The 61,829-nt window shown below is 42.2% G+C and overlaps 1 pseudogene across 1 annotated transcript; it reads right to left on the bottom strand.

Annotated features, from left to right (window-relative positions):
• Positions 1–34,353: 34,353 nt before the first annotated feature.
• On the bottom strand, positions 34,354–34,886 carry LOC110284985 (annotated as a pseudogene). Its single transcript, XR_002377008.1, has one exon. The product of XR_002377008.1 is annotated as a 60S ribosomal protein L23a pseudogene (transcript).
• Between the last annotated feature and the right edge of the window lie 26,943 nt (positions 34,887–61,829).

Raw genomic sequence — 61,829 nt, 5'->3', positions numbered from 1 at the left:
TCTCTCTCTCTCTCTCTCTCTCTCTCTCTCTCTCTTTCTTTCTTTCTTTCTTTCTTCCTTTCTTTCTTTCTCTCTCCTTCTTCTTATTCTTCTTCTTCTTCTTCTTCTTTTTCTTCTTCTTCTTCTTCTTCTTCTTCTTCTTCTTCTTCTTCTTCTTCTTCTTCACTTCTTCTTCCTCCTCCTTTTCTTCCTCCTCCTCCTTTTCCTCCTCTTTCTCCTTCTCCTCTTCCTTCTTCCTCCTCTTTCCTTCCTTTTCCTTCCTTCCTCTTCCTCCACCTCTTCCTTCTCATCTTGCTTTTTCTCCTTTCCTCCTCCTTTTGCTGTGCATATTGTGTGTACCTGCTCACATGTGTTCTCATGTGTGAGTTCAGGCACAGGTATGTGACAGCATTTATAAAGAGGCCACCATCACTTTCTGCCTTGCTTGAGGCAGAGTCTCTTTGTTGTTTACTGCTGTTTGGACTGTGCTAGTTGGCCTGCTATTATCCACAAATCCATTTACCCAGTCCAAGCCTTCTCTTCTTAATTGGAAAATAATAAATATTAAATACCCTTACTAAAGTGTATAAATGGTCTCAGAATCTATGGTAGAGGAAGGCTTAAGGAGTCAGGATTTGTTCTAACATTACTCCCGACTCAGGGTTCATGGTCTGTGTGATATTTAAAACCTTTCCATGAGCACATTTTCTATCACTAAAACATGAGCCACACTATCTTCTGAAGGCCATTATGGAGTCTCACATACATTAAATCATCTGGCACCCTCTCTTGTTCCATCTTCAAATGCTACAATTTGTTTCTCTAGTGTGTCCATCAGCTGTACACTGCTTGACAAAATAACTGAGAGGGTCATCTTGCAGGAGGAAGAATCGGTTTTGAATCATGGTTCCTCAGGTTTCAGCCTGAGCCTGCTTGGCTCTCTTGCTTCTGGGTCTGTAATGAAGCAGAACATTATGGGTGGTGGCGGGGAGGAAAGTGTGTTTAATACAAAGCATCTCGCCTTTTGATGGCCTGGAAGTACAACCAGTGAGACAAAAGGCTGCTATAGATTAACTATATTCTGAAAGGTCAATTTGCACCCTCCCACTAGGCCCTGTCTACCGAAGGTTTCACCACCTGCCACTAGCCTTTGGATCTATGAATCCATCAATGGATTAACCCATCCACGAACTCAGAGCCATTGAGACCCATCACCTCTACTCTGGGGACCATGCTCTCCACACATGAGTGTTTTAGTCAAGGTTTGTATTCCTGCACAAAACATCATGACCAAGAAGCAAGTTGGGTAGAATAGGGTTTATTCAGCTTACACTTTCCCATTGCTGTTCATCACCAAAGGAAATCAGGACAGGAACTCACACAGGACAGGAACTTGGAGGCAGGAGCTGATGCAGAGGCCATGAAGGGGTGCTGCTTACTGGGTTGCTCAGCTTGCTTTCTTATAGAACCCAAGACTACCAGCCCAGCTCAGCTTAAGTCCAAGGGATCTCAACATAAAACCAGATTTACTAAACCTAACAAAAGAGAAAGTGAGAAAGAGCCTTGAATGCATTGGTACAGGAGACAATTTTCTGAACAGAACACCAATGCCTCAGGCCCTAAGATCAACAATTGGTAAATGGAACCTCATGAAACTGCATAGCTTCTGTAAGGCAAAGGACACTGTCAATAGGACAAAATGGCAGATGGGCCGAGAAGCATTTAAAGAAATGCGCAATATCCTTAGTCATCAGGGAAAAGCAAATCAAAATGATACTGAGATTCTGCCTTACATCAGTCAGAATGGCTTAGATAAAAAAACCCAAGAGACAGCAGATGCTGGTGAGGATGTGGAGGAAAAGAAACACTCTTCCATTGCCGGTGAGACTGCAAACTTGTACAATCACTCTGAGAATCAATCTAGTTGTGCACAGAAAACTGGAAATAGTTGTACCTGAAGACGCAGTGATACCACTCCTGGGCATATACCCAAAAGATGCTCTACCATACCATACGGACACATGCTCCACTATGTTCATAGCAGCCTTATTTATAATAGCCAGAATCTGGAAAGAACCCAGTTATCCAACAGAGGAATGGATACAGAAAATGCTGTACATTTACACAGTGGAATACTATTCAGCTATTAAAAACAAGGACATCATGAATTTTGCAGGCAAATGGGTAGAACTAGAAAATATCCTGAGTGAGCTAACACAGACCCAAAAGGAAAGACATGGTACAAACTCATCAATAAGTGGTTATTAGCCATAAAGTACAGAATGCCCATGATACACCCCACAGACCCAAAGAAGTTAAACAAGAAGGAAGGCCCAAGCAAGGACGCTTGGATCACACTTAGAAGGGGAAACAAAACAGTCATAGAAGGCAGACGGAGGGAGGGACTTGTGTGTGAGAGGGGAGGCAGAGGGGAATCAGGAGGCAGGATCAGGTGCTGGGAGAGGCAGGAAATATTTTGAAAATATTTTCTATGTCCTTGACCTGGGTTTCTTCTTCTCTATTTCTATTATTCATAGATTTGGTCTTCTCATCCTGTCCCAGATTTTCTCTTTAAGGAATTCTATAATATTCCTAAAGGTTATTTTAACATCTCTGCCTGGTACTTCAGCTATTTCATCCCTCAGACCTACTGTGGTAGGATTGCTGACGCTAATGGAGAGATTTTCCTGACTGTTATTGATTTCTTTTTTTAGAAATTATTTATTTATTATATACAAGTACATTGTCACTGTATTCAGACACACCAGAAGAGGGTATTGGATCCCATTACAGATGGTTTGAGCCACCACGTGGTTGCTGGGAATTGAACTCAGGACCTCTGGAAGAGCAGTCAGTGCTCTTGACTGCTGAGCCATCTCTCCAGCCCCATTAATTTTTTTCTCCTTTTTTATATGCTGGCATCTAAGCATCTGGCTTTGGGCTGATTGTAATTCTAGGTGCTATTATCTGATCTTGTCTTTGTTGGGTGGGGGATTTGTTCCTTGGTTTCTGTTGCCTTTTCTGGTTCTTAGAAGGGTGTGGTGGCTCTGGCAGGGAGTTCTTTTTGGATGCTGATACATGTAGCTACTGAGAGTTCTGGGTAGAATGTGTTTCTAAGTAATGGGAGCTGACACGCAAAGATGGGGAGATCTGAGGGGGTCCACAGAAAAGAGGGAGACAGAGGGCTCAGGCAGGATCTTCTTATTCTCCTGGGAATGGGGGCAGAGAGTGAGGAGAGGCCACACTGGTACTACAGAACTGAGGCTGAGACTGCATGAGTGGATTTGGGGTAGAGGAGAGAGAGGCAAAGATCTACAGTTGGGCTTCCTGCTTCCCTGGCCAGTGTGGCTGGCAGAGCTGTTTATTACCCTAATGTGGTGAGACAGGAAAGTACAAGATTCAATTGCAGTGACATCATGTGATGACAACTCCCAAACAGCAGCTATATGACAGGTCTATGACAGTCACACATTCCCGGAAATAGCATGCATGAGATAATAGCACATAGCATTAGGATGTTATTCCATGAGGAAAACCCATCTAAGGCTGACTTCAGACTGACATTTTAATCTAGGGCTGAGAGTCTTGATATCTGAATTATGTATGATAGGAAACATCATCTCTGATGCACACTTTATATGTCAGTCATGGTTGCTTGGTGCCTATTCGTAGAAAAGTGGTCTTTATTTCACCTCAACCAAACAGACTTCCAGAATACAAAACGCCCTTTTTTTTTTTTTTAATTACAAGAATGTTCAGTCCTATGGATGGATGACATCAGGAAATTGGAAGAAGTGACATGAATGCTCCCCTCTTTAGGGATAAGTTGTGCCCTCGGATAAGTTGCTTCCTGTGAGTCGACTTTCTGACTTTCAATAATCTGATCTGAGTGTGATTCTCCATAATACAGCCATTTTCTACGGCTCCTTTACTTAAATGTGAATCAGTGCCGAAGAATCAGTCACATTTCTAAGAACCACCTTTCTCTAATGGGTAATGACAGTGTGCCTACTGAGTACACAGGAGAGTAGCTTTCCTTTCTCACATGTATCTAAGTAAGTTCTCTTTGCTTGGTCAGGATGTGAAATCTATAGATTCCAGAATGAGAAATAGTGTATCCCATAATATAAGTTAAGATTTGCTATGTCCTCAGGAAATTATAATTATATTCTGGAATATCTTGGATTTATAGAAAAATGTGTAAAAATATATTTTAGGGAATATCAATACTTTACAATTCAATATGTCAAGAGGAGGAGACTGTGCGTATGAGCAGAAGGCCCATTGTCCTTCACTGCCCAGTTGGCTGTTACATGCCTTTGATCACAAGATGGCTGAGGGTTTTATTAATTAATTTTTTTTTTTAAAAAGTAAAATCAAACCTAAGTTTCTTTCCAACTGCTTGTTCCAAATTAATAATGTTTCCTGCAGATATAGTATTGATAATGCCAAGGCTCATTCTTAGGTAATCCTAGCCTGTTAGACACATTATAAAAATACAGCAATACCGCCTTGCTAGGAAATAGCATTTCCCATTAATCTAAGATACCACAGGAAAAGGCTTGTCAGCTCCTTCACTGCACAGACTCTTACTTCTGCTAGAGACTTGAACACTTTGAATTTGGAATTGAGAGTATTAAAAGTCAAAAGCTGAGACTCTTGCCAACTGAAAAGACTGAATTTTAAGAATTTTCTCATCCTGTAATGACCAGCTTTTCATGCTGGTCATTTCATGTATAACTTTAGAAGTCTCTGGTTAATGTGAACATACACCGAGCTCTCACCATTAAGGGGATAAGGGAGACTTTATTCTTGATATAAATGGGAGTGACCATGGCCTGGAAGCATGGATTTAGGTTGTCCCCAAGGCGACATTTCACTGTGGGAGTGGTTATGTAAGGTCACATTACTCCAGGGCAAAGGAAGTCATGAGGCAGGGCACTTACCAAATATACTGGTGGCGGTTGTAGGGGTGTGGGCTACGGCAAAGTGGGGAAAGTTCAGCTAGAGGATTCATATACTGTCGTCATATATGCCATATATATGACATTTAGCTTTTGGCTTGGTGAAAACTGGTGGTCTGCCAAGAATCCATTTTAATGATTGTGAAAAACACAGACACAGGGGCAGGTAATGGGTACCTTTCAAAAGGAACCAGAAATAGCACAAGAAAATTTAGGTATAGACGTGCAACATTTTCTGCCTGCTTATCTGTAACCTGGGCTTTCATGAAGATCATACAGGTGTTTGCATACTGCAGAGCATGCCTCAGGTCTTAGCTGCCTAACCAGCCCTTGTAGCTTTACTATTATACAAGGTCTCACTCTATAGCCCTGGATGGCCTAGGACTCGCTATGTAGACAATGCTGGTCTTGAACTCATAGAGATCTGCTTCTCAGTGCCCAGAGAGCATAAGCTGGACATGGTCCTTTCAAACTCTTTTCACCCCTGAATATGGCTCCTCTGTCTTCTATGCTGTTCAATTGGATTATGACTTGTAACTAAAAAGTGTTTAAAAATTATAGTTAGAAAGCCAGGTATGCCCTGGTAATACCAGTACTGGGAAGGCAGAGTCAGGCAAATCCCTGGTACTCACTGGGCCGCCAGCCTCACCAAATAAGTAAGCCTCAGGCCAGTGACAGGTGGGTGGCACCTGATGAATGGCACCCGAGGTTGACGTCTGGCTTCCGTATGTATGCACTCGTGTACATGCGGACCCATACACATATGTGTGCCTACACACAAGTACAGATTTGCACACAAAATTGTAACCAGTAATGTGTCATATCTGATTGCCAGTTTACTTTTCTCATTATTGTTTACCTGGTACATATACCTACAAGACATGTCTGGACACAAGTAGTGTCTTCAGGATAATTATTTCATTCTTTGTTGGCATTTTTTTTGAAGCTATATATTTTAAAAGTAGCAAACTATGTTTGTTTGTTTTTTTTAAAAACAAACTGTGTACTGCAACGTAACTGTATGTACAGGCATCCAACTCTTTGAGATCTGCAACCTTACATTGTTGTAAGATGGCCCAGGAGGTATTTCAGCACCTAGGTCTCCTCCTCTGGTTTCTATCAAGTCCATCTCCCTGAGACATGCACTTAACTTAGATAATCCAAAGCCCAGGCAAGTCTTTGCCTGCCTAGATCGCTTCCCCTGCTCTCCGATTTTCAAAGGATTTTATTTCATCTCCACTTCATATGGTACAGAAGTCTTAGGGCCTCGAGTGTCCCTCATAAGGAGGTGCATTCTGTTCTGTGGGGCCATCTTCCTCCAGAGGCAAATGAATAAGAGCAAATCTTATTAGAGACTGCACATGCTCCTGTAAATGGCTCTCCACCTTAGCTCATGTCCGCACCTTCAGGTAGTTGCTTCAGGGGTCACTGGGGAAAAGTGTCACTTAATGACATCACTCAAGGAAGAGCCACTTAGACAGCAGACAGTCTGAGCTCTCGCTCCCTCTCTCCCCTTTCTTCCGCTCATGAATTTAAGCTTGGCTGGTCCTTTCTATTGCTTATTTTCAAAAACATTTTCTTTTTCTTTGTTTTTCTTGTAATCTCTGAGACTCTCTTTCTTTTACAAAAAGTAATCTCATTTCTTAGCAACACATGTAGCTTCTAGGGATTATGTTTGCCCCCCCACCCCCCAAATCTCAAACGTGTGTGTGTGTGTGTGTGTGTGTGTACACTCGCGCGTGCAGGTATGCAAATGATGGGGGGCACTCATCTGAATACAGGGGCCATAGGAAGACAGGGATAGCCTGCTCTATCATCTCTGATTTACTCACCTGAGACCGGGTCGCACTGATCCTGTAGCGCGCCAGGCTGGCAGCCAGCATGCTCCCGTCATTTTACAGTCTCTACTGCCCACCTTGCTGTAGTTTTGTTTGTTTTTCTTGGTTTTGATTGAGTGCTGGGATACAAACGCAGGTCCTCCTGCCTGTGTAGCAAGCGCTTACCTAAGTAGCCAGCTCTCGCACATCCGCTGGTGAGACAGAGAGAGAGAGAGAGAGAGAGAGAGAGAGAGAGAGAGAGAGAGAGAGAGANGAGAGAGAGAGAGAGAGAGAGAGAGAGAGAGAGAGAGAGAGAGAGAGAGAAAGTTAGTTGAGTGATTATTTTTGTTGTTATTGTTATCTTTTGGTTTTGTTTTGTCCATTTGTGTGAATGCTAATGAAGATTATGGTTTCTGCTCTGTTCTGAGAGGAGTCGGGGTGGGGGTGGGGGTGGGCGCACAGGCTGGTCAGCTTTTCCTTGGGGCTTCTTGAGTCTTACACTCCAGATGATCCGAGGAGCTCCATGTATACCCGTACTGCCCATCCGTGCACTGGGTTAACTGGGAGATTCGGGTAGCCTTCTCCTTTCAGTTTTGCTGAACATTTAGTTTCATCACAATTCCAAGTCTTGAAGCTGGATTTCTGCACCGAATCCCAGAGAAACAAGTTGGCTTACCTTTCCATCTATCGCCCACCAGATGGCAGCACGGGAGGCTCCGCCATTCATTTTGGCTTTTGTTAACTGAAACAGTTCCCCCTGACAACTGCCTCCAAAAGGTGTATAAAACACTTAGTAGGATTGTATCTTGAATTTCTGTGAACCAAATGCTTGTATGTGTTGTCCCTTCAGGAAATCGATGGGTAAAACTCCGTTTCTCTTTAGTTTTTGCCACAATATGAACACAGGCAAAGGATCCAACTTCATATTATCTGTCTCTGTCTGTCTGTCTGTCTCTTGCTCTGTTTCTGTCTCTCTGACTCTCTCTCTCTCTTTCTTTCTGTCTCTGTCTCTCTCTGTCTCTCTGTCTCTCTGTCTCTCTGTCTCTCTGTCTCTCTCTCTTTTTTTTTCCGAGACAGGGTTTCTCTGTGCAGTCCTGGCTGTCCTGGAACTCACTCTGTAGAGCAGGCTGGCCTCGAACTCAGAAACCCACCTGCCTCTGCCTCCCAAATGCTGGGATTACAGGCATGCACCACCACTGCCCGGCTCTCTTTGTCTCTTAAACCCTAATGATCCAACTGTAATGTTCTACAGATGCGAACACACTACTGCCAGTAAGGTGGCTTCAAACAGAATTGTCTTCTCCTGTGGTTCTGGAGGCTGAAGTCCTGGCTGTGACAGGACTCACTCTCTCTCAGCTCTAGGACACCTACTTGTAAGAGTCACTTGATGTCCTTAGCACTCCCTGGTTTGTCCCTACATACTCCACTCTGCCATCTTCCCATGAAATTCTCCACGTGTCCATCTTTGTGGGATCTTTTTCTTGTAAGAGTGCCAGGCAGTCAATTGTTTATGAGTGTGTGTGTGTGTGTTTGTGTTTGAGACAGGGTCTCACTATGTGACTAACTGTCCTGGAACTCACTTTGTAGACCAGGCTGGCCTTGAACTCATAGAGATCTGCCTGCCTTTGCCTCCCAAGTGCTGGGTTTAAGGCCTACACTAACCACTATGCCTGGTAGCTTTATCTGAATTTAACTGTAGTCACTGGAGTTATTGGAAGATTTTCAAATAAGGGAGCATATTGGGGTAGAAGATACAATGCAGGCAGGATGGGTGTGTCATTCAGTTCAGAAATCAGTGTTATGGTTCAATGGTTAAAAAAAAAATCAGGCAGCATCCATTTTAGAAGCTGAAGCTGTTTAAGATCTGAGTAAATCCACCTTAAGACTTTCCAAGGCCAGCCTTTAGAGTGGTTGCTTTAAAATGCACATGGAGCTCTCCTTATGTCTTGAGACTATTTTGGTCATTTGGGCTATCCATATCCAAAAAGAACTTCTTTCATCAAATGTCCTCAGCGACATTCACGGGTCACGGGAGACTCATGTTCTGTGCCATTTCTAGTCTACCAGCTCTTGAATTTGAATTATGTCTTTTTCTTGTTATTATCTCTCCCAGGGAGGCTCAGCGCCAAGCATCAGCCCGTCCATTTCATACTGCACACAGTTCCGTTAATTCTTCCCATATGATTCCTTTAAATTCAGTTTCTCTGTCCTCTTCTGTTGAATCTTTTCTTGTATATTTATACTGACCTAATGCTAGTATTTGAAGTCAATTTCTATAGGCTATTTAAACTGCTAAGTGTTCTGCTGTTGATGTGGCTGAGCTTATGATATCAGCTTCAGGTATTTTTACAACATAATCAGATAGTTTGAATAAAAATGGCCCCCATAGGTTCATATATTTGAAAGTTTGGCTCCCAATTGGTGGACTGTTTTGAAGGATTAGTGGGTGTGGCCTTGTTGGAGGAAGTGTGTCACCCGGGCAGTCTTTGAAGTTTCGAAAGATCAGGTCATTCCCAGTTAGTTTTCTCTCTGCTGCTTCTTTGTGGATCAGACGTAAGCTCTCAGCTACTGCGTGCCTGCTGCCACGTCCTCACCATGATGGTCCTAGACTAAACCTCAGAAACTGTAAGCCTCTAGTTAAGTGCTTGATTTTATTACTTGCCTTGGTTATAATGACTCTTAAATAGAAAAGTAACTGAGATACATACATACATATACACATTTTAATTTTTGTGGGGTTTAAAAATGTCTACAGGTTAACATGGCATCAGTTTAATAAATTCTTTTGTTTACCTGAATTAAGTTTTCAATACAATAATATATATATTTTTAGTTCTCAAAGACCAATATGTTTATTTTATATCCCTGAAAAGAACATAGTATGTTGTCTACTGGGTCAAAATAACAATTTTCTGTTTATATTCCAGCATTGATTCTATATGTACAGTGGTTTCTGCTTTGTGTCTTTTAGTTGGTGGTATTCACTTCATATTGGAGCCGAAGCCACTGATTTTTTACTGATAGTTCATTCGTGCGACTAGTGGATGGGTTAATCCTGAAACTTGTGAGAGAAAAACCAGTTCCATAATTTAGAGCCAAATTTGAAGCAAGCTTAAATTAAATACTGACCACGATGATGGACTCTGGCCAGGCCAATCCCTGAAAAGGTCACAGGTTAAGTTTTTGCAGGTGCTTAAAAAGGCAAATTCACCTGACCCGCCCACTCCCCCGCCCCGCCCCCGCCCCCATGAAGTCCAATCAGGGGCAAGCATTACATCCTGACGTAGTTCCTGCCTGCTTGCCTCTGCCCACATCCCTTCAAGTACATCTGGTGCAGACGAATTTGTTTAGGGATCGAAAACATGTGGCGTGTTATCTCCCAAGAACCACAGCTACCAAAATTCCAGGAAGTTATCTGTCCTTGAGCAAATGGGGCTTACAGGTTAACTTTGGTTTCTACAGATGCTGCTTGCTCTCTCGGCTCCCTGGGAAAGTCAACTGGGAAAATTTAGCAGCACACCTGCACTTGACATTTCTATGCAGTTTACAGTTCATTTTCTCACAGCATGGATCTGGACTCTTAAATCAAGTGTCCTAACAGTAAACATCCCAAAAAAGATGCAGGCAGAGGCTGCCATGTATTTTCTTTCTTTTATAATTGTTTTTGACATTATGGTTTTTTCTTTATTTTTTATAATGTCTTAAAAGAATGCAGATCTTTATTCCCAAAATGGTATTCCAAAATGAATTATGGAAGTAAATATGACATTCTTTATTATAATCCAAAGAAACTTACAAAGGCTCTAAAATATTTAAGATATTCACAGAACTTTTCAGTAAATTTTTGTTTTAGCAGTATAGCCATTATGGTCGATGTTATTCTCTAGCTCCTGTCTGGCTGGTAGGTGATCCCACTTTGCCCAGTCTGCAACTGTCCAATGCAGGCACAACTTCCCCTCAATTAAGATAATGTGGATCAAAATACCAATGTGGGTTTCTTGAAATCCACACAGGAGAACAGCCAACCTACATAGTAAAACCAGCATATTTTTAAATTGAAAAATAGATTCTTCTTAAAGGGCTGTAGCAGGCTGGACCATGGCAAACATAGGCTCAAACATGGCAAACATTGCACAGGTAGGTTTTGCCTTTTGCTTTTCTCCCCCTTGCTAAACTGTTCAATTACATCCCTAAAGCTAGTCACCAAGGTCAGTCCCTTATTTGGCCTCAAACTCATTGCTGAGACTGATCACCAAGGTCCAAGTATCACAACACCAAGGTCCAGGAATCAAAACTTGTTATTTTGACTAACCTAATTAAGATACCCAATCAGAACTTACCAGCACGCCCTAACGTTTTAACACAGGTCTCTTCCCTTTTCCCTCTTAAAAATTAACACATGCAGAGCTATTTGCTCCCATTTCTGCCTGATCCAGATTCTGCCACCTTCTTTCTTTGCCTCCCTTAATAAAAGATATCTTTGTGTTTGATTTGTGCTTGGAAATTGGTTGGGTGGGGTCTGTGCCTGACTGGGGATCCAGGGGGGAGCACCCCCCAGGTTCCCCTCCCTCTACTCCTTCTAACTCTCCTCTCTCCTCTCCCCAGATTTAACAAATCCATTTCCTCTTCACTTTCTGAGCAGCCCTCCAAGAGATGACACCCAACGCAACCCAAACTGCTCTGAGGCTCCACCTTACACCCGTCAATATTTATCATTTCCACCTCCTTCAGGCAGTTGCTTAGTATTTGCTCGTACCAAATGAAAATAAGAAGAGTTAAATCAAGAGTTAATAGTCTCTTGCAATAATTTTCTATTTCTTTTTCTTTCTTTCTCTTCTTTCTTTTTTTTTTTCTTAGCACATTTGATTCAATGCTGCTCTCTTTTCCGACACAAAGCCATTTTTTTTTTGCTAAAATAATGTTTATCATTTCATGAAATCAGTTATTTCTGTACGACTAAGGAAGACACTTATCATAGGTTTTCTGATTGTAGCCATGAATAACCATCAGGAATCTTAAAGAGAAACTACATAGATTATCAATATAAAAATCATTTTTCTTCCATTTTTGCTCTGTCAGTCACTGGTGTTGGCATCTTAGTGAGTACTCTTCAAGCTGCCATTGCCAGAAGATGCTGATGTGGGATGCTGCCTCACAGCGTTGCTCAGATGCTGAGAAACTCAGAACCTCTTTGATGAACATTGCTGTTGCATAATGAATGGCTCTATGGGTGTACAGATAGCAGTGAAAATCTGTATGTTAAAGTGGGCAAATGTTTCAAAGTATTTTTTATGAAGCATAGCAAGTTGCAAAGCAGGTCGGAAGACAGCATAGTGCTGTTTTCTTCATCAACTTTGAACTTGAGAAAAGGTTTTAGGAGGAGACAGAGAATTTCATTTGCTCCAAACCTAATTTCTCCTATCCACAACCTTTGCATTCCTAAGATAGCGCTTGGGTTGACTGTCTGCTGCAGCATTGAATTTGAGGAATGTCTCTTGGCAAAGAGCCAAATGTCTGCAAGTCGGGTTGGTTGCAGGACGTTGCAAGCTAACGGTTTGGTAAGAGGGGTCGTTTGAAGAGTCCTGAGGTACAGTACACGGTGACTACAGCAGATGACCACACGTTGCATTAATTTTATTGTTTTAGGCTACTTTGGGAAGCCATCCTCATTATCCATTATTATGTCAGTTTTATAAACCCTATCGGCTAACAGCAAAGTCTACCTCCCAAGTAGCTGTCCTATGTTGTCTTTCTCTATAGCCATGTCTACTTCTACATCCATGTCTGTATGTGAATTTCCTTCTCTCTGTCTTTGCCTAATCCACAAGTGCTATGGTCACTGCTGTGGTGCTTTTCTCTTCCTATCGGTGCTAGGCACTTAAGTTTTGGCATAAGTAGGACTATCTTTCCACTGTGTCACACAGCAGTACTAACTTGATGAACTGATGGCTTGATTCATAGCATGTTCCATAAAACTTGCATATTCATGTTTGAATATGAGGACACTAGTCTTGATCTGACAGTTTTTGTGTGCACACCTAATATTTTTGTCGTTCTGGCTATTTTTACACCCTCAATATCAAAACATTTCTCCTAGACATATACAAGTGTGAGTCTCTAAATTTTCCATGCAGAGTCCATCTATCTATCTATCTATCTATCTATCTATCTATCTATCTATCTCTCAGAGAGAGCAGAGAGCCAAGGCTATGAGTCTCCACCCTTAGTGCACACACACACACACACATATGTGTGTGTGTGTATATATATATGTGTGTGTATATATATAGTCTTAAATATACATATGTATACACACACACACACACATATATTCTTAAATGTTTCATTAGCTAGTTTTGTTATCAGACTATTACACTTCACAGATAACCATTATACCAGCCAAATTCTGTGACTGCTTCAGATGAAGCCCAATCTCAGGGCTAGCAGCTGGAAAGACAGCTGCCCACTCATGATCAAGATCTACAAAAGGCTATGATTTATCTGACTTCCTCCCAAGGGAAGCAAATAAGAGAAATGGAGTATAAAATATAAAAGTGAAGTTCAGAGAGGAGATAACACATTTTCCAGGGAAGAGGATGTGGTGGCCATTTACGAGAGCCATTTCACTGGAGCTGCAGAGAGATCAGAGAGCCGAGGCTGTGAGGCTCCACCCTTGGCATCTGCATTTGCTTCAAAGTGAGAAAGAAGAAGAACCATCCAGCAGCCTGTCCTCTGGAGGTTGGATGGGGTGAACTGTTGCACCAAATTTGTTTAACTTCCAACACCTGCCGAGACCTCTTATTTCATCGCGATTTTATTCTGTAATAATGAAATGCAGACTGTGATAGGAATAGCTGCAAGGGTGAAATGGATGTGTGCATAGAGATGCATGTGCACAGGCAGACAGCAAAGCTACCAGGATCCATGCTTACTGTGGATCAGAGCAAAGCCACAAAGCAGCCTTTTATGGCCGGGAAAGCAGAAGTGATGCTCACTGACAAATCATCGTGGTACCCCTGTGTGTGCTGAACTGTCCGCCTGGATTTTATACCTGCTTCTGCTCCTAACTTGTTAGGAATGGAAAGAATAAAGGCTCAAGCAAATATATACTCAGAGAGATGATCAGAAAACATAATAGCCCTTTCAGAAACCATTTCTTTGATGTAACTTGGAACTTGAAAAAAAAGATAGTTTTTATTAGTAGTAGTTATTAATCTAGACGCATACTAAAGGATTCCTGTGCTGTTACACAAAAGCCCTCTTGATCTAGTTTGAATGAATCCTTTGTCCATGTTTGTAGCATATGTATCATGTATGTAACATGTACCACATGTATGTATCACATACACATCACATATGTAACATGTATGTATCATGTATGTAACATGTATCACATGTTTGTAGCATATGTATCAACTAGTCACTCAGAATGCTGGATCACTGACCTATGCTTCTCTTCTAATGTTGGCGCAGTTCACTGTGTGACATCAAAGGATCACTTTTGAGCATGTCACCATTGAGCTCATGAAAACACCTTCCAAGCTAAGTTCACAAGCTGATGGCAGCATGTACAGCTTTATATTTCAGCTTTTCCTCAAAGCTGGAAGCCTGCCATTGATGCTGCCTTTCCAGTGACCGATACACTCTATGTATTTATAATAAAGCACCTGCCAATCATGGAAGTCTAGCCTACACTATTCTGTCAATCATCCTTTCAAGTAAAGCTAGTATTTCATGAGTAGGGTTGATGATTCTGCTCACACTACAAACAAGAGCCTTCTATTTGAAGAGCTTCCCTTGAATATCTTGCAGAAGACCTTTTAACACGGGATGCCCATTCCATACCTATACAGTTAAGAACACATATTTAAAATCCAGAGTTGGGTAAATTAGATGTTTGCCCTGCTTCTTAAAATTGTAACTTTTCTCCCTCAAGGCAAATCAAAGATTTCTGTTTATTTGCTAGTGTTTCATCACTTACCACGCACTGGACATTATAGATGACATGGTACTGATGAATTGGATGCTGTTTCCTCTTATTTCTGTGGGAGCTGGCATCAACAGTCTGCTTACCATGTGTGAAAGAACATGCGTGAAAAGGTAATCTGTCTGCCAGGGTACCTTAACTGCCAGAACCCACTTCCTAAATTCTTGTGACTTTTGTCCTGATTTGATTCAGGAGTTTTGTTGTTAGAGCCAAATGTGCACAGGTGTGTGCAATCATTTCTCTATGATGGTTCCCAGTTCCATTATTCCCCTGTATCTCTTGTCCGAGAGGGCTCTAGTCTCTCCTTTTGACCCTTCATTGTCCCTCTGTGGTGAGTCACTATTTGCTGCCCTGTTATAGACAGGACTCAGCTTACTCTGACTGACTAATCCACACATCTGTACTCCCTCCTCCACGCAGATTCCTCTAGATTCCTGTGGTTTCACCAACCCTAGAGTCAGTCTGGGGTCCATGAACCTCCACACCCTCACTCCTGCAATGCCATGGTATTATGATTCTACTCAGATTAATTCATTGATTAGATCAAAATCCCAGAATCCATCACTTTTAAAAAGCCCATCAGCTGTCAATGAAGCCACCAAAACATGAGTCTGTGAGGGCCACTTCCTATTCACACCAAAGGAGCTGGGAATAGAAAGAGTCTCAAGTGTCTACTGTGAGGGAAATGAGCCATTGCATTGAAAATTCCTTAGGACTTATTGCTATATTAATGTAAATCCATGAAAAACAATTTACTTATTTAGGAAAAGAATTTCACTGCGAAAGCAACCCTCTAAAACTTGTATTACAGGCACATTGCGCAGAAATTCACTTATTTTTATTTGAACTAAACACATTGCCTAAGACCACAGACCTACTGGATTTGGGGAGTTTAACTAATGTCTTTTCCACAAAAACAACGAGAGACTGTTTCACCTGGGATTTGTTTAGAAAGTATCAGCATAACTCTCAAGAGAGAAAAAAAAATAGGTGACTTTTCAGAAAATCAAATACGCTCTATTCTAATTGAGAAAAAAAATCACCCAGTAATTTTTGAGATTTAATCCATTTGAAGCACTGTGAGGAAGATACTTAATAAAAATAATAAAGACTTTCTTCCACCATGTTTGAGTAAGAATAAAGATTTTTTTTAAGCTGCTAGATTTATGGGCTTAACACTCAGGGTTTATTAGATTTGTGAGAGGCTTTTTTCTGCTTTATTATCACACATACATTCTAGCCTGTGCTGAGGAATATAGATTTCCACTTCATCGGATCATCTCCACAGCTCGCTTTTTTTATATAAGTTGGCACTGCTAACATGTTCCTCTCAGTGATTTTAGCACCTCAAAGTGGTACATTGCTACACCCACAGTTTGCACTTATTCTTAGAAGTTTGCAATTTCTTGCGAACAAAAGCATCAGTCATCTATATGCAACATGGGTCATAAACTCCTCATATCTGTCACCACCCAGAGCTGACCTCGTCCGTAAAGGAGTGGCTTCGTGAAACAACATGCATTTACATAAAGCCTTTCTATTGACCTAATGCATTCACGAGGTCAATCTGTTATCACAAATGACTAAAAAGATTTCCAAAATGACAAAATGAAAAATAGTTATTTTTCCATAACAATTGAATATCTGCTAGTCCTAAAGCTTCTCCCTGAATAATCATATTCATATACACATAATATATCCATATAATATATATTATATATTACAGCTCATTGGAAAGATCTAGAATGACACATGGAAGATTTTCAAAACATGACACCTACTCAAATTAGACTTTGAAACTGTAAAGTTCTTTCTCAGCTTTGAGGTATTACCCCCCAGCTAGTCATCACAGATGTATACTCATGTCAGTATGTTTCAATTTGGAGTCGCCACCCTCTCCAATGCTATTATCGATCTATAGTCACACTAGTGTGTTTCCGTGTGATTGTTGAGGTAGTGCCCCTTAGCCGCAGATCTGCGGCCACTCAGTGTGATTTAGATTTACCTAAACCAGGTAAATGTTTACCTGATAATGTCAGTTAATGTTGTCTTTAAGGAAGCAGCAACTACCTCACTTATAGGAATGTTCCACACAATTAAAAAAACCAATTAATTAAAAGTACACCCTCACAGGGCTCTGCCGTTAAGAACACTTTGCTTTTCCAAAGGGCTTGAGTTCAGTCCCTAGCACCCACAGTGAGTGGCTCCCAACTGCCTGTCACATGAGCTCTAGCAGATGCAATGCTCTCTTCTGCTCTCTGAGGCCACCCACCCACTCAACAGCATATACTCACACAGACACACCAGACGTGTATACATAACCACAAGTTTAAAAAAATGAAGTGCACACAGTTAAACAAGAAACCTTAACACCCAAGGTTTGTGTTTGAGGATCAGGCCGGTGGCATACCTCTGGAGTAGATAGCAATTCCTGAGAGAGAGAAGAAGGAAACCAATGACTTCAGGCTACATTTAGTTTACAGGTTCTGAGAGAGAGGGAGAGTTCTGGCAAAGCCAACAGTAAATGCTTGGCTTGAGGCATAGCCCCAAATGCAGGTGATCTGGCAAGGGGGATGGTAGAGAAAATTACTTCAAAAATAGGAGACCAGATCATGATAGAAGCATCCACAAACCTTCATGCAGTTTCCACTCTAGTCAGAGAGGTAATCAGCAAATCACATACACTGTGTCCATTGCCGGCAGTCCATGAAGTTGTGAGGAGGTAAGAATGACAGGAGTGGAGGAGGCATAGGATATTAGGTCTAAGATGAAAATGAATAGGGGGATAAGTCCTGGGAAATGGAAGGGGAAATACAATTCTAAAAGAGTTAAGTCCTTGAGGTTAGGGTTTGCTTGATGTCTTTAAACAAGAAGTTCCACTGAAAACGCATTATGTGTGACAATTAATGCAGAAAATCTATTTCTAGCACATCTATCCTAGCCACTGATTGCACCGATTTTTTTCAAAATAAAATAATAAAATTTAAGAGGCAACGAATATGTGCATGAAAGTTAATAACATGATCACAACATTTCTTTGACTTTCAATGCAGATCACAACGCTTTCATCCTGGATTTTCTGGAACAGTGTTTAAGTAGAAGGTTATGGTGAGCTGGGGAGATGCTCAGTGGGTAAAGTGTTCACTGCACAAATATGAGGGCCTACGTTCTGATCGCTTGACACATGTAATGTTAAGCCTGTGTAACGCTGTGCGAGTAGCTTGTGTGTCTGTGATCCCAGGGCTTCAACAGTCAGACCCAAGGCAGACACAAGAGAATACCTGGAAACTTACAGGCCAGCTTGTCTGGTGTATGCAGCTGTGAAGAAGAGAGACTAATTTAAACCAGGTAGAAGGCAGGGAGAGGGACTAATACACAAGGCTGTTCTCTGATCCCCATACATGCCATGTGGTATGTTTGAGCCTGTTTTCACATGCACCAGTGATAAGTGTGTGCACACACATATACACACATGTCAACAGGCACACAATGCACATATTTACATGTACACACATATACACATGCACAGACACATATAAAATAGATGTTTGTAAGTTTCTGGCATTTATCCTGTAACAGACATGCTAGACTAACATACCCAGGGGTGTTTTTGGCGTGCTACTCACATTGTAGAATAAGCATTCTCTAGCTTCTCATGTGCTCTGAATTTTGGTTTAGAACGCTAGTCTTCTGTCCCAAGGGACATACACACGTAGAAGAGAAAAACTATCACAATAAACCAGAACTGTCAATGTTTTTCATTATACTGTCGTCACTTCAACATGTTCTATGGAAAAGCATTTTTAAATTTATTGCAGTGCTTCCCTCTGCACATTCACACCGAATATAAAGAGAAAACCAGCCAACTTCCTCAAGCAAAGCTGTCTTTCCAAGCAACAACAATGTTAAATGTTGTCTATGAGGAGACACCTTTTGTGGCGGTGTGCTTGAATTGACTTGTTGTTTGTTTTGATTGCGAAGTCAGTCATCTCACAATATTGTATCAACTCCAGCACTGTTTAGAAAAAAACAGTAACTTAAACACGCCTATAAGAAACCTAGTTTATTATTAACAGCATAATTGGCTTAATTGTAACACAAAAGTTGTAGGTCAAGGAAGCAAGCTTTGTGTGCTCATTTTTCTGATCCTTGTAAATTGCACTTGAAGTATTTTTTTTTTTTAAATCAGAACCAGGCTAACTTATGAATCCCTAACCTCCGATTTTGCTTTTCATGGTTCCCAGGTGCTAGGAGACTTTGTAATAAGTCAGGAAATCAGACAGTATGGTGATGAAGTCTGCTGGAGCTCAGGCCTTGGTTATTGTGTCACTGCAGGTTAGGATCATGCTCATAATGCCAGATAATTAGGTTCAGTTTTCTACGCACAGGGGTATCACAGTCAGAATTTCTAAGATAAAGTCATCTTAACTATCATGTGTAGAATCCCCCAAAGATGCTAGACATTCTATTTTGGAAGATTTATTAAATACAACATATGTGCTCTCTCTCTCTCTCTCGCTCTCTCTCTCGCTCTCTCTCTCGCTCTCTCTCTCTCTGTGCATGTGTGTCTGTGTGTCTGTTGTTCTCATTTCTTGAGAGAAATCTAGAACTCCGGATAAGTCAAACAGTATTTTTAAAAGCAAATAATGATGATGATGATGATGATGATGATGATAGAAGGCAGAATTCACGCCCAGTGTTCAGCTGCCAGGCTCCCGCTGGGTACCACGGAGTGGTGGTACCTCGTGATGGTGACGCTATGCTCTGCAGTGAGAAGCCTGAGGAAGCAGAATGCAGGCAGCTATAGGGATTTCTCGAGGCAAGATTGCAGCCCAGCAGCAAAACTCTGCAGAGCCTTAGAGACAGCTCAGTTCTCACTTCACAAACACAAGTGCCATTATTCCATCTGCCAATCTGATGATGGGCTGCAAGAAAAGAATCAACGAGGATCTCAGGCCACAGGCAGGTTGGCGAGAAGGTTTATTTATCTTTATGTTAACTTTTAATTTTCTCTTGGGGCGGTGATAAGAGTGGAGGGTAGATATGGGAGGTTGGGGAAGTGAGTCATATTGGAGGGTATGATGTGTAATTCACAAAAAAACCTAATCAATACAAAATTGTGTTTAACAAAAAAAGATCAATGAGTTTAACACAGTCGATGCAACCGGACTGTGATTCCCGCTTTGGCAGTCTGGACAGGTACACAACCTACTTAGGTGTTCTTCTCAGCACAGGAAGTTGTACTGTTAGAATAAGGATCTACATTTCTAAACTTTTGGTTGTCATTAAATATTAACATTTGATTCTTTTCACTTAGGTTTAAACTTTAAAGAAAGATCACGTAATAAGTTAGAGGTCAAGGATTGAATTTTTCTATTGACGTTGGAGGTAATGAAGACGGCAATGATTATATCATTTTACTGTGCCATTTTCTTAAATCATTATTAATTGTTTTAAAATGATAAAAAGTAGTCACAATAAGCCTTATCAAATTAGACATCCAATTAATAATCTCACTGTGGTAGCAATAGGCTAGTATTAAATCAACACATAGTTAAATCTCAAAGACACATCAAGGAAGGATGATCTTTTGAGCAATTTCTTTCCTATGTAATTATGCCTAAAGTGTCCCGTCTGTGAGTTTGCTCTGAGACTGAAAAAGATTAGTAATCAAGATTGACTCATTTAGGCTAGGCATGATGGCACACACATGTGATCCCAACACTCCAGAGGCTTCAGACACAAGCATCCAGGCCAGCCTGCATCCCGTAGAAAGACCAGGTCTTCAAACAAAACAAAAGAAGTGAGATGACTGAGTTAGCCAGAGCAGGCTGACTCCAGGACAGGCTGAAAAATGGCAGTTTGGGAGGCTAGGCCTAAGTTTCTGTTTCCTAGAAATGAGAAGAGGGATCCATGGCCAGCCAACTACAGCTGCAGGCAGCCAATCCGAGGATACCTTGTCATCTGGCCTGAAATAAGAATAGGTAACTAGAGCCGGGCGGCGGTGGTGCACGCCTTTAATCCCAGCACTCAGGAGGCAGAGGTAGGTGGATTTCTGAGTTCATAGGCCAGCCTGGTCTACAAAGTGAGTTCCAGGACAGCCAAGGCTATACAGAGAAACCCTGTCTTGAAAAACCAAAAAAAGAAAGAAAGAAATAGTAGCTAGAATGAGTAAGAGACCCCCTGGGAAGTCTCTAGAACCTAATTAATTGTAGAATCGGTCAGACCCCTAGAGATAGAGCTAACCAATCATGATAAAAAGGCACATATCTCTCTCTGGAATTCCCCTAATTGACAATAAAAGCTGGCATGCCAGTCCATCAGAGGCCTCCATTCCCAAGTGGGGAGACCTCTGCATGCAGGAAATTCAGCTAAATCAATGCTCTTTGCTTTTGCATATGATTTGAGTCTGGGGTTTTCCTTCAGCAATTCTTGGAATCTAACACAAGAACAACAAAAACATGGTTCCTTTTAAAAGCATGAGGCCCTTGAGACACACCTATGCTAAAGGAAAAACAGGAAAATTCATTCTCTAATGTCTAAAGACGCAATTGATGGACTTGGAATCAGCAGGTAGATCTATTTAGTAAATTGTTCGGGAACAAAAATTGTGTAGAAAGTTGATTGGTTCCCCACAAAGACTCCCAATGCCAATGAATTGGTGCAAACTGGAAATCTCTCAACATTAGTCTAATGGTATCTGTACTGGCTGGTTTTGTGTGTCAACTTGACACAGGCTGGAGTTATCACAGAGAAAGGAGCTTCAGTTGGGGAAGTGCCTCCATGAGATCCAGCTGTGGGGCATTTTCTCAATTAGTGATTAAGTAGGGAGGGCCCCTTGTGGGTGGGACCATCTCTGGGCTGGTAGTCTTGGGTACTATAAGAGAGCAAGCTGAGCAAGCCAGGGGAAGCAAGTCAGTAAGTAACATCCCTCCCTGGCCTCTGCATCAGCTTCTGTTTTCTGACCTGCTTGAGTTCCAGTCCTGTCTTCCTTTAGTGATGAACATCAATGTGGAAATGTAAGCTGAATAAACCCTTTCCTCCTCAATTTGCTTCTTGGCCATGATGTTTGTGCAGGAATAGAAACCTTGACTAAGTCAGTATCTAATTTATAATCTATAAATCTCATCTTCAGCTTTATTACAGCCCACCCCAGCCCCAACTCCATGTGTATTCAGTGAAACTAACATTAGAAACAGAGCCAAAGACAAGAGGATGTGTTTTTCTCCCTCCTCTTCCTTCCCCATCCGAATCCCTCTTTCATTCCCCTCCACGCTCCCCATTCCCTCCATTTCCTCCTCCTCTCTTATTCCCCACTTCTCCTACCCCTTTTCAATAGAGAGAAGGTGAAGATAATTATAGAAAAAAAAAAACCACAACAGAACCCCAAGGGTATCCGTGAAAGGCTACAAGGCCATCAAGAATGGAATCCAAGATGAGGGCCACTCAACACTAGAAGCAGACAAAGGAATGAACCAGGCTTACATCCTTCACAATTGGAGCAAACCTCACCCCTGGAAGGAAGCCTTTCCTACTTATTCTTGTGAACAGGAGCCATCTTTGTGTATTTAGTTATTTTTAAGGATTCTTGAGATTCAAACTTCTAAGCATTCGGAGGCAGGATCTGATTACTTTAGCAGATGAAGGCTCTCACCACCAAAGAAGTCAAGGAACTTGCTTCTTGTAGCTACTAGACGACATCAGAATTCAGACCTGTGTCTTTGATGCCTAATATCTGCCCAGAGTTACACATAAATTGAACGCTGTCATTCTGAGGAAATGAGGGTTTTTGCAGAGCATAGGGATAGGCCTTTTCTCTGGGTAAAGGACAATTATCTGATTAAAGCTAAGTCAGCTTGAAAATTCAAAACAACTGACTGAGAGATGCCAACATATCAAAAGGCGCTCAGAAGAGAGCTGGGCTTGTTTCCTATTCTGTGTGTTTTGCTGAGATAAGATTGACATCTGTTGTCTGAACTTCACAACTACAGGATACTGAAGTCTCGATGCTGCTTGGTTCAGTTGAGTTTTCTATGAGGACAAAAGGATGTCATAGCAATCAAAGCAAAGAACAGATATTTCTCTGAGTTCTGCATGACCCAAACACCGCCAGCTGTGCAGAAAGAGAAAGAACCCCGGAGGGCTATTTTTATTGGCCATTACTTTATCAGTGATCTGAGAAAGAACTGTTCCTGGCCCAACTGAGGGCTACACTGTAACTGACTTTCATTGGCCTTGCATGAAGCACAATATTTAGCTTTTGACAATATTTTATATCAACCCATCACACAAGGTCCAAAACAAAGACTTGCTACCTTGTACTTCCTTGATTTCTGGCAAAACTGGAAGGGCTTTAGATAGCCTTGTCAATAATTCCTCTCCCAAGTCTGCCCGCAGGAACAAGGGTCTATAGATGTTCTCCTATCATGCAGTAGTGGGTTTCTGTTCCCTGCCAGAGTGAGATTATTCACACAAGCTAGTCATATGATTGAAGAACAGAGGGTCTTCCCCACTCTGTTGATGTTTTAGAACCTTCTCCTGTAGCCTAGCTTCTACACCCTGTTCCTGGTGCAAGCCTTCAGGGCAGTCTATGTCCTTCTCTCCAAGACTCTATATGAGACTCACAAAAAGCTGTCAGCCTTGTATGTTCCTTGATGGATTTCATATGTTCAAGGGTTCCAGAATCCTGTACCAAGATCCCTCTCCAACCAATAAGACCTATAGAAGATAGACCTATATACAGGATATGTAGGATACAGTGATCATTTACAGAATACTCAGAGATTGTCATGAAGAAGCAGCTACCAGAGTTCCACCCTGCTCTCTACCCCCTTTAGAACACACCCGTAATAAAAAAATTAACCATCCTCTACTGGTAGCAGGTCTTTGCGTTTAAAGAATGTTATGTCTTCAGACTCACCAAACAGCACCTTTTATGTCTACTATTAAATCAATATGTTCTACTTTTCAAATTGTTCTGTAATAATAATAATCATTTCAGGGTTTTATCATCTCCATTCATTACATGAATGAATTTTAGTTTATTTAGGTAGTGTTTTTTGGTAAAAAAAAAAAAAACAGTTCAACAATTGAGTCATTTTATGAAATAAATTACTCAGCACTCAGCAAACATTTATGAAACATCTATATGCCTTTCCAAAATGCTGAAAACATAAGCTCAGAATATGGATCAGCAGCTATTAGGATTTATATATATGGTAGCATTGCATATGTATTACTGAATGGTCTTCAAAATCACACAAATCGTCAATCCATACCTGCCATTGCGCACAATATCCTTTTATTAGTTGCTTACATGCAAGGTTCGTGATTTGTGAATATGCCACCCCAAACTCAAGTAGTATTTTTGCAACAGCAAAGAGTGTTTATTCTTTAGAGAAACTGCATGCTAGGGTCCACCATACATTGGGAAGGAAGACAGAGGTGTGGACTTTGCAGCGTCAATTAAAGCTTGTTAGGGTAGGAGCCGGTGGCTTTAACCTTTCTTTCCTTTGGTTGGTTGGTTCTATCTCCAGGGGTATAGGTATCTTTGTGATTGGTTAAGGTCCTGGAGATTTTGGGGATTTTTGCTTATTAACTAACCATACTTGGGCTCAAGCTAGGTAGTGGGGCAGCGTCTACAACTCCTGACTGGCTGCTGGTGAGTTAACTCAGGCTAGGTTGTAAGGCAGCTTCCTGACTGGCTGCCTTTGAGGGGTGGTTTTCCCTGGAATTGACTTGTTTTGGACTTTTCCAGTTCTGAGAAACTGAAACACTGGGCTACTCTCCCAAATTGTCAGTTTGCAGCCTGTCATGGAGTCAGCCTGGCTCTGGCTAACTCTGTCCTCTCCACAATGTTTTGGAGATTTAAAAAAAAATTCTTTAAAAAATATTTATTTGTTTGCTTGTAGATATGAGAGAGAAATAAAGAGAGGAGAGAGAGGGTAAGAGAGGAAAAGAGGGAGAGAGAGAGGGAGGGAAGGAAGGAGGGAGGGAGAGAGAGAGGCAGGGTGGGGTGTGGTGGGGGAGCTATCGAGCCTGTGGAGGTTAAAAGAATGTGTTAGAGCCCATGATCTGGATTTACAGGCATTTGCAAACCTCCTTGTAGGTGCTAGGATATGAACCTGGTCTATTTCCCTGTTATTAAGTTGGGAACACTACAGTGTGTCACAATAACTGTGTCAGAAGGTCACTCTGGGAATTATGGATAGAGCATATGTGAAGATTGATTTAGAGCATTGCCTACTACAACTAAGAGAACAATACATGTAAGCCATCATCATTGATAATAAAATGGTGTCATCACATTGACCCTGTCATTGACCCTGTCTCTTCAGTAGTTCCTATGGGCTAGAGGGACACATTGTTAAGTTTCCAGTTTTCTACATAAAACAATGACTATTTGCTCCATCTATTCTTGTGTTTCACAGCAGAGGTTCCTAGTTTCAATAATGCTAACTCTATGGGATATGGAATATTAATGTATCCAATAGTCCCTGGGTTAGACTAGAAGATACATTAGTATCCATCATACATCCCACCAGAGTTTGATGCCAATCTATTCTAATTATTGTCTATGTCTCTGTCTTCATAGGTATAAGAGACACTTTATACTCACAGGTTGACACAACTCACATTCTAGGCCAAGATTTTATTTTTAGTGCAATTTCACTATTTTTTTTATTGTATATTTTATTTATTTACATTTCAAATGTTATCCCCTTTCTAGGTTTCCCCTCTGGAACCCCCTCTATTATAACCCCCTTCCCTCTGGTTATATGAAGGTGCTCCCCCACCCATCCACTCCTACCTCACCACCCTGGCATTCCCCTATACTGGGGCATGGAGACTTTACAAGATCAAGGGTCTCTCCTCCCATTGATGACCAACTAGGCCATGCTCTGCTACAACATATGCAGCTGGAGCCATGGGTTGCTCCATGTGTACTCTTTGGTTGGTGGTTTAGTCCCTGGGAACTCTAGGGGATCTGGTTGTTTGATAGTGTTGTTCTTCCTATGGGGTTGCAAACTTCTTCAGCTTCTTCAGTCCTTTCTCTAACCCCTCCATTGGGGACCCTCAGCCATGCTCAGTCCAACGGTTGACTTCGAGCATCTGCTTCTGTATTTGTCAGGTTCTGGTACAGTCTCAGAAGACAGCTATATCAGGCTCCTGTCAGCAAGCTCTTCTTGGTATCCACAATAGTGTCTGGGTTTGGTGTCTGTATATGGGATGGATCCCCAGGTGGGGCAGTCTCTGGATGGCCTTTCCTTCAGTGCAACCTCAAACTGCATCCATTGTGGCACACTTCCTCCAACAAGGTACATCCACAATATCCCCAACTGGGGATGGAGTGTTCAAATGTTACAGCCTATTGGTGGGCATTTTCATTCAGACCATCAAAAGAAGCTCTGTCACATGACTTGTAGAAATTGCCTCCATCTGATGAAAACCTGATTGTGTTAAGAGTCACATGTAGGTTGCTGGCCGTGGTGGTGCACACCTTTAATCTCAGACAGAGGCAAAGCAGATCTCTGAGTTCGAGGGCAGCCTAGTCCACAGAGCAAGTTCCAGTTCCAGGACAGCTGGGGTTACACAGGGAAACTCTGTCTTTAAATTAAAAAGAGAAAAGACAAGAAGGAGTAGCATGTAGAGCTGAGCAGAGGACTCGGTGGTTTAGAGAACGTCCTGCTCTCAAAGAGTCCTGAAATCTGGTTCCTAGCACTCTTGTCTGGTGACTCACAACTACCTATGACTCCAGCTCCAGAGAATCGAACCCTTCTGGACTTGGTGCACACTTGCAGGCATATGTATATACCCCGACCACAAACCCAGGCCATGAATATTTAAAAAAAATTTAGCCAGGCAGTGGTGGCGCATGCCTTTAATCCCAGCACTTGGGAGGCAGAGGCAGGATTTCCGAGTTCGAGGCCAGTCTGGTCTATGGAGTGAGTTCCAGGACAGCCAGGGCTATACAGAAAAACCCTAGAGAGAGAGAGAGAGAGAGAGAGAGAGAGAGAGAGAGAGAGAGAGGCACTACTCAAAAAAAATTTTTTTTTAAATCTTAAAAAGAAGCATCACCTAGCATCCCACTTTCAATACATAAAGAAGACACTACTAGATAAAATTACACTCTTGCCACAGAACAACACACAGAACTGTGGTGGTCATGCCCCTGTCTTTTAGAGACAGACACTGTGTAAGCAATGGCATAGCTTGAAGAACTCATGGTTTCAGTGTGGATGTCTGTGCTTCACCTTACACACAGTCAGAATTTCTGAAGAGTGATCTTTGTATTTATGCCACAAGTAGAACTCCAGGTCAATTCACAGACTAGCCGGGTTCTGACATCTCACATCCAAGGTAACACAGTATTAGTCTCTTTCTCTAAGTCTACGATTTTCAGTTTTGTTTGATAGTGTCTTTAGCCATGAAATTATTTTCTAGATCACTGTGTGAAGAGATGGCACACAAGTTGCATTCAAGGACACTTACTCTGGTTCAGGATGATTTGTGATCTGATCAGCAAATCTTCCCCCTTTTTGCTGCTTTAGTGAATTCTGCAGCCCTCCAAGATCCTTGGGACCGGGGGACAGTATGGCAAATCCATACCACATAATTCTATCCAGTGCTTTAGCTACAAATTAACAGATAGTGCCAGAAGCCCAAATAAGAAGCATCCAAGTACTTTCCTACAGGGGCACTAATGTTACAGCTCAAAATCATATTAGACATCACCATGGAAACAGACATTGGGGTTCCACTGATTCACTTCTAATAAAGCTGTTTAGGACTCTGCCTCATGCATCACCCAGGGGACCTAGGAAAAAAATAAAATTTCCTAGTGATTTAATAATGAAAATTATGCATCTCTTGTGTAGACTTGGCTTTTTCTCTCTTGCTGGTCAATGACTATTGTGTGGGATAGGGTATGGAGACCCTGTCATGAAATTATGTTGTGCGTTGAGCCTCTAACCTCAAGCAACCCAATTAAGTGAGAGATATACCCTAAGAAAGTTGATTTCAACATGGTGCAATAACTTTTGTGTTAGAGATATAGAAAGCTAGGTTGCTATGGAGACAAGTAAATAAGTTGTGTAAGTAATTACATTTCCATTTTTGTCATAGTTACTGGAAGATAAGGACTAAATGCTATGCTCAACGGAGGCAACAGTGTCAACATTTGCCTAAGCTTTGTTTGTCTTTTTTTCCTCTCCCCAACCCCACTTTGTCATTTTATACCGCTCAGCGCACTGCATACACCATGAACCTCATTTCTGTTAAGAAAAACAGAGGTTAAAGGATGACACTAAAAATTTTTAAAAAAAGTATAATTTATAAAATCCCATACCAAATACCACTTGCTTTTTAAAAACTATTTTTAATTACAGGGTAAAGCAGAAAAATCATGAATGTTTAATGGACATTTTTATATTTTATATCCCATAGACAGATGTTCTGAATAAAGTATTAAAGTATAGAAAAACGAAGGTTGGAAAGTAGATGAGAGGCCCTATGTGTAGTCTGTAACCCATTTACTGGGAGAATGATGAGTGACGTGACCTGTAGCTTCATTTCCCTAAAAGGCACCAATCTGCAGTGATGCGATGGAGCAGAAGGCATGGTGAGCTTTGTTGTGGATCCTGCCCAGATTTAAAGAGTCCCATAGAAGCTGGTTAGCAGTGTGATCCTCGGGGTTCTGACACAAACACAAAAACTAGCCACGAAGTATGAATTTTTGGGTTCTGGGATCAGCAGCCCTTTCCGTTTGGATAGTACCTTACTTCCCACCTATGCACCCTCTTCATAGCAGAAAGGAGTAAGTTTGTGTGGGAAAAATTCACAGTATAAGCTCTACAGTTGCTTAGCACGGTCGCTACAGAGCTGCTGCGCTCCTCATGGAGAAAGTAGAGAAGACACTCACGGGTACTATGCTTTCTTACAAGGGCATGCCCTGAGGGTGATGCGCTCTCTGACCAGTGTGACAGCCCACACTGATAAGTGCTCTTAATCCCATCATGGGTGCTCAGAACAAATATAACCAGCCTGGACAAATGAATGTCGACTCTCTAATCTGAGTCTTTCTTTTGGGAGTGATCTTACCAGCTTTGCTCCCAATACACAGACTTTAATTTTGCCTTTCTCCCTTGGATCTTATTCTGCAAAGCAGCGAATGGCCACCTGAATAATGGTATGCCCCTTCTTCTTCTGTTTTTATATGTTATAAAATAAATTTCATAAAATAAAATTTATAAAATAAAAATTTCATACATAAATAAAAACGTCTCTCTTCCTCTCCTCTAGTCCGTGGATTATGTATCATTTGTGTGAAGGCAGTCGGGGTGGGAGTGTGGGGACCAGAGGGAACGTTTTGGGAGTTGGTTCTATCCTACATTATTGAAGCGGGTTCTCTCTGATTGTTTCAGCCCTGCTGTGAACCCTTGGCTAGTTGACCTCAAGACCATCCCAGGCAATTCTCTTGCCTCTGCTGCCCATCCCATCTCAGGAGTGATGAGGTCACAGGTACGTGCCGCCACATCCGGTTTTCTACATGGTTTCTGTGGATCAAGCTCAGTTCATCAGGCTTGGATGGCAAGAGCTTTAAACCATCAGATCATATCAGGAGTCTCCTTTTTCTCTTTTAAAAGAAGTTCTCGGGTAGCTCCCAACCTGGCTTTGAATTTGCTACATAGCTACACCTGGTCTTAAACGCTCGCATACACCTGCCTTCTGCTGGGATTACAGACTTGTACTGTCTCTCCTTATTCCATGGAAACCTAGGGATTAAATCCAGGGCATTATGAGTATTAAGCAAACACTCCATCAACTGAGTTACATCTGAAGTTTTCATTATCCATTCTCTGACAGTTAGATTCATCGCGAAGGTGGCTCCGGGAAGTCGTATCATAAACACTGACAGAGGTCCTAGGTCTGCCACTTAGCTGCCGAGCGAGAGAGCTCTCCAACAAAGTACTTAACTACCCTGTGTCTGTTTTCTTAGCTACAAAATGGGCAATCTAATGAGAGTTATTGAAGAAATGTAATCTTCCTTTAAACATGGAGCACTTAAAGGGAAACATTCGAGGACTTAAGGCTATGAATGCTACTGTTGTCACGGTTGGTACTGTAGTGCTATTGTGCTAGCTATTAATAGCCATAAAAATGCATCAGTACTATTATCAGAAACTTGCCCTGGTTTATGTGCTGCTGAATGAGAACGCCTTCTAGCTGCAACTTCTAAAGTTTCCCTGTGCTGTGCAGGCTAACACTGTGTCAAACATTCAGCCGAAGAATTGTTCTCCTTTATTTTTTTTAGTGACTCAGACAATAAGCTGTAGAACAATAAGTATTGTTTCTACAATAAGTATTGTTTAAATAACACAGGGTTCATCTCTTTGTAAATAAAGTAAAAGCCAGGTCTCCTGGCACAGGGCAGTAATCTGAACAATCTTCAGGCAGAGGGAGAGGAGGATCATGAAGCCAGGGCTTCACCGTTCAGTAGAGTGAGTTCAAGGTCAGCCTAGGCACCCTATCTCAAAATGAAAAATAAAATGAGGGCTGTGGTTATAGTTCAGACACAGTGCAGTTGCCAGTATGCACAAAGCTTCAGTGCTAAAATAAACAACAACAACAATGAAATAAATAAATGAAATAAATTGACTTTCATGGCAATAGTAGTCATATGACATTTATGGCTAATAGTATATGTATCCCTCTTCCAGACTCATTTTCTGCACTCACCCTGGTTCTCTGATCACTTTAGTGCCATGTGTCTTTTTCTGTGCTGCCTTAGATGTTTTGTGGAAGAAAGATATTATTAATTAATAATGATTAACAACAGCAGCAGCAACAACAACAACAACAACATGTCCTTTCTTGCCTCTGTGCGGACACTCTAGACATCCTTGTAGTAAGACTGGTAATATATCTACAGGCTATGTTGAATTATGTATCTCCCTGACTTCATGTTGTCTGTTGGGTGTTTTGCCAATGGTTCAAAGAATGGAGAAGAGAAAGGTGTGAAGGAAGGAATGATAAAAAACATAGCTGTTAGCATTCTGTCTAAGCTCCTCCCTACAGTTAGGCCTGGCACACTATAAAAGGAGCTGCTTGCCTGATGTGTTTATAAAAGGATAGAGAAGTTTAGGAATATGTTCTATGGGGGTGTGGTAAGGTATGGGGGAACGAGGTGCCTCAGCAGGCCCATGCCAAGGCATCCCTTTCCCCATGAGGGACCAGCTACACAATGGTATAATATAGAGTTTATTCAGGGCATGAGGAGGGGAGGTAAGAGGGTAGTCGAGGCAGAGAAAGGCAGAGAGAGAAAGAGAGAGTAGAGAAGTAGAGACCAGTCATGACCACATGGAGAGAGGGGGAAAGGAAGGGGAAAGGGAAGAGCCCAGGAGGGCAAGAGAGAGAAATAAGTGGGAAGCAGCAGTAAAAGAGAGAGGAGGAGGCAGGCAACCCCTTTTATAGTGGGCCAGGCCTACCTGGCTGTTGCCAGGTAACTGTGGGGAGGAGCATATCTGGCTGTTGCCAGGTAACTGTGGGGTGGGGTTTAGACAGAATGCCAACATTGCCCTCTCCTCCTTCTCTTGCTCTCTTGCCTCTCTCCCTTGCCTCTTGCCCTCTTGCTCCCCCTCTCTCCCCATTCTCTCCACCCCTCTCTCCTCATGGTCATGGCCAGGCTCTACTTCTCAAATTTCTCCCTCTCTTTGCCTTTCTCTGCCTTTAGTACCCTCTTAACTCCACTCCCCATGCCCTGAATAAACTCTATTCTATAGTATACCATTTGACTGGTCCCTCAGGGGAAGGGGATGCCTTGGCATGGGCCCACAGAGGCACCCCCCTCCCCCATACCTCACCACACCCCCATAGAATATATTTTATATCTCTTTATCTTTTTAAAACACATCAATAGCTTCAAACATTCAAATGCCACAACGTGACTTTCTGATTGTGGGAGTTGACTGTTATTCACTGTTAACGCAGATCAAATAGGATGTTACTGTAAGAATTTTGAAATGGGATCTACAGAGTGAATTCCAGGACAACCAGGGCTAGGCAGAGAGACCCTGTCTTGAAAAACAAAACAAGCTTTGACCCAAACTCTGCAGCCAGTCCTACAACGGCCAGAGGAGGTGCCACTCCCAGGCACTCTAACACACCCAGGAGCCTGGGATCCTAGGATTCCAGGGGCTTAGTCACACCAGAGTCTTAGGGTCCCAGAGGCAGCTTTACTCCCAGGAGCTCTGACACATCCAGGATCTCAGGATCACAGGATCACAGAGACAGCTGGATTTTGAGGAGTTCTGACACAACCAGGATCACAGGAAGGACAGGAGCCAGTCAGATATAGCAAGGACAGGTAGCACTAGGGACAACCAGATGGCAGGAGGCAAGTGACAGAACACAAGCAACAGAAACCAAGGTTACTTTGCATTATCAGAACCCAATCCTCCCAACATAGCAAGTCCTGGATACACCATCTAAAATCACTTCTCGTGATGATGATAGAGGATTTTAAGAAGGACATAAATAACTCCCTTAAAGAAATACAGGAGAACAGAGGTAAACAGCTATAAGCCCCTAAAGAAGAAACACAAAATTCCTCAAAGAACTACAAGAAAACACAATAAAACAGGCCAAGGAAATGACCAAAACCATCCAGGATCTAAAAATGAAAATAGAAACAATAAAGAAATCACAAAGGGAGACAGCCCTCAAGTTAGAAAACCTAGGAAAGAGATCAGGAGTCATAGATGCAAACATGACCAACAGAATACAAAAGATAGAAGTGAGAATCTCAGGTGCAGAAGATACCATAGAAAACATTGACACAAAAGTCAAAGAAAATGCAAAAGGCAAAAAGATCCTAACCCAAACATCCAGAAAATCAAGGACACAATGAGAAGATGAAACCTAAGGATAATATGTATAGAAGAGAGTCAAGATTCCCAACTTAGAGGGCCAGTAAATATCTTCAACAAAATTATAGAAGAAAACTTCCCTAACCTAAGGAAAGAGATGCCCAGGAACATACAAGAAGCCTACAGAACTCCAAATAGACTGGACCAAAAAAGAAATTCCTCCTGTCACATAATAATCAAAACACCAAATGCACTAAACAAAGAAAGAATTTTTAAAGCAATAAAGGAAAAAGGTCAAGTAACATATAAAGGGAGACCTATCAGAATCACACCAGAGACTATGAAAGCTAGAAGATCCTGGGCAGATGTCATTCAGACCCTTAGAGAACATAAAAGCCAGCCCAGACTACTATACCCAGCAAAACTCTCAATTACCATAGGTGGAGAAACCAAGATAGTCTATGACAAAACCAAATTTACACAATATCTTTCCACAAATCCAGCCCTACAAAGGATAATAGATTGAAAACACCAACACAAAGAGAAAAACTACACCCTACAAAAAGCAAGAAAGTAATCTTTCAACAAACCCAAAAGAAGATAGCCACACAAACATAATTCCACCTCTAAGAATAAAAGTAACAAGAAACAACAATCACTTTTCCTTAATATCTCTTAACATTAATGGACTCAACTCCCCAATAAAAAGACATAGACTAACAGACTGGATACATAAACAGGACCCAGCAATTTGCTGCATACAGGAAATGCACCTCAGTGACAAAGACAGACACTACCTCAGAGTAGAAGGTTGGAAAACAATTTTCCAAGCAAATGGTCCCAAGAAACAAGCTGGAGTAGCCATTCTAATATCGAACAAAATTTACTCACTGGAAACAGATGTACAAATGTTGGGGTCATAGGCAGATGCACTTAGCACTTAAAATGAGCAGAATGCATAGAAATAAACACTTATCTAGGACTAATTGGCTATTCTGGGTGTTTTGTTGTTCCATATCAAATTGAGGATTTTCTTTTTATTTATGTGAAGAATGAGATGAGGATGTTGATTGTGATTTCATTGAATCAGTAAATTGTTTTGGTAGGAAGGTCTTTTTTTCACAATGTTAATCCTACCAAGCTATACACTTGGGAGGTCTTCAAATTCTAGTATTTTTCTTAACCTCTGTCTTCACACATTTAAAGTTTTCATTGTAGAGGTTTTTTTTTTTTTTTTTTTTTTTTTTTTTTTTTTTTTAAACCTCTTTCGTTACGTATATTCTAAATACTTTATTTTATTTGAGAAACTGGGAAGAGGAGCGTGTCCATGATCTCTTTCTTAGCATGCTTGTTACTCATATGTATTAAGAATGGTAAATTTCCTACAGGAGTTTGGAGGAGTTGACTGCCTACTGACCTTGCTTTGCAACACAATCTAGCTGAAACAAAGGATGGGTCTGTGGGCTCTCCCTATATAAAAACACAGTGCTTAATATTAAACTTTGAGCCTTGATCAGAAACTTTGTCATTTACCTCTTTTCTTCACTAGGGATGGAGGATGGAGGATGGAGGATGAAGAGACAGATATGTATACAGATGGATAGTTAGATTTTAGATAGGTGATGCATACATACACGAATAGATACAGACACAGAAAATACATAGATATTAGTGATAATGGAAAATTGAGGGGCTCTGGTAGAATCCCCAGATGTTATTAGTGGAATTGGCATCCCCTCTTTTTTTTTTTTTTATGGTGAAAAAAAGTGTATATTTAGAATTAGCCATCTGGACTCAGTTTAGATGATCCCAATCTTGTTGGCAACATCTAGGGCATCATAATCAGGAGCCAAGCGAACATACGCCTTCTTCTCTCCATCGGGCCTTATCAGGGTATTGACTTTGGCCACATCAATGTCATAGAGTTTCTTGACAGCCTGTTTGATCTGATGCTTGTTGGCCTTGACATCCACAATGAACACAAGAGTGTTGTCCTCTATTTTCTTCATGGCTGACTCAGTGGTCAGTGGGAATTTGATGATAGCATAGTGGTCAAGCTTGTTTCTCCTGGGCGCACTCTTCCGAGGATATTTTGGCTGCCTCCGGAGCCGCAGGGTCTTGGGCCGCCGGAAGGTGGGTGACGTTCGGATCTTCTTCTTTTTGTGGCTGTGGACGCCTTTCAGCACTGCCTTCTTAGCTTTCAAGGCCTTCGCTTTGGCTTCGGCTTTGGGAGGGGCAGGAGCTTCCTTCTTCGCTTTCGGCACCATCTTGGCGAAAAGCGGCATCCCCTCTTGATGTTATTAATCTTGTTCCCTTCTTGATGTTATTAGTCTTGTTAATAAAATAATTTAAGAATAGACTCAGAAGGAAACTGGGGAGAATATTACTATCATTCTAAAGAAAACCCCAGAGCAGGTAAGCCAGGGATCTTGGTATCTTCCTGGAGGAGAGAGATAGAGAAGAGAAAGAACCAAAGCCATCTGGGTTAAGCTGACACGGAGGCCACATGGGTCATGGTGGATGAGCAGCCACATGGCAAGAGGGATATTTAATTAGAGAGTGAGTCAAAGTATTAGGGAAAACATGCTTAGAAAAGAGACAGAAAGGATAAGGGAGTGCCATATTTTCTGAGTAATTTAGAAAAGCAGGCTGACTTTCAAAGCTACATGTCTGTGCATCCATAGGTGATTGCTGAGAGGGGTGGGATTATGGGAAAGAAGGGTATATTACATCACCGAGGTCATAATTATTCTTCTTGTTTGCTTGTCCTGGTTTACAGTAGATCTGCCTTCCTGAGGGTGGTCCCTTAGCTGGGTGAATAACCTGCACAATTGGTATTTTAGATCTTCACCCAGGCCACCCAGATCCCATTCTCTTGATCAAAAGGGAACAGTTTTGCCTTAATGGCCTTACTGCTTCTGTATAAATAGGGAAATAGATAACAGATAGATGGATAGATGATAGGTAGATAGATAATGGATAGAGAGGTGGATAAATAGATAATGGATAGATGGATGGATAGTGGATTGATGGATAGATAGATGGATAGGTAGATAGATAGGGAGATACATAGATAGATACCGGATAAATGGATAGATAGATGGAAGATGGATGGATAGAGAACAATATATCAAACAATGATAGAGTCATTGGAGATAAATAAAATATGGAAGATGACTTGCTTGAAAAGAAATTACTGCTGGTCGTGTCTGAATGGGTACTTGAAAGAAATGAGTGTCTGAGCCACAAATACTTAGAAGAGGATTTCTGCAACAGCTGCAGTAGTATGTGGATGTTCTGATCCAACCTGACCAGCCTATGGTTTCCAGACAGTGAACTAAGAAAGCCTGGGGGAAGATAGAGTTAGGAAAGCCCTGCTGAGCCTGCTCACTTGCCGCTTAAAAGAACGCTTCTGTTTCCTGTGTGAGAACAGGGCAGGGGAAGATGCATAAGGTCCAAGAAGATGGACTGTGCGCCAACTCATGCACACCACGGGGTTTAGGACAGAACCCATAGCTCTGTGCACCTCAGCAGGTCAGGCTGCCGCCACCTGCCACAGCATGCTGTACAAAGAAATGAGCAGCGAAGAGCAGGGCAAGGGTTAATCAACCTGGCCGCATCCGATAAAAGGGGTTGGTGGCCTCTGGTCTGTCTTCGAGGGACTAGTGGGAACTTGGGGTTTTTATAGAAAAGGGAACCGAGGAGGGAATTGGGATCAACGTGTCTGACAGAGCTGGTATCTGAGTCAGACCAATGATCTGGTTAAATCATTTTCGCGGTTCCGTTCTGGGTCTGCCGGGATGCTCGGAAAGTTGTTTTCACTGCGGCGACAGTCTGATTTCCAGGAGATGCCGTATTACTCGGGCACGCAGCCTCACCACTCTGGGCAACTGCCCCATGCTGGAGGGTGATCTTTGCTGCTATGTTCACGGTGACATGGGGGTAGTTTTGGTACGATAGGAAACCCAAGTCTTAGGAGTTTTTGATAAATTAGCTGTGACCGCGACAGAGAGCCATAAAGTTGGCATCCTACCAGGGGTTTAAGTGGTGGGATGGCTGATCATAGACCCTAAGCCTGGTGCCAGCATTCCAGTTTAACAGAGAAGATGTGAATTTTGCTATAGACACGGTAATCTTGAGAGTTTTGAAATACAGAAATTTCGAATGTCAGTGACATGATTATGATTCACCTCACAGACTGCTGTCTTAATTATTCATATATTAAAATTTGCTTTGTGTGGATTTCCTGTGTTGTTCTTTTTTTTTACTCACCAGAAACCACTGAAAAAAAAAACATCTGGAAAAATTCATATTCATGTCAATAATATTTCATTAATTCACATAGGAGATGCTTTGCATTGATTTACTTTCTCTTTGACTAAAAAATTAGGGTGCTGGACACGAAACCCAAGGCTCCGCATATATGAGGCACCTGCTTTCCCGCTGAGCTGAACCCTTATTCTAGAAAGCATGGTTTTTAAATGAACCTGAAGCAATTGTACCCCATCTTACAACTTTTCCTTTATCTTGAACCCCATTGCTCTATATCAGGCTGTCTTTCCTCTTGGTCCCCCGTGCCCCCCACCAAGAAGACACCTTTACAAAGTTCTTCTCAGCTGAATCAAACAGCAAGAACATTCCCTGGTAATTTCTTTCTTCGCTTCCTTGAATTGTAAATCTGTTGCAGTCTCTCACCCTATTGTAACCAGGACAGTCTTTCAGCAAAGTCTGGAAACCATCTCTTTCAAATTGAAAGTCAAGAAAGACAGAGCCAGCTTCCCAGGCTCAGGGCAAAGTGGTGTTCCAAGGTAATAAGCAGCAATTAGCGAGGATAGGCGGCCCCTGCTTTGACCACACACACTACTGATACACTCCAGGGCTTTTCTGTTAGCTTTACCCAACTGTACACAGTTCTCTAATCCTTTGTTTTTAGCGAAGTTGTATTCAGTTTCTTTCTTCCATTGCAACAGCCTTGAATTAACTCTTCCTTGCTCTTTTACTTCATCCTCGGTAAATTTCTTGACACCTGAAGGACAAATGAAATAGAATAAATAGAAATTAAAATCTTTCATTCATTTCTATTATTCATTTAAGAGATATATAATTGCTTTATCATAGGGTTCTATTTCCTAACTTTCTAAATACTTTGTAGGCTCTCACAATGCAGTCATAGTACAGCTGCTATAGGAGCCCACCAGAGAAGACCACTCAGACAGTTGATAGCCAAATGAAAGTCTTTATTCTAGCTAACTGAGATTACATTCAGGTATTCAGGACCAATGTAACCCTAAGTGCCCAGAGCACTTTTTTTTGAAGCCACAAACCACATCCTGTGATCTTTCTTGGCAGCTGCAAGGGGTTTTGAGCTGGCAAGCAGTGGCCTGACTTTGGGACATCACAGCTGTCAGCCTTTGTCATTGAAATATGAATAGTAACAGACAATCAAACGTGGGTGTTCAGCCAATTAGATGAGACGTATTAATTATATCAACAGACAAAATCACAGCATTCAATATTTAAAGTGAAAGTTATTCTTAAAGCTAAATGTAATTATATATTCCCTTAATCTCACTACTCAAGAAACTGAGGTAAGGAGGATTGCCAGCCATGGGCTGCATATCAAAGTCCTGCCTCAGAACAACAAGAACAACAGCAGTAGCAGCAGCAGCAGCAGCAGCAGCAGCAGCAGCAGCAGCAGCAACAACAACAACAACAGCAACAACAAAAACAAAAACAGCAGTAGCAACAATACCAACAGCCAGTAACAGCACATAAAGGCACTTGCTGCCAAACCTGACACCCTGAGTTGAGTCCCAGAACCACATGTGCAAAGGGAGAAAACAGATGTTTGCAAGTTGTCCACCCCCCCACCCCCACCCTACCACGGATAAATAAATGTAATAACAAACCTACAGTAACAAAAGGAAAACACACACTTCCTCCTCCTCCATTTATCACAGAGCTAATTCTACTCGCTCTATTTTCCTCTTTCCTAGGTATTTTTCTTTCCTTTAGGGGCGCTCTATGCACTCCACCCTATCCTCAAACTCTTCACCTTCTTGCCTCGGCTTCTGGAGTTCCAGGATTACAGACGTGCTCTACCACACCGGGAGTCATTTTGTGTTCTGACGGTTTTACCACTTGAGGCTTCAGAAAGAGGCTGCCTCTCCCAGGAATGCAGGATACTTGGAGACAGCAAAGGCTTCAGATGGAGCAAGTTTCACGTGCAGGGCAAACAAACCCAAGTCTATAGCCATAACTATCTCTTTGCCTAACTCTCTCACAGCAAGCCAACACATCTGCTCTTAATCATAGTTAGGCCAGGTATTTGGCAATTACAGACTACCACTAGAACCCAAACCCACTGGCATCATTCCAACCAGCCAGGCTCAAGCTGTGCACTCAGGCTAAATCTGCTGCTCTTCCCATGGAAATCCCAGTAAAGGCTCTGAACTAGACTCCTTCTTACTCTGACCACCCTGGTGTTCCTCCTATGGTCATGGCTGGTGTGGTCCTCCTGGGTGTCTCTTAATGGGACCTCTGTGTTAATATGCTTCCGAAGCCCTGTGCTTGTTTCATGTATTGTACTGACTTTACTAGATCTTATTGTTCCATCTTAGTTTCTGTCTCTGTGAGAAAGCATTCAAACCAAAAGCAACTTGGAAGGGGAAGGGTGTAGTTGGCTTCCAAGTCTCCGCAGTCTAACACGGAGGGAAGGCAAGGTAGGAACTGAAGCACAGGCCACAGAGGCATCCTGCTTCCTGGTTTGCTACCTAGCTTTCCTTCAGCTGCCTTTCTTAGACTAGCCAGAGCCACCTGCCTAGGGACACTGCCCAGAGTGCTCTGGGTCCTTTTACTTCAATTAGCAATTAAGAAAATGCCCCACAGACATGGCCACAGGCCAATCTGGTTTATTGGCAATTCATTTATTGAGATTCCCTCTTTGCACATGTATCAAGTTGACAACCAAGATTAACTCTAGCATCTGTCACACACTTGGTTTTTGTTTTTTTTTTTTTTTGAGACACAGACATTTACAAAGGTGGTCTTTTAGTTTATACACTTTTTAAAAATCCATTTGCCCTACTGTTTTAATAGAACTGCATCAGTGAGAACGATCCCTGCGCCAATAAATAGAGATGCACATCTTTGGAAATGTCATCTTGTTTTTTTGTTTGAGTGGATTTTCTGTAATTAATGAACTGTTCTTACTATTTAAGGAGTTACAAAGTACCTTTATTATTCTTTCAGTAAACACGGAGCAAAGATATTTAATGTTTGTTCTTCTGCTTTGCCTGATGCTTTTGAGATCTGGATGGTTCTGTGGAAGCTAAGGCAGTCAAGACTCTCTGTGTATTTGTCTGTCTGTGTGCACACATAATTGTGGGTACAGTTGTAGGTGCAATTGTGTGCCCATGCCCATCTTAAGTCCAGAGGTCAACCTCAGAGTCATTTCTCAGATGCAATCCACCTTGTGTTTTGACATAAGATGTCTTAATTAGCCTTGACCTTGCCAATAGGTTACACTGGTATGCTGGCTAGCCAGGGACTCCCAGGAATTCACCTTTCTTGGCATCTGGGATTAAAATGTTCACCACTATGTTTGACTTTCTTGCATAGCTTCTAGGATCAGACTCAGCTCCTCCTACTTGCCCAAAAGCACTCGGCTGATTGAGCCATCAGACAGTCGGGGCTGTCTCACCCGTGCCTTCATCATCAGGGTCAGCTCCACTGTTAGGCCCAGGGGAGGTGCAGGGCCTGCTTTCCCGAGTTCTAATGCCACTGAGGGGCAGGGATAGCTCTCCTGCTCGCATGACCCTAGCTAGGGTCAGTTCTCCCAGGTACTCCAGGTGGTGAGGTGGGTAGAAGGAAGACATGCACTCATAACCGCCTCCCACCAGACAGAGCCAGCTCTACTGTGTTGCCCAGACGAGGTGCAGGGCCCTACTCTCCCAAGGGCTGCATCTGTGGAAAACAAGGCCAGCCCACTGGTTCTCATGACTTCAGGGCCAGTTCTCCCCAATGCCGCAGGTGATGAGGAGCAAGAGGGCATGGGGCTTTATCTGCCCCTATCCAGGTCACCTCAAGACAGAGGAATGGCTGGGCCAGTCCTCCCTCACACCCTGCAGGATCGGCTCTGCTGTGCTGTCCAGGCGAGGCACAGGGGTCCTCTCTCGTGTGTGTCAGCTGGTAAGGCGCAGGGCTAGCTCTCCTGATCTTATGACCCTGTGGGCAGCTTTCCTGACTGCCAGAGGTGGCAAGGAGTGGCAGGATGGGGGTGAAGGTGGAGGTGGAGGGAGGTCACCTTTGCACCCATGCCACCCCAGAGCAGACAATTTGAGGGGTGTCAGCTCTCCCGTACTCACATCCTTGGGGCTAGCCCAGCTGCCCCTGCTCCCCATCAGTTCCAGCTTCACCTGCTGTCAGGACCATTTCCACTGTGTTGCCTGAGCAGAAGTGAAGGCTTTCCTGAGCACTGCTCCTGGTAAGAGGTGGAGCTAACTCTCCAGATTGCCACAAGCAGTGAGGGGCACGGACAGCTATACAGAGCCCCTGGACATCCACGTGGTCTTCAACTCCTGCTCCACCAGAGACATCCCCATGTTCTATAGTAGTAATATGAGCCACAGACATGGAGACTGACACTGTAGCCACAGAGACACAGATACCGTCCTCAGTAGTAGCGTAGGATGGGACTTCACCATGGCGCCAGGTGATGGGACTGGCAACTCCTAGCAGACGACTCCTCTCTATTCTCGAGTCTCCGATTCCCTCTCTCTCCGTACTGCTCAAGCCGCTGCTGCTTCACTACTCTTCCTTCTCCCATCTGATCACCACATACTTGAGTATTGTGGTGGCTTTGGCTGCAGGCTGGCCACGCCCCCGGGTGACATCCTCCATCCCTATCTTGTGGCTCTGTGGCAAGCAGGTATCTATCTATCTATGGCCTGCCTATGCCATAGACATTGCTGGAGGGCAGGTCTGTGGGTAGCATGATGCTCTGCAGGTCTTTGTCTGTGTTTCTCTTCCTGCACTGTGTTGCCTGGATTTGATGTGATTGCTATGCGTTCTAGGCATAAGATAGCTCTGGCCACCAAACTGAGCCTCAAGCTAGGATGAACAAAAGGACTGCCTTCTGCTCTGCCCCTGACTGATATAAGAACACCGCCACCCACAAGTCCTTGTCTCTTTGTCCATTGCTGGAGGCTGCAGGTAGGGTGGCGGTGGGTTTTTATTTTTTTTACAGAAATGAGACGGCATAACAAATGACAGGATTTTTTTTTTTTTTTTTTTTTTTTTGCTGGCCAAATAAAGAACTAAGCCACAGACAATGTGAGGGGACACCTCAAGAAAGAGCTGAGCTAAGTTTTGCTTTTGGACATAACTTGTACTTTCTGGCTTATTTTAAAAGCCTGTTGGTTACCACCCTCTCCCTGGTAGCTGTCTAGATGGGTATCTGATAGCTATGGAGATGGCTCAGCTATTTGTACCGTGTACATTTCCAAGGAGAGAAGATTCATACACTGTCTGTCAGTTTTCTTGATAACAAAATCTTCATGCTTCCTTGGTTGTGTGCTCTCCCAGAAATCTTAACCTTCCCCGAACAGGAAACTCCAAATCCCCAAGCCCTGGGGGAAATGTCAGTTTTTAAGAAATGTGTTACACTTTTTCCACTGAGCTATTCCAAAATTGTCAAAAGACCATATGTCCCCCAAACAGCCAAGCTCTGTTGGCTCAGTTCTGTTTCAGACTATGTGAGTGGACTGCTAAGATTATGTGATAGAAAAACTTAGTTCTAAGTCACAAAGCTCCCCAAATGAATAATTAAAAACTGAAGTTGGGGACTTTTGTTCCAAAAGCATGTCACTGCTGTGAGAAACACACTGTTGCCAACAAGAGCTTGCTGACAGGAGCCTGATATCACTGTCTCCTGAGAGGCTTTGCCAGATACTGACAAATACAGAAGTGGATGCTCAGAGTCAACCATTGGACTGAGCACAGGGTCCCCAATGGAGGAACTAGAGAAAGGACACAAGGAGGCGAAAGGGTTTGCAGCCTCATAGGAGGAGCAACAATATGAACCAAACAGATATCCCCCAGAGCTCCCAGGGACTAAACCACCAACCAAAGAGTGCACATGGAGGGACCCATGGCTCCAGCTGCATATCTAGCAGAGGATGGCCTTGTGGGACATCAATAAGAGGAGAGGTCCTTGGTCCTGTGAAGGCTCCATGAGCCAGTGTAGGGGAATGCCAGGACAGGGAAGTGGGAGTGGCTGGGTTAGTGAGCAAGGGGAGGGGGGATGGAATAGGGGGATTTTCAGAGGGGAAATGAGGGAAGGGGATAAAATTTGCAATGTAAATAAAGAAAACATCTAAGAAGAGAAAAGAAAAGAAAGGAAAAGAAAAGGAAAGGAAAGGAAAAGACAAGACAAGACAAGACAAGACAAGACAAGACACTGTCAATTCAAAGTGTTGCCAGGACATAATCAGGGCAGAACTTTTCTTAAAAGCCATCTCTAGCAGTTCTTTTTTGTCTTTATTATCTGAACTTAGGAGACATCTTAGTGTATTTTGTGGTACCATATCAAAATACAGCAGGCTGGATAATTTATAAATAATAGATTTTGGTGGGGGGCGTTCATGGCCTTGTAGGCTGGGAAGTCTGAGATTGAAGGGATGCGTTTGGTGAGGATATACTTGCTTCTTCTTCTTAGGTAGAAGGCACAGCCTAGAGTGTGAATGACAGATAGTAAGCTTGGTCTCCAGCCCTCTCATAATTAGCATCAATTACATGAGGATGGAGTTCCAGTGCCCACACACCTCTCATCTGGCTGCCCCTCCCAACACCATTCAGACCTCAGCAAGAGCTGAGTGGAGACTAGCAACTGGTCAGACTGTTTATTTGTTATTGTGTGAGAGGACAATTCACTGGGATGTTGTTTGTTAGACTCTGTGGATTCTGTGTTATATTAACACAGCTGAATGTAGTGGAACATGTGCCCCTATGACATGGTGGGGCATCTTTTGGGTATATGCCCAGGGGTGGTATAGCTGGGTCTTTGGGTAGATCTATTTCCAATTTTCTGAGGAAGCTCCAGACTGATTTCCAGACTGGTTGTACCAGTTTGCAATCCCACCAGCAATGGAGGAGTGTTCCTCTTTCTCCACATCCTCGCCAGCATCTGCTATCACCTGAGTTTTTGATCTTAGCCACTCTAATTGGTGTGAGGTAGAATCTCAGGGTCATTTTGATTGGGTGGTGTCATCCTCTTGGAGATGGTGGGGAGGAGGTGTGAGATGTGGAACAGTAGGAGGGTGGACCAGGAGGGGCATAAAGTCTGGACTAAAGAATAAAAATAAATTAAAAAAATTAAAAACAAAACAAAACAAAACACCCACAGCTGAATACTATATTGCTTGAACAGGGATCAGAAATGTGGGCCTGGAAACAGGGTCAGAATCATTCTAATATATATCCAATAACTCTGGAGAGATGGCTTAGCGGTTAAGAGCACTGACTGATCTTCCAGAGGTCCTGAGTTCAATTCCCAGCAACCACATGGTGGCTCACAACTGTCTGTAATGAGATCTGATGCCCTCTTCTGGTATGTCTGAAGACAGGATCAATGTACTCACAATATATATGTATGTGTGTGTATATATATATATATTAAAGATTGTTGCTGTTAACAAAACAATCATTATCTTGGAGAGAAACAAACCCCTCTGCCTCCCTTTTTATTGATTTCCTTCTCTGGACCAGGAGAGGGTAGGAAAATAGGGATTAGGGTAATGTCCAATAGAGAATGACCCACCAGAGAAAAGCCTTAGTGGCCCCAACCTTCTGCTAGACGCTGGCCCCAAGAATCCTATGGATCCAAACCCCCTTTACTGCGTAGAACGTTCCAGTGAAGGGCACTTCCACTTGGGTTGTTTCCAACTGTTGGTCGGCATTAGTTGGGATTGGTAAAAGAGGTTTTGCTCCTGTGCTGTCTTCCAGCCCTTCTTCCCTTGGCTCTTCTGGTCCTCTTGATACCCTAAATCCTAAATACATTTCCCCCATCTCCTTGAGACAGCTACTATTGCCTGATGCTTGTTTAGCCCTTAAAGGCAGCATCTCCCTTCTCTATTAAACACAAAGGCCAGGGCCAGAGCTTTGGCTCCACTCCCAGATGTCAATTGGTGGTCAGAGCCTTGCAGCATGTGATTGTGTGGTTATGATACTGTGTTTCAATATTGCAGTGTTTAGTTGAAAAACAATGTCAATATAGGTGGCAAGTGGCAGGTTACCAGAGACAATGTAAAATGGAAGTGATATTTAGAGAAGATTAACTTGGCAAACAATGAGGGGTTGGAATATAGTAAATAGGAAAAAATTTTCAGAGGTCGTTCCACAGGGTAGAAACAAGCTATTGTGGTCTCGGGCTCGGGCTCTGACAGATGGGGAAAGCTAGGAGCCTCTGGTATTTAAAGCATTTTAGTGATTATAAAGGAGGCAGGGCTTGCCCAGGCTTCTTTGGCTCTATTACCCGGAGGTGGGAGGGGCCATTCTACATGAATAAAAGTGACCTGGGGGAAACTCATGGCTGTCCAGGAACAGGGGAAGTGTGAGTGGAAGATTGGTGCTCAAAAATAGAGAAAGGTCAATAAAGAAGAAAGAACTGCCTTTAAAAAGTGATCTTGTGAGAAAAAGGGTAAAAGGAATTTGTGTTACATCATATGGCTGTGTATCGGACACAGAGATGTGCAAGAAACCCTGAAATCTCAGTTATATCTCATAGATATAACAGTATCATTAATATCTGCATAATTTTATTTTTGGATATTGATTATTGGTTTTCTAGAGGAAAATGTTGTATCATTATAGAAAAAGAGTAAGCCATTGCCAAGAAAAAAAAATCTCCTTAGAACTGTATGCAGTTTTGTATGCATTAATTTATGTCTGTATAATAGAAAATTCATGTAGAAAATACATAGTATTTTTTTATTTATTACCTTAAAGATAAGGTAACTTAGCAAAATCTCTTATCGTCACTAGCATTTCTACAGATAATGCAGTCTTTTCATGCCTTAAATAAGTCTGATTATAAAATGAATGTAGCAAAATCCCCTGATCTACATGATCATAGATATGTTAACCTCAGCATGTATTTCTCCATAATAGTCGATGAAAGTTGTTTCCTGCTAATAAGATAGGAATTTGCTATTGATATAAAAGCTGAAGAGATGAAGGCTAAGTAGGATCACTAAGCGCAAATTAAGTCACAGTTATTTCTGAACTAAATGCATGATTAGTAGTCCCTGAGGTAAGTTTCTCACCCCAGCCAGCTAATGAGCAGGACACATCAGGAGGCTTTGCTGCTCTCTGAAGCCCTGTGTTTCTGTGGTGTGGAAGAGAAACTCCTTTTGTAATTTGAAGGGATGGCCCCTTGTGGTTTTAGAGCACCCCTGGGTCATGTTCATCTCCTTGCTCTTTCTTCTCTGTGCTCCTGTCACCCACTGCATCCCTGATTTGAAGAGTTAGGGAACAAATGTTTGCTTTAGGTCCCCCCCCAAATAGTAGTATCAGATTGCAACTACACAATAAAATATGTGCCTTATATCAGATACACACGCGCCCTAAGAATGCTAGATCCCTAGGACAAACCTTGAAAGAGGAAACATTGTGTACACACAAATGCCTTGCAGGTCTCTGGCGTTAATCCTCACATTCACAACCACAGGCACCATTCTCTTGCTTTCAGCAGCACACACTTATATATTTACAAATATATAAATATGCCAGTAAGTAATATACAATGGATCTTTTTTTTCCCCTTAAACTTCTATTTTAAAATATTTGACCAAGTCTGTGTTTTGATACTTGCTTCTCTCTTCATCCCTGTGGCTGTGCAATTTGAATCTCTCTGGCTGGCGCATTCATTCCTTTTTATTGAGTGTGGTGCTCCTCTCTGTTGCTGCTCCCTGATTTATTGATCCACATTGCTGCTGAGTGTTTTCAGGTTGCTTCTAGAGTTACCGTGTTAGAAACAGCACGGCTATGAGGAATCTAGTGTGCATTTCTTCTTCTTCTTCTTCCCTTTCTTTCTTTCTTTCTTTCTTTCTTTCTTTCTTTCTTTCTTTGTTACATTGCCTTTAATTTTTTTAGATTTAATTTAATTTTTAATTTATTTTTTACACTCCATATTCCATTCCCTGCCACCCCCATCCACCCTCCCTCTACTCCACATCCCACACATCCTCCCCACCCCACCCCATCTCCACGTGGATGCCCCATCCCCCACCCCACCTGACCTCTAAACTCCCTGGAGCCTCCAGTCTCTTGAGGGTTAGGTGCCTCATCTCTGAATGGACACAGACCCGGAAGTCCTCTGCTGTATGTGTGTTGGGACCCTCATATCAGCTGGTGTATGCTGTCTGCTTGGTGGTCCAGTGTTTGAGAGATCTCGGGGATCCAGATTAATTGAGACTGCTGGTTTTCCTACAGGATTGCCCTTCTCCTCAGCTTCTTTCAGCCTTCCCTAATTCAACCACAGGGGTCAGCTGCTTCTGTCCATTGGTTGGGTACAAATATCTGCATCATATTTATCACCTTGTACAAAGCTCAAGTCCAAGTGGATCAAGGACCTCAGCATAAAACCAGATAACCTGAATCTAATAGAAGAGAAAGTGGGAAAGGTCCTTGAACTCATTGGCACAGGGAGAAATTTCTTAAACAGAACTCCAATGGCTCATACTTTAAGATCAAGAATTGATAAATGGGACCTCATGAAACTGGAAACCTTCTGTCAGGCAAAGGACATACTCAATAAGACAAATTGGCAACCTACAGATTTGGAAAAAAATCTTCACTGACCCCACATCCTATAGAGAGCTAATATCCAACATATATAAAGAACTCAAGAAGTTAATCACCAAAAAACAAACAACCCAATCAAAAAATGGGGTATAGAACTAAACCGTGAATTCACAATTGAGGAATCTCAAATGGCTGAGAAACACCTAAAGAAATGTTCAAAGTCCTTAGTGATCAGAGAAATGCAAATCAAAAACAACCCTGAGATTCTACCTTACACCAGTCAGAATGGCTAAGATCAAAACCTCAGGTGACAACACATGTTGGAGAGGATGTGGAGAAAGAGGCACACTCTTCCATTGCTGGTGGGATTGCAAACTGGTACAACCACTCCGGAAATCAATCTGGAGGTTTCTCAGAAAATTGGAACTAGATCTAGTGTGCATTTCTTTGTCTACGTCTGTAGAAGTCTGGAGAGAGCACTTAGTTTGTTCTGAAATGCACTTTAAAGAACAAGTCTCTAAGTGCATGAAATGTGGAATAAGTCCCCTAGCCAGTGGGCTCTAACAATAATGACTGAGAATGTATGGTACGTAGCCCTTTTCGTCAAGTTGGTGATAGGGTGATATCTTTGTTAGATTTAAATATGGTTGTGCTGGCTACTTTTTAGGTCATCTTCACACATCTGAGTGGAAGGACTCTCAGCTGAGAAAATGCCTCCATAAAACTGGGCTGTAGGCAAGCCTGTGGAATATTCTACTAATTAGTCATTGAGGTGGGAGGCATCAGCTCGGCCTAAGTAGGAGGGGCAGTCCCGGGGAGCAGTCAGTGTGATCTCCCACCTCCATGGTTAAAAGCGTTTGTGTCAACTTGTTCTGGGTTTTGAAGTAATAAACCCCAGCCAATTGTGAGTGGTGACACCCTGGGCACCTGGGTGCTGTGAAAGAATAGGCTGGACAAGCCAGTTAGCAGCACCCTTCTGTGGCCTCTGTATCAGCGACTTCTTCCAGGTCCTGTTTGACTTCCTGCCCTGACTTCCGTCAGTGATGAACAGTGATATGGAAGTGTAAGGGAAATAAGCTCTTTCCTCCCCAAGTTGCTTTTGATCATGGTGTTTCATTACCACAATAAAAACCCAAACTAAGACAACAGAACTTAGCACTTAAATAGATGAGCAAAAAGGCTGTTAAAGTCTTCAACTCTGCCAGCTATCAGAAGATAATTTTGGAATCGGCCAAGAGATAGACTAGTTACTAGGAAACTGTGATAATCATCAAGTGGCTGTAGAAAGGGGGATTACGTAATGATGGTTATCAGAGGACTTATTAGCACGAGCGTGGAAAGCAAGAGACTTCCAGTGTGCAGAAGCACGCGTCAGCTCAGCCTGAGCAGGAGAGGCGGTCCCTGGGGGAACAGTCAGAGTGATCTCCCACCTCCATGGTTAAAAGTGTTTGTGTCAACTTGTTCTGGGTTTTGAAGTAATAAAACAGCTCTTAGAAAACAAAAAGAAAAAGGGTACTTTTGTACGTGTTAATGTGAATCTGCCATCTGTGTGGGCTTCGGTACACAGAGGAGCAGAGGGTACAGAGGACCAGAACTAGAAGGTGAATTTGAGATTGATGAGACAAGAGGTAGACCAAGGAACTGACCTTTCATTTGAGTCAGAATTGCGTCACTGGAGACGGGTTCACTGTCTCGCTTAACTGGAGAAACAGCCAGAGCAACACAGATGCCCCTGAGCGTGACTCCAAACAGCAAGCTGATCTTGACTTTCCTCCTTCATAGGACCTGGGTCTCACCAGTATTGGGCAGCTATAATTAAGAGGGAAAAAAAATCAGAAGTGAATTTATTTAACACATAAAAAATCAGATAAATTTATTGGATTAAAAAAACAATTTTTGTGAGGGGGAGGCCCACGGAGAGGGGCAGCACCTGGAATGTAAATTAATTAATTAATTAAAAAGGAAACCATCATTTCTACTTTAAAATATGGATTTAATGTAACAGAATGACTTATAAATGTATTCCCAAAGCAATTATATGTTGAAATCCTTTACCTAAGAGCCCAGGACCTGGTAGTGCCCAAAAAAGACTGTATTTTGGTCCAAAGAAAGGAAATGAGTTTAAAATTGTGAAGTTGATGATTAAGTTATTCTGGGAAATATAATTACAGTTTTAAAAAAAATAAAAGTGATATTCAAAAAGCTACACAGAATGCTCGCGCATAGTTAATTTTAACTTGGTTCTTGGGACATAAGAAAAAAAATGGAAGAAAACCAAACATAGCTTACTGTCAAGTTCAGAAAGTGTTTACATTCCTAGTGGTTATGGTTCAGTCGTCTACGAAAGGGGAAGCAGTCTATCACAAACATATCCATGTGAACCGTCTTTGAAATGGCCCATGCTCCATTCTCCTGATCATTTGCTTATTTACAATTTTCAGAGCTCTACATCAATATCAGAAATATGAGTGAGTGCAAGACATGGTGCAGTTCTCTTCCGGATCTCATTAAAACACGATGTGCATCTGAGGTCACAGTTCTGTTCTGTTGTTGTTTTTCAAGGATTTTATTAGAAGTTTTTATTGGTCTTACTTGTTATCCTACTTGTTAGAGTGTTTGCCTAGCTTGAACAAAGCCTTAGGTTTCTCCTCCAGTACCACCTGAAACTGGGCATCAGGATACACACGCCTGAGGGCCAGCACTCTGGAGATGGAGGGAGGAGGAAGAAAAGAGCAAGGCCATCTTTAGTAACATAGTGAGTTCTAGACCAGCCTCGTCAACATGAGAGCCTTTGTCTCAAAAAAACCCAAGCCAATCCTCCTCAACTCACCCAACCACCAGTCCAAACCAAACCAAACCAAACCAAACCAAACCAAACCAAACCAAACCAAACCAAACCAAAGGACAACTTCAAAAGAGGCCTGGACGTGTTTGTACTGGTGAAGAGTTTGCCTAGCAAAGCATGTCGCCCCATCTTGATCCCCTAGTTTAAGAAGACATGATGTACATATACCAGCAAATTCCTGGAGTTGAGTGTGCTGGTGCATGCTCATAATCATCGAATTTGAGAGGTGGAGGCAGGAGAATTAAGAGTTCATATTGTCTTCTGTGACAGAGTGGGTTCGAACTAACCCCTAGACTCTACACTAGCCTACCTCAAAAATGAATTCTTCTGTGTAGAAAAAACAATTCACAGGTTTTCATGTCTGTTCCCAGTGAATGTTTTTATGGTCCTGCAGTCCATTTATTACCTTTTTAGTTTGAAATAGAAAAGTGTGAAGGCTGAGTTCGTGATTTATGGGGGAAATATGACTTTAAATCCTGACTCTACTGATCATTAGTTGTGCGGTGTTAGACTAACTACTTAGTCAACCTGTACTTTATTTGTTTTATCTATAAAAATTCTGGATAACATGAGGATCCACATGTTAGGATTATTGTTGCAATGCCCGAGACATAGAAGGTAGTGCATTACTGTTAGTTATTTTGATAACCTCAAAACTTAGGAGAATTGAGCCAAAGAACTGCTAAAGCCAAAACACTTTTCTAAATGTAGCCACCCATCATGGTTTTGAAGAAGCACCCGTGTCACCAGTTTAATTAGACAATGGCTGGGTGGAAATGCACCCTGGTCTTTCTTCCTTCCAGTGTCCTCTGCCAGCAATAAAACCACCCCATACTCAGCAAAGATCTGAGAGGGCATGAGGGAGAGAGTGAGGGTAAGAACAGGTACAGTCTCAAGAGAGAGATGAGAAAAATATTCTCCTGACATCTCTTTTCATAGATGACCAGTCCTGGGGCAGCTCCTGAGGCCACTCTGAACCACTTGTCAGAGGAAATTACACCAAATAGCAGGAAATTCAATCACTTTCTGTGCTTCCTTGTCTTTCCGGTTGGTCTCCTTACAAAGAACTACTTCATTTTTTAAAAAAGATCGGACTTTTAGAGGCAGATTAAAAAGTGAAGTGGTCACATAGGATTTTCCTTTCTTTTCCCAAGAGGTAACAGTGCTGCTTTCCACTCTTTGGTCTGCCATGTCCAGAGGCTGACCCCTACTTCTGCTGACCACCAATTATTAGAAATAGCTGGATTTTGTTTGGCTGCATGTAAGATAATGCTAGGAACGAGGTGAAGACTGACTTACCACTGGCTTGTCGAATAAATGCACATTTTGGAGAAGAGAGAATGAATACACAGCTATAAGACAGCACCCTCATTTCCTTCTGAAAGCTGCGTCTCCCTTAAACCATCAGCAGTAATTACAATTGCTTTACTCTCCAAAGAACAGAGAGGCTCCCACATCAAAGACCTCTGTGCCAGGAGGTTGTTTATTATTATTATTATTATTATTATCTTTTTTTTTGAGATAAGGACTCATGTAACCCTAGCTGACCTTGTCTTCTGATCTTATCCTGAATCTGATGACTTTGAATTCCCAATCCCCCTGCATTTACCTCTGGATTGCTGGAGTCATAGGCATTCATCGCTATGTCTGAACTAGATTTCAATTTTCACAATTAATCTATATAAATATATACATCTTTGGAGAAGAACCACAATGTTTTTCAAACAAACAAACAAACAAACAAACAAACCGAATAACACCTATAATGTGAAACTATTTATTTAAAACATACAGCATAGATATACAACTTGTTTTTATGTGTGTATGTGAGTGTCTCTCTATAAGTGAATGTGACGCCAACTGAGTGTCCAAGTCAGGGGACGCTTGAAGAAGCTATCGGATCCCCTGGAGCTGGAGCTAAGATGGTTGTGAGCCAGTTTTCACCTAGAAGTAATTTGTATGTCTTGGGTGCTGGGAGCCTAACTCTGGTCCTTCGCAAGAGCAGGAAGGGCCCCTAACTGCTGAGCTGATTTTGTTTGGTGCATATAAAATAATCCTGTAACTAGCACCTGAGACGAATGATTTCTCTGTGAAAATTTAGATGTGTGTAGTGATTATGAAAGGTCTGAAGTGAGACTCCTCGCACACAAGACAGCAGATATCGGCAGGTAGGCAAGCAAATGGTAGTTCTAGTGTTAGCTGATAACATTTGTATAATAGATCTTTTCTTTCAGAGTGACTTCTTGTGTTATATCAGTAACTTAAGTATTGATTTAAAACATTTCAAGAGACAGTTCTGTCTTTGTGTGCCTTTGACTCTTGATAACTTGTCTCTAGAATGGATTTTGCATGAAACCTAAAAACGGTTTTCCAGAGTTTACAAATACCCACGCTTGCGAATGACTGTCCTCCAAGCCACAAAACTGCCATTTGGGGGAGTTCAGGTGCACCTCCTTGCAAACCAATTATTTTAGCAGAGCTTGATGATGTTCATACGTCTCACGGAGGGTTGGGGAGCATTCTGAGATCCTCATTGAAATCCCCAGACTGGAGTGCCCTATTGTAGGCAACTCTACTTTAATTGCACATGGCCTAGGGGATGGGCTAGATTATACAGGCAAGTGGAGAATGTGTGTGTGTGTGTGTGTGTGTGTGTGTGTGTGTGTGTGTGTGTGTTTCCTCTTTGTGGCTACAGGGAAGCCCTTATCCATGCTGGACAAAGGCTTTCCAGGTGTGACCTGTTAGAGAGGGGACCACTCACGCCCCTGAAAGTAGCCACTCACCTAAGCTCTGTAAGAAAGCCTCATAAATTCATGGGTTTCCCCAAGTGAGCTTTGGTGGGATCAGGCCTAGGTTGGTTGCTGACACCTTAGATGTTCCTTACTTTTTTCCCTGGGAAGGACCTTTAACAACACTCATTTATAAGACAATTCCTTTGTCTTTCATCATCAGTTTCCATCACTGAGAATCATGGAAGAGAGTTAAGATACAAGCTTCTCTTTCTGAGGTTAAAGCACATTAACAAACGACACCTGTGGTGGTTTGAATATGCTTAGCCCAGGGATTGGTGGCACCGTCAGGAAGTGTGGCCTTGTTGGAGGAAGTGTGTCACTGTCAGGGTGGGTTTTTGAGGCCCTCCTCCTAGCCACATGGGAGACAGTCTGCTCCTGGCTTTCTTTGGATAAAGATGAACTCTCAGCTCCTTCTCTAGCACTATGTCTGTCTGGATGCTGCCATGCTTCCTGCCATGATGATAATGGACTGAATGTCTAAACCTGTAAGTCAGCCCTGATTAAATGTTGTCCTTTTAAGAGTTGCCTTGGTCATGGTGTCTGTTCACAGCAATGAAATCCTAAGATAACACCTATACAAATATATCTCCCAAAGTACCTCTTTAGGTCTAATAATATCCATAGTTCTTTCAAATATCTTTGATAATGTTTATACCTCTCATGGAGGGTTGGGGAGCATTCTGAAGAAGGTGTTGGATTCTCTGTAGCCATAGTTATAGGTGGCTGTGAGCCTCCCAGTGTTAGTGTTGGTAACTGAACCAGGGCCCCCTGGAAGAGCAGCAAGAACTCTTAACCATTGAGCCAGTTCTCCAGCTCTTGATTTTTAAAAACACTCCTCTTCTGCCCCCACCCCATAGTTTTGCTTATCCTCATTAAATTTTACTTGCTGAGAACAGTATTATAAAATGGACGTTACTATAAAGATAAGGGTTGCCTTTTGTGTGTGAAATACTACTCACTGAAGTTTCTAATGGGCATTATATGTCTTTAGAATTCACTCTTAGTGAATCAAGACTTGTCCAGGGAAAAACTCCTATTTTTTTTTTAAGGTAAATAATTAGAAAGTATGGGATTTCTGAATAGCATTTACCTGCGATTTGGAACATGGTATTTCTATTCAAACATACTACTTAGCATGTACTAGAAACAGCAAAGAACAGATATTGTACCCTTACCAAAACCTGTGTTGGGATTCCCCTTAGCTATTTCATCTCTGTGCTATTCAGCACACCCAGGCTGAATTGGCTCATTTGGTAGATGAGACTTCTGTTACAAAGTGGAAAAAAAACAGTGTTAAGTAGCACATTTGATACAAGTACCTTTAACTTGGGTACCTGGGTATAATAACAATCTTAAAATATGACAGTATAAATTAGCAAATTTGTTTATATGCAGTATAGAAACGTAAGAGCACAGAAGTGAATCCAAGGCCTCATCAAAAGCCTGTTGATTTTAAGAGCCCTTCTAAGTGAAGCTCCTGATTACTCTTCTATTTCTGCAGGACTGGCTCACAGCACTTGTGAAGGGCAGGCTCATGATCTTCTGACGGAATGGTGTGGCGCTGTCTGAAGCAGCTGAGCGGAGGGTTGTCATTCTGAGTGTGTGGTCAGACGCACTAGCGTGGGCTGTTATTTTATTTCCAGGTGTGACCTGTTAGAGAGGGGACCACTCACGCCCCTGAAAGTAGCCATTCACCTAAGCTCTGTCAGAAAGCCTCATAAATTCATTGGTTTTGCTAGGTTCAGAAGACATCTCTCTAAGCCGCAGCAAGACAGAGGACCATCTTCAGTGTTAGTGTCTCTTCTAGTTTGCACAACCATTGCTCCTTTCTAGCCCATGATTTATGTCCTGTCTTACTACAAAAACAGTTAGAGCTGTACTCTGTCTTGTTGTTGGTATCTTTTTTTTCCTTGTAGAGCTGTGTGGCTCGCCTTTCTCCTTAGGGGTTGTTGGCTACCAGCCTGAGAGGACAAAGGGAGCAGAAGCACTTTGAGCAGGGTTTGGACAGCCATGAGTATGATGAAAGAACTTCTGGAGACCACTGCAGTGAGACAACTCTGCCTTATCGTTCCAGGGATCGGGCATATAAGGGCTTTCATGGGTACGGGTGGAAACGGCTCATTATTCATAGCATGGTACCTAATTATCATATGTGTGGGAAAGGTTGATTGGTCACAATACAGAACCTAATTATCATGTGGGTGGGGCACCAGATCCGGATGTGGGAGCTGATTTGCAGCCCTTGCAGAGAGCTCTGCACCACCAGGTCATTTTCCAGACAAGGCCAGGCACCTGAGCTCACGGATACTCCCTAGAAAAGATCAGACAGAGAAAATGAAGCCTCCACTTTGCTCAGAGAGCCATTCAGACACGGGGGTGGGTGGGTGGGGCTGAGACCTTAATAGCTCTGTCCCCCAACAGAGCTGCCACAGCAGCTGGGACCCAGATGGTGTAGTTTCTTATAAGGTGCCACTTGAACTTTGATGATGAATCATCCAGGTTTCCAGTCGGATCATTTTGTGAATGAATTTGGCTTTGAAAATGGTGTGAACATTAATGAAATCCTCTACCAAGTAATATCTTCATAGGGATAATTTAAATATAGAACAATTTCAAGACTCTCCAATTTCTTAATTGCCAGTGTATGAAGTTGTCAAAAACAAATATGAGCTACTAGTCATACAAAATACTTCATCTTTGGGATAAGATAGCAGGAGAGAAGATTTTTAAAAATAATTTTATATAGCCAAAATATGTATTTATACATGATTTCCTTCATGAGATAAAAATTTAAAGGGATGAGAACAGAATTTATATGTGTGTTAAATAAAAAAAATCACATACATTTTCTGCTACTAGACAAAATGGACAGGTTCTTTTTTTGCAGATTGCCCATAGGCTTCCATAAAAAAAAAAAAAGCATATTTGGGCTTAGAAAAAGGGAAGTTAACATCTTTATTTGTTGAATGGAATTTAAACTTTATTATCCTGGTGTATGCATGTATAATTGTGGGTATTTACATGCTTTGAGGAAAGATTTGAAATCAGAAGATTTTGTGCAGTCAGATTGTTCCTCCCACCTTTGAATAGATGCCGTGCATCAAACTCACATGGCAAGTCTTATACAGCCAAGACTTTTACCCACCAAGCAGTCTCAGTGGCCCTGTTAAAGGGAACTGAAACACACACACACACACACACACACACACACACTATATATATATATATATATATATATATATATATATATAGTGTTCAGAAGGAAAATTAGATTGAACAACTGTCTTTAAATTTTCCTTTGAGTTAAAGGCAACAGAAATGTGCTAGTTTTACTTTTATGTTAATATTTATGCATAACATCATCTGTTTTGTCATGATAGGCTTAGACATATTTTTACTTGAGAGGATAGAACTAAGAAAAAAAATTTAGGAGGTTTTCCTGGTTAATTTTTGTCAATTTGTCACCAGGAAAAAGATAACCTTAACTGAAGAGTTTTCTTTATCAGATCAGGTTTGTCTGTAGGCATGCCTGTGGAGTATTTTCTCTGTTTATGATTGTCATGGGAGGGTCCATCCCATGGTGGCCAGTGTCATGCCTGGGCAGGAGCTCTTGGGATATGTGAGAAAACAGGCTGAGCAAGTCACAGGCATAAGCTAGTAAGCAGTGTTGGTCCACAGTGTCTGTTTCAGTTCCTGCCTCCAGGTTCCTGCCTTGGCTTTTCTTAGTGGTGGACCTATAAGATAATTGAAACCCTTTCTTCCCCTGTGTCGGTTTGTGTTTTAACACAGTAACAAAGAAACAAACTAGAACAGAGGTAGTAGTCTCCCAACAGTTGATCAGAAACTCAATGTAGCAATGACTATTCTGATACACGAAGAATCAGCAATGTTTTCTGACTCCTCAGAAACTCAACAGAGATGCTGCTGTGTGCAATGGAACTGCCACCTTCTAGGTCGGGAAGAGACTCTGCCATAGCAACCCCACGAAAAGCAAAAAAATCATCAGAACCTTTCTTCTCTCATTCTGGGTTCAGAGAGGAGACAAAAAAAATCAAGGCTTTGTGTTATTATTATATATGTTTGTGTTTGATTTAAATCTATGTCATATTGTGGGTTTTATGTATTACTGTTCCTAAATACTCAACATTTAATTCTCTTTTACCCACAAAATAATTCAGTAGGCATGTCTTAATTCTTACTGAGTTTCCGCTGGCTTTCATTAACCCCCAGGGACATTTGCACAAACACACGTCTTTAGGTATAGACATATGTCATTGTCAACAGGTCATTTTGTTGTAAGAATCCAGGAAGTGCTACTTACAGATGAGGGATAATTATTTTAGACTTTGTCAAAAGAGAGGCTTAAAAACATGTGTGTGTGTGTGTGTGTGTGTGTGCATGTGTGTGTTTCATCTTTACGGTTTTCTAGGTGTGGCCTGTTAGAGGGGGAACACCCATAGCCCTGAAAGTAGCCACTCACCTAAGGTCTGTAAGGAAGCCCCATCGACTTGTGGGTTCCTTGGAGTGAGCAGGGAGTGAGCTTTGGTGGGATCATGCCTAGGTTTGCTGTTGGCTCCTTAGATGAAATTCTCAGGAATCAGTTTATCCTGCCATCTTGAGGGATCCAGAGGTGAAACTCACGTCCTCAGGTCTGTGTGCAAGCTCCTCTATCCAATGTGCCATTTTATCAGTCCCAAGGTGAGATTGTTTTGTTCCTGTCCCACACAGGCATTATGTTTTGGTTTCTACAATAAAACACCATAAAGCAGCAAGGAAAATTCTACTGGTTTTTTTTTGTGTGCTGACTTACCAATATCCTTTCACACACATACACACACACACACACACACACCTTGCCCACCCACTGGCTAACTCAACACCACCTGTTTCTGACAAGGGTGGAAGTTAAAATCTTTGTTTGCTCTAGGGAGCATGCACATATTCTTAGAAAAACAAACAGTACATGGCACTGGGCTCCTTGTTATAAGCACGACCTTACGGATGATGAACCCCTTGTAGCCTGTAGGTTGTCTTTCTACCAAGTGCAGGGGGCTTGGTCACCTCAGCTGCAGGGCATCGTTTTCATCCTCCTCACTGGCTGTATCACAAGGTTAAATGCACATCCGCATTACAATTCGGGACCAACCAGCGCTGGAATTCTAGACTTCATGGCCCCACAAGCTGTGGCTGGAGATAAGAGACTCTGTTATTCCATAAGGTCTGTTTCGCTGAGCACGTAGAAGAATATTTCTCTTCCAATGGGGGGAAAAAGTGCATCTGGGAAGGCTGCCTTATCTTGTCTCTAAAAACATCTCCTGCCACCATTGCTGGCAATTACTTTCTTTCTGTTTGGGGGCATTGTGCAGTTATAAATACTTTTCTCATATCTGAACGACTTATTATTGGGTTTTAAACATTTTTTGATTTTATTAAGAATTTGCATGTTTAGTGTAGAACTTCGAGGTTTATTTCCCCAGACACATTCCGTTTGTTTCTCTGTGATTGACAAGTGGATAATTACTGTCTGCATAGTGTCCAGCTATGTCATAGATCAATATAAAATAATTTCCCTCATATTATAAATGTACGTGTATGCGTAGATCTAAATATATATACATATACATGTGAACATAGATATTCCATTCTATAGTGGCTTCATACCTGTGTTCATTGATATATCATCATCAAGGTAAATATACCAATTTAAAAATCATAGAAAGAGTCAATATTGGAACTGAAAGATGAGGCAGGATAAGCAGTTATAATTTCATTATCTTTACAAAATAGAGCAGTGAGGTTTAGTGTGGTCACAGCACATTAGCTGATATGTAATATCGCACCACGGTGTGCATGAATCCTGCAGATATAGACATACATACCTACAGGTAAAAGATACATAAATTCTGGATAGAATAACAGAAGCAGATACAATACTGATAGAGGTTTTACAGAAGGTAAGATGAGATGGGAAACATAGAAAGTAAAAATCCTCCCAGAATAAGAATGAGGACAGACAGAAACTGCCTCAGAATCAGAGTTGAAACTGCACCTGCACATGGCAGGCAGAGAGGACCCTGGAACTTTCTGGAAAGCTTTAGTGACTTGCTGAGGAGGAGACATGACTTCTACACAAGTGAGGAAAGATTAAGATTGGATTGTGTCTATTGAGGAAAGCTCGCTTTTAAAGGAGCACCTTCCTTCCACAGGACTAAGGGAAGAGGTGGAAGGCAAGATGTATTGGACGGAGAATAATAGGCACATCACGGAGGTGAAGAGAAGCCACAGCAGCCCTGACAGCACAGGATGTACTGAGTGGTGCCAAAGCTATACAATGGTGAGGGGTTAATAGAATTTGGGTTCCGTTCTGAACCTCCTGTACTTCAAATGAAGAAAAATGAAGATAAAGTCTTTGGACATTTTATCTGTCCAAGTATTTTGAGTCCTTCCAAGATTTTTTTTTTTTAAGTTTGAGATAAAATCATGAAAGAGTTTTGTTTCTGTATATGAATAATTAATGCCTATAGAACTGGGACATTAGAATCTATAAAACAATGCTTTGAGGCCTTGGACAGTAGGTGGATAGGATGGTGATCATAAACACATAGTGTCCCGGAGCAGTTTCTAAACAGCCAGATGGAAAGAAACAGAACTTTGTGGCTTTTATCAATCAAGGAAACAGAATCCAGAGTTCAAGGAGTTCAGAGAGAGCATGGCAGCTTGAGCCTGTGGGTCAGAGAACCCGAGAGAACAAAGCTGTCTAGGCAGAGAGCTGAAGATAATTGAATTTACTCCTGATAACAATAACACCTTCTGAGGGCCAGGAGGGACAAGAGTCGGTATTCACCGTCAAAGTAGAAAGAGATTATATTACACAAGAAAGTAAATGGGACTCACTGATTGATCATTCTGTTATAGGTGGAGAAGAAAATTAAATCTATAATAAAAATCTACCATCACCCCCAAGAAAAACTTTAAAATCAGCTTTTAAGAAATTATCTGGGGCTGGAGAGATGGCTTAACTGTTAAAGGCTAGGCTCACAACTAAAAGCATAACAAATTTTCTCATTTGACTTAAGGCCCACTTCATGAGATGAAATTCATACCCAGACTTGCTTGGGTGACCACGAACCAGAGACTAGATAGTCCAGGGATCCAGGTTACACCAAACACCACTGTTCTAAAACAAAACAAAACAAGACAAGACAAGACAAGACAAGACAAGACAAGACAAGACAAGACAAGATAAGACAAGACAAGACAAGACAAGACAAAACAAAACAAACAGCAACAGAATAAGTCCTAACGACACTCTGCTATACTCATATCACGAGAGAAGCTTCCTGCGGTAGCAGATAGGATCAAAGAAATACAGACACCTCCAGTCAGACTTTAGGCAGAGAGTGAGGGACTTTGAGACACTCCCTTGGATGTCTCCGTCCAATCTTTTTCCTTAGGGCTCTGGGGACCCTGTGGAAGAGGAGGCAGAAAGGATGCAAGAACCAGAGGGGATGGAGGACACCAAGGAGTCAAGGCTCTTTAAATCAACCTGGTCAAAGCACATATGAACTCACAGAGACTGAGGCAGCGTGCACAGGGCCTGCAATGGGTCTATAATAGGTCCTTTGCGTGTACAGTATGGCTTCCAGGGTAGTGTTTTCATAGGATCCCAGAGGGTGCCAACAAGTGAGTTTGTTTCTTGTGCTTTCTCGTGGGTGCTTTTCCTTCTCTTCATTTGTCTTCTCCAGTGCCAATGTGTTCGTTTTTGTTTTCTCTTATTACACTTTATTACTGTCCCTTAGGAGTCTGTTTTCCAATGAGAGACAGAAGAGGAGTAGATCTGGATGGGAGGGGAGGTGGGGAGGAGCAGAGAGGAGTAGGAGGAGGGGGGGAATTATAATCAGGATATTTTATTCTATGAGGGAAAAAAATCTATTTTCAATAAAAGGGGACAAAGAAGTCAAACAGAACTTTAATTGAACTCTTCAAAAGTCTGTAGCTGAAAATCTCACTCAAAAATATAAAAAACGTCAGAAGGCTTCTGGGTAGGGTGAGAGGCTAGGTCACCCTTGGTTGGGATGATACACATGAATCTCTTGTCCTGCAAAGGTAATAGCTGCGAATGAAAAAAACCACACAGACGAGATGTCCACAGAGAAGTCCATGGTCATCTGTACCCTGCAGTTCTGGATGAGATCTGGAAGTAGGAACTTCCAGGAGGTGCTTCCTCTTTCCTACTCACAACAGTGTTGTGGGAAGTGTGAACTAAAGAGGGGTAGAAAAAGATAGGGCTACAGGGGTGCAGCACTGCAGACAGCGAGATGTGGAGTCAGCACAGGCTGTGGAGATGAGGTTCCTGGAGGGAGTGCCGGGGGTGGGGGTGGGGGTGGGCGTGGGGGTATGAAGCAGTCCATGATCCCCTGGGTGTGTAACAGCTACGAACTGGGAAGTATGCCGCAGTCACCCCAGAACACATAATCACCACATGAGAACATGCCTGATATTGGAAACTATGAAAACACGCCAGGCTGCTAATGCCAATGGAGGTAGCCATAGCTCTGCTGTGAGAGGCAAGCAGTAGTGTGGATGGATGTGCCTCGGACTTAGAACCCCAAGCAAGAAAGTGTGAACATCCAGCAAATGCGGGGACAAGAATGAGAGGGAGCTATTAAAAAGTACCGTTCCAGCCGGGCGTGGTGGCACACGCCTTTAATCCCAGCACTTGGGAGGCAGAGGCAGGCAGATTTCTGAGTTCGAGGCCAGCCTGGTCTACAAAGTG

This window comes from Mus caroli, chromosome 18, assembly GCF_900094665.2.
Source record: "Mus caroli chromosome 18, CAROLI_EIJ_v1.1, whole genome shotgun sequence".
NCBI lineage: Eukaryota > Metazoa > Chordata > Mammalia > Rodentia > Muridae > Mus > Mus caroli.
The sequence above is the reverse complement of the archived record's forward strand: the minus strand, read 5'-3'. Positions and strand labels throughout refer to the sequence as shown.